This window comes from Rhineura floridana, chromosome 3 (genome assembly GCF_030035675.1).
Source record: "Rhineura floridana isolate rRhiFlo1 chromosome 3, rRhiFlo1.hap2, whole genome shotgun sequence".
NCBI lineage: Eukaryota > Metazoa > Chordata > Lepidosauria > Squamata > Rhineuridae > Rhineura > Rhineura floridana.
Genome location: NC_084482.1, coordinates 91,160,505 through 91,232,593, shown reverse-complemented (window position 1 = coordinate 91,232,593; position 72,089 = coordinate 91,160,505). Strand labels below are relative to the sequence as shown.

General features: G+C 42.8%; 1 protein-coding gene across 1 annotated transcript; it reads left to right on the top strand.

Annotated features, from left to right (window-relative positions):
• The first annotated feature begins 38,276 nt into the window (after positions 1-38,276).
• STC2 (stanniocalcin 2) lies at positions 38,277-66,111 on the top strand. The gene is made up of 4 exons (XM_061616917.1): positions 38,277-40,361; positions 42,809-42,951; positions 50,476-50,687; positions 63,409-66,111. The coding sequence occupies exons 1-4, from the start codon at positions 40,211-40,213 to the stop codon at positions 63,800-63,802; spliced, it is 900 nt and encodes a 299-aa protein (XP_061472901.1). The 5' UTR covers positions 38,277-40,210; the 3' UTR covers positions 63,803-66,111.
• Positions 66,112-72,089: the final 5,978 nt, after the last annotated feature.

Here is a 72,089-nt window from a genome sequence, read left to right as displayed (position 1 = left end):
AGGATTAAGTCCAGGGTTGTAAAGTGAACACAGCCTGGAGAAGAATCTGGCCCCATTAAAAAGGCAGTGAAAACAGGAATGAGAGAGAGAGAGAGAGAGAGAGAGTCTGTACAAATAGCAGACACCATGTATGTCCCTTTTACAAAAATGCAAATCAATTATAAGGATTGTCTACTTTGTCCTACAAAAAAGAACAGACTTTTGTTCCAAGGTTGCCAAATTCTGCAACAAAAAACACAGTCTCTCAGCCTGACCTATCTCACAAGGTTGGTGTAAGGATGAAATGGAAGTGGGGGAAACGGCACCACCTTGAGCAACTTGGAGGAAAGGTGGGATATAAAGGCAATAATAATTAAATAAATAAATACATTTCAGCTGCAGTATGTGAACCCCAGCCTTAGCCAACCTGCTGAGCTTTTCTTAAAATCATCATCATCAAGAAGCAGCAATATGGTAGTGGTGGGGATGCTAGATTGTGAAGACAAAAGGGTGGATAGGTTGAGGAGGAGCATTAGTATTTTTAGGCCTTGGGATGATCATCAGAACTGATAACTTGGTTAGCATGCACTTGGGGAATGAGAATGGAGCAGAAGACAAATCAGCTCACGCACACACAAACACACCTGCCTCTCCTGCAGGCGTGCATGCATTTGGGCATGTGGGAGGGAGGAAACCCTCAATTGCTACAGCATCTTGGAGAGGTTGTGTGGGGGTGGAATATAGATGGAAGCAAGGCAGGACACTGGTGCACACACTTAGCTTCAGAGTTGGGGGGCAACCAAGTCCTGAGCTTCCTCACCGCTCCTTGGTTTCGTCTGAGCCGAAGGCGAGATCTGGGCAGCCTCGCAAACAAGAATTTTAAAAGGAGATGGCAGCAAAGCAGGAATCAAGAAAGGCAGGCAGGCTGGCTGTCAGGAAGGAAGGGGGAAAGCAGCCTTTCCCTGCAGCCTTGCTTCTTTTTGCTTCACGAAAAGCCCTCTCCTCTCATTCTATGCAAGGGTATCAGCAGCGACGGCAGTGCAAGAAGATGGGAGTCGGAATAGTAATCCCCTCTTCTTCCTGGTAGCACCTCCCTCAGCCTCCTTTGGCATCTGCCATGTCTTTCATAGGCAGATGCCTACCCTCGATACGCTTGAAAGATGCTCTGGCACTTCAGCAAAGTCCTCCCCTCTCGTTTGGAGCAAGGGGGAGGTGTCATCTGCAGCGGCAGTGGGGAGCAGACAGGTAGTGAAGACTTTAAAAAATAATAATAAATAATTCATTTCTTTACTGTTCGCGGCCCCCTCTGTATTACTTCATGGGCCCCCTGGGGATCATGGCCCCCAGGTTGGGAACCACTGATCTTGAGGGTTAAAGGTTCCCCACACCTGATTTAAAGTCTAAAATGGTACTTGAAAAGGAAAAGGCAATCAGGGATTATGGAGGTGGTGAATATTGTGCCCAGTGCTAAGCTCTGTGCTTCCGCAGTACAACTGCAAAATAACTGAACAGACATACAAACTTTTATTAAGGGGATGGGGATGGGCTGAATGCCCACAAGGCACTGTCCCACACATATTCTGTACAGTGGAGGCTGGTCCATTAGGGCAAATGGGGCACTGCTCCACCAACCTCGAGTCTACCCTCAGTCAGCCTGCCCCCACTTGCCCTGCCTTCTTACTTAGAATCAGTCCAGGGGGCAAGACAACTGATCAGCTTCCTCCTCCTTTGTCTTTGTAGATCTCAGCAGGAAGGAATAAGGGGACAAACCTGGAATTTGTTGGCTCTGCCTGTCATTGGCTTTGGCTCCACGTAGTGTTTGGGCTCCCTGCCTTCCACCCTACCAGTCCCAATAGGCACCAGCCACCACTGCACAGATATTTGTGGTGCAGAAATCTGGCATGAAGAAATGCACTCCAGTTGTTTTCACCATACTTTGCCTCACTGGAACTAAACTACAAATGTCGCTTATGTGCAGATGGCACAGGGGAGTTCCGTGTCTCAAATCAGCACCTACACATGGTAAGGAAGTAGGGTAAACCAGACTGTTTTGCGCACAGTCTGGTTGCACAGCCAGACGTTTTCAGTTGTAGAAATCTAGATGGCGAAAGAGAAGAGGGAGAAAGAGCTGCCTTTTATGGGTCCACAACAAAGCACAAAAACCTTTGGCTCAGTTCCTCATCCTTCCTATGCCCCTTTGAGCCCTCTGCAGAAAGCAGAGTCTGTGTGCCCAGGAGGTGATGAAATCCTGAATGCCACATGGCACATGGAGAATTTGGAGGATTGCAAAACAGGATGTCTCCTGGAGGAAGCAGAGTCCCAACGAGGAAGAGGCTGAAGTACAGTTCATCTCACAGTGATGTAAGGGCTTGATTATGCATCTCATTGAAAGCCTGGCTTCGGGTGTTCAATGTGAGTAGAACTAATGGGCAACACCTGCTGCGACGAAAACAATTTCCGCCCCACAAGTCCAACAGAAGTGTTTATCTTTTGAATTAGAAAATGTTCCACTAAATGTCTGAACAAGACTCCAGGGACATGAACATATGCCCAGAACTGACGTTTCCACACATTAGATAGCTTATAAAAATGAGAACGGAGAAAGGGGGGTGGGATCTGGAATGGTCCAACAGATCCTCCAGTAAAAAGCCATTAAATACAGATTATAGAAATATCCCACTAAAGCACTCATTTCCCGTTCCTTATTGCCTGTGGCTCATCTTTCTGCTCCTCCGTGTTATTGTGAAGGAAGTTATTGCATGCCTTATTGGGCTGAGAGATTCCTGAAGACAAGAGAATATAAGCCTCTGGGTCCCTATGATTCCGCACTCAGGCACAAAAGGACTTATGATTCCAGTTGAAACTTCACCTGAGAATAAAGGAGAGCCTCAGAACAGTTGGAACTTTTGACTTTACTCACTAATAAGTTTTGTCAAAAGATAAAATTGAGCTGTTGAGTATGCAGGCTGTTTTTGTATGCAACCGGGAAAAGGGAGAGTGTTCAACACTAGTGAGGTGGCAAATTCAGAAGTGCAGGGTCCCTTCATAATAGTCACAGCGATGCCCCCTCACAGCCACACATCCCCTTACAACTTTCCCTCATCACCCTTGCTCTCCGTGTCATCTCAGAGTCTACACTCCACTATAACTAGCATCCCTAGGAGCCAATTTGCATAAAAGGGGAGGCTGTGTGTTAGCTACTGAGAAGAGTCTTCTAAGTGGCTGACTCACCTTTTTCACTCTGATTGGCTCCAGTCACCAGAAGAGGACAAGGACTATTCTTAGCAGCTAACAAGCTCCCCCTTCATATTGATTAGCTCATACATAGGGTCCGCTTTATGGCGATTTCCACTTTATGGCGGGGGTCCGGAACGGAACCTGCTGTATAAATGGGGCCCGCCTGTACAGAAACAGGAATGGGGAATCAAAGTCCCTCCAGGTCTTGTGGGCCTCCAAGTCCCATCAGCCCCAGTCAGCATGGACAACAGTTAGATATTATGAGAGTTATAGTCCAGCAACATCTGGAGCGCCACAGGTTCCCTACTTTGTCAGAGACAGAGTAATGTCTCTCAGAAACTACATCTCCCAGATTTCATGCTGACAATCCTTGTACATAGACAAGAGCTAACAAGGTGTGACAGCTATAGCCAATTCCTAGACTACCAAACACAGCTGGTTTCTGACTTCAACATACTGTTTTTAGTTTGCTTGTTTTTTCTTCTCCCCCAGGGCAGAAGTGAGTGCTGCCAATAGAAATCAATGGAGAAATCACTTCCATTCTTGGGGATGGTCAAAAATGGTTTCTTCTGTGTGAACCTGGCAATCTGGGTAAAGGCTCAGTGGTAGAGCATCTTTGCATCAGAAGATCCCACGTTCAGTCCCCCACATCTCCAGGTAAGGCTGGGAAAGAACCCAGTCTGGAAACCTGGAGAGCCACTGCCGGTCAGTGCAGACAGTACTGAGCTAGATGGACAATGGCCTGATATGGTATAAGGCAGCTTCCTATGTTCCTATCACCTATCCAAACAATGAGTTTTGTCAATGGTTTTTAACCAACTTTTTAATATATCAGTAATAGCAGTCAACTGGTATCAAAAGAGAGAGACATAGTAATCAAGACCCAAGACAGTAGGAACAAGTGCTGCTGATAGGATTTACAGGCCCCAGAACAAATGTGAGCAAATGAGTGAGGCTTCTGGGTTCCACAGTATATGGAAGAACTGACACTAGATCCCAAGGGGAGGCAGCAGTATCTAAAGGGCATTTGTCACTTGTGTATAATTAATATACATGCACGCTAGGGGGGGCAAATTACAAGGCTGCTTTCAGACATGCTATTTTGTGGGTCAGATGCAATTGCAAATTCAGATTGCACAGTGAAAGTGGATTGGCTGTTTTTGTGCAACAAACTTTGAAAACAACCCATCCCAGACTTTTTGTTTAAGGGAAAGAGATGGGAAAATGCACTGGAAAGTGTGGGATGACAGTTGCTTGACAGGACATCATATAATCTTCCCACAAACAAATCAGAATGAGTGCTCAATAAATAGCCAGTCTCATGTAACCTCCCCAAAAACTTTGTGCAAACAAATCAAGATGAATACTCAGAAGTGGCCCAAGGTTGTACCAGCCATGTAGGCACTGAAGAGAAATTTTCTCAGGACCTTAGCAGAGAGGTCTTCCCGCTATGCCTGCTGTGATCCCATTATCAGCAATTTGCATTTTTAGTTTTAATTTTGCCCCTTAGAATTTGGTTAGCCAGTCTTTTCACAGATTAGGTTTTTTGTTTGTTTTCTCCAACAGTTCTAGTGGTTAGAGCATTGGACTAGGGCCTAGGAGTTCAAATCCCCATTCAGCCATGAAGCTCACTGGATAACCTTACACTAGTCACTGTCTCAACCTAACCTACCACCACACAGGGCTGTTGTGAGGATAGAATGGGAAGGAGGAGAACCATTTATGTCACTCTAAGCTCCTTGGAGAAAAGGTGAGGTAGAAATTTCTTTACTGAATCCAATTTAAATTACTCCTTAAAACAATAATCTCTCCACTATTTGGTCTCCTCTTATCTACGTACTCTTCTTTTTATTTGTTTGTGCTCTTGTGCTCTTTACTCTGGAAGTGTTTTTGTCTCTGCTTAGCCTTGGATTACTTCTTCTGTTTCATGTCTTCATTCTCCTTTTTTGCATCTTTTTTCTGGCACTCACTGTCTCTGAAAACCCACACTTCTCCCTCCTTGCAGCTGTTAAAATGGTGTTTGAAAGCATATATCTTCTTTTGACCTCTCCATCTCCTTCCTTTCCTGAATGTCTTTTCTTTTTTTTTTTAGAATGCAAATTGGCTGGAGGAGTTTTGTCTTCCTAATGTAACTGTTGTACAGTGCCTGGCTTTTGAGGTACATTTGTCATTATGTTCATCATGATCACCATCACAGTAGCTGCAAATTCTTAAACCACATCTAAGCTGGAAACCCCATTGATGATCGTTCTCCACAGTCAATTCACATTATTTTTATTATTAATATTTATATTCCGCATTCACTTTAAGAACTCAAAGTGATGTACATGTTTCTCTGCCCCCACACACATTTTATTCTCACAGCAGCCCTGTGAGGTAGGTTAGGCAGAGAGACAGTGAGTGGCCTAAGGTCACCCAGTGAACTACTGGCTGGTAGAGATTTGAACTATGGTCTGCAGGTCCCAGTCTGATGCTTTAACCATTATGAATCACTAGCAGTAACATGATGAGTGTGTTAGTTTGGGTATCTGCTCAGAGCCACTGTGGCATAGCCGTTAAGAGTGCCAGACTAGGTCCTGGGAGAGCAGGCTTTCAAATCCCCACTTAGCCATGAAGCTCACTGGGTGACCTTGGGCCAGTCACCATTTCTCAGTCTAACCTACCTCACAGGGTGTTGTGAGGATAAAATGGTGAGGGGAAGAACTATGTCCACCACTTTGAGCTCTTTGGGGGAAAGATGGGATATGAATGTAATAAATAAATAAATAACATCTCTGCATGCAGTTAGGTTGCTTGCTAAGGAAACTCTTTTAGGTGATGTATTGTAACAATGGATTTCTTATTTTGGTCACATGGGGGAATTTCAGACAATTTCTTTTTAGGGCATTTCTTTCTCAGGGATATCACATTTCCTAGCACTCAAGCTGCCATCATGTGTACCTTGGGGAAATGTCATTGTTCCTCATTGCAATGGTCCCTCAAGAAAACCTGTTTATTGAGCATTCATCCTGATTTGCTTGCACAAAGCTTACCACAGAGGTTAGATTATAGCCAGTACATATTGATCATTCGTTCTGATTTGTTTCCAGGTTGGCTATAGACAATGAGCATTCTTCCTGCATTCATCTTAATTTGCTTACAGGGTGCTTACGTGTCATTTGTTCACTATACACTTTTCAGTCCATTTCTGTCACTTTCCAAACTGCAAAAAGTGCATTTGTTGCACTAGGGTGACAAAGCACTTTAATCCACTTTAAACATGGAAACCTGGAGCTCCGGGTATGTGCTTGAATCCCTCCCACGAAAGAGTGACAGCCTGGAGGTGCCCTTTTCAGCACATCTGTGACATGTGCAAAAGCTGTTACAGTGTGGTCGCATAACAGGCATCTATTGTGCTTGTGGACTCTTTATGCAACCTTTGCACAGCTGGTGTGCATCTTTGCCCTATAGTAAAGTCAATCCATAGTTCCCATTCCACTAAATATGAAGAAAGGCCATTACACTAGTAGTGCACTTTAGATGCACAGCAGAGTTTTAGTCCTAAAAGAAAAGTGCAAAGTTTTTTTACCTACTGAAAGGCTCCCACTGAGTTCTGGTCACCCTAATCCCATTGCATTTAATCTATGAGATTACACACAATTATTCCACTGATTTTTTTTCTTATTGCATTTTATTTTTCATTATAAAAGTGATCGCAGCTGAATTTGGTTAAATGCCAGGTATACCTACCCAACAAGAAGAGGGAATGACTCACCAGTAGTTACCATGGTCCTTCTTTTAATGTTTTTGATATGGGAGTAATTTATCTGGATTTGATTTTTGATAGAAACCCCATCCATTTCCTTTTCAAAACACATTTCACGTGTTCCAGAGACAAACCCTGTGGTACCATTTCCAAGTTTTGATTGGGAAGGCAGCGGGATGAGGGTGGCCCTCCAGATTCATTTTAAAGGTTAACTCATAGATATATTCGACATTTGAAATTGCAACAACAAAAAAGCAATGCGTTTTAAAAGCATTTCTTGTGGTTTCTTTTTCTAATCGATGGTCCCGAGGGATAGAATCACCTATCGTCCTAAATAAAATAGAAAGAGAGGCAAGAGCCCTCCCCACTCCCTGCACAACATCCTGGGCTTTGCAAACAGGTTAACTGTCCAGTTTATTTATGGGTGTCGGGGGGTGCTCCTTTGCTCGTCTGCTGAGCTATTGTCTGGCATTTGGCTAGGGCCACCTTTAACAGTCCCTGCCATCCTTGAGCGAACGATGCCTAAAGACATAGCGGTAGCTATCGCACGGTCTTTAAAAATGTGCTGGTTGGTTGCAAAATGGGTTTGGCTTTCCCAAGAATAGTCGCTCTCTTCGCCGCTCACAGAGAAGCGGGCCGGCAAGCAGTCTCCGATCGTCCCGCTCATCTGCGATGCACATGGTCGGCCGAGAAACCATCGCAACCCACTCTGTTCTAAAGCTCAGCCTCGACAGTTGGCCGGAGCAGCGCTGCGGCACGAAAGAAAAAAAGTGGCATTGTGCGGCCGGGCAGCGGCACGTCCTCGTGCCCCGATTGGTTGGAACCGAGGGGTGTGTCAACACAGGGGGCGGGGTCAGCATAGGGGCAAGGGGAAGAGCCGGGGAGGGGGGGAAGCCGCGTCGCAGGCGCACACGTGCTTGTGCCATTGTATGATGTGCCTTTGACAGAGAGACCCCGCCGGTTCCTGGCCTTCTTCCGCCTTGGCAGCCGCACGTGTGGTACGTGCTCTGCCAAACTGGTCGGCTTCTTTTTGCTTCAGATGGGGGCAGGGATGCCTGGGTTGCAGACAAGCTCCTTTTACAGGCGAGGAGCTACCCGCCCCCCGCCGCCGCTCTCTTGGGTAAATGAATAGCCTCCTTAAAAGAGGAGGCTGCAATGTGTGAGTGTGTTCATGTCGCCAGTGATGGATGAAGGGTCTTAGGATGAAAGGGGTAGGATGGGGGGTTGGGAGCACGAGACACCATTGGGCGTGCAATTGCTGAAGCCTTACCGGGGACCATCGACAAAGATTGCAAAGGGAAAATAGTTTGTCCCTTTTTTCTTCTGGCTTTCTGAAGCTTTTATCAATTCAACGTGCATTTAATATACCAGTTGAGGGGATGTCTGGAATTATGTAAAATATCATTATGGCACCACTCTGACTGGTGCTATTTATCCGGCAAACATCCATGCATTTAGGGGGCATTCTTCAGGAAGCACTATTTCTGCACCGTATTCAGACTACCAACCTCAGAAATCAGGATTAACACTGATTCACAGCCTATCAATAAGAATGCACTGAAAAGATGAAATACTTTAAAGAAATAGTAAAAGTGTTAAATCGATATTTCGTTAAGTGAGCATGAAATGCACAAAATGATTTCCTCCTATTGTATGTTATTCACATCCAGAGAGGGATTGTTATCCACTCTTCTGATGTAAGTACAAAAGTGAGGGGTGATTGTTAATAAGAATTAATTAATCCCAAATAAAAGTGAGCAAGTTATGTTTGTGCTATGTTTCTGTTAACAAGTTAACAGAAACAAGTTATATTTATGTTGAGATAATATGCTTCCCTTTCTCATCATCTATCAAAGGTATACAATTGTTCATTGTAAAGGAGGAAGTTTCCCTATTTGGGCATAGTTTGGATTTTATCTGCAAGATAAGAAAATTGGATGGCTAATCAAAAAGGAGGGATCTTATGTTCTCATATCTATATAAAATAAACTGTACCAAAACCTAGTTGGCAATATTTGAAAAGTACACTTATGCCAACATTTCATGCAAAAAAGCAGCAAATACAAAACCAGTAGCACTGCTAAACTTTATTGATTTCTATTCCAAGAACTTCCCATTCCTTAAAAACTACCCCAATAGAGGTGCTTTATACTGTCAATAACCTTTCAAGAACCTCCTCCCAAGAATAATATATTTACGAGATTGTTACTCTTTTTGAACATATTCACTGGAAAAGCCTCCAGTATTACTAACTCTGATGCATATGTCACATCAGTTTCAAAGTTGTTTTAACATTTAAATTGTACCCTGCTGCAACATCCTCAAAGTGGAAACTAGAGACAATAAGGGGATTTCTGCAGCCACACTTTGGAAGGCCATTAATTGAAGACTGTGAACCATGACATTGGCTTCACTGGTCAAAGTTGGCAGGGCCAGCCTTAGGGGTGGACAAGCTGGGTGGTTGCCTGTGGCACGGAGCTTAGGGGGGCACCAAGCTGAGCTGAGTGGCTGAATTCTTGGTATTTTGTTTTAAAGCTTTCATAAAAAGAGGAAATGGTGTATTAGAGTGTAAGATGACAATGAATCTCAACATGTAATTATGACATAATGAGACCTCTCCCCGGCCATGTTGAATATTTTACATAGTCATGTATGAAACAGAATAGATGATAATTTGAGGCTTAAACTGGCTGTCAAAGGTATCCTTGGGAGGCTGGAAGGCAGGGGCATGCTTATTAGCTGAGCCTGCAGCCCAACTATTAGGGAGTCTAAACCAATTGTGGTAAGGTAAAACTTTCTGTCTGGGCAGCAATAGAGATACGATTGGTCATACAGGCTTATCATTGGTCCAGACCAAGTAGCCCTATTGTAATGAGAGAAGGAACAGGGAAGATTTTAAGGAGTGATTCTGTGGCAGAGAAGGCAGCCTGTTCTTGTCACAGAAAGAATTCCAGGCCTGCCAGGGAAAGAGTTCAAGGAGTGAGTGAACACCACCTAAGATCTCCAGGTAAGGTGCCATTGGAGAGTAATTTTCTGTGGCAAGTACCACAGGGAAAGGCGTAGGAGTGGTGTGAGACCAAGCCGTAAGGGAGGAATCCTTCCTGAGTGAATGGTGGAGAAAGCCAGCAGCAGGTCACAGCTAGAAGACCTGTGAGATTGAGCCCTAGGAAACAGAAAACAGCTCTACCAGAAAGGGTTTGGAATTTGAAGAAGGTACTTGGGAGAAGAACAACTGAATCCCTGTTCTCTTATCCCCATGTAAGAAAATATGAAGCACGTAAGAAAATATGAAGCACATCTATCATTCTGCTTGATCCCAGGACAAGGAGGAGCTGTTCACATGTAGTCCATCCATGTAATAATTTTCCCATGTGGCCCCCAGCTTTGCACAAAAGTATTCATTTATTAATACATTAATATCCCACTTTTTCTCCAAGGAGCTCAAGATATCCTACATGGTTCTCCCTCTTTCCATTATATCCATACAACAACCCTGTGAGACAGTTATACTAACAGACAAGGTCACCCAGTGAGCTCCATGACTGAGTGAAGATTAGAGGCCTGATCTCCCAGGTCCTAGTCCAACACTCTAACCACTATATCACACTGGCTCTCTATAAGTAGTCGTAGTCACTAACATACATAATGAACATGAAATATTAAAGGCACAAATCAAGACAAGATATTTGCATTCTAGGAATAAGGGAAGGTACCATTGTTAAATATTTTAATTGTCTGAGCCTTTTGACACAATTGGACCAACTTTATTTTACACAATAATCCTGTGGATCTCATGCCAGTGACAGATGCTCAATATTAATTTTTTTATTTATTTAATATACAGTGCCTTGCAAAAGTAATCAAATCCCTGACCAATGCTCTCATATTACTGAATTACAAATGGTATGTTGTAATTTTGTTCTGTATGATATTTTGAAACACTGAATTAAAACAAAATCAATTATTGTAAGGTGACATTGGTTTTATGTTGGGAAATGTTTGTAAGAAACATAAAAAACTAAAACATGTTGCTTGCATAAGTATTGAACACCCATACATTAATATTTGGTAGAGCCACCTTTCACTGCAATAACAGCTTTAAGTCTTTGGGGGAAGGTATGTATCAGCTTTCCACACAGTGTCAAGAGATTTTGGCCCATTCTTCATGGCAGATTCACTCCAGGTTGTTCAGGTTGGTTGGATGTTGCTTGCGGACAGCAATTTTCAAAGAGCGCCACAGATTCTCAATAGGATTGAGATCAAGACTTTGACTGGGCCACTATAGGGCATTCACCTTTCCATTTCTGAGCCACTCCAGTGTTGCTTTGGCCTTGTGCTCAGGATCATTGTCCTGCTGAAAAGTGAATTTCCTTCCTTTTTTAGTGGACTGAAGCAGGTTCTCTTGCAGTATTTTCCTGTATTTTGCTCCATCCATTCTTCAATTTTAACAAGATGCCCAGTCCCTGCTGATAAGAAGCATCCCTACAGTATGATGCTGCCACCACCATACTTCACTGTCGGATGGTGTGTCTTGAGGCATGAGCAGTATTAGGTTTGCACCACACATAGCACTTTGACTTTGCACCAAAAAGCTCTATCTTGGTCTCATCTGACCACAAAACCTTTTCCCACATCGCAGCTGGGGCACTCTCATGCTTTCTGGCGAACTCCAGACGTGCTTTCAGATGGTGCTTTTTGAGTAACAGCTTCTTGCCACCCTCCCATACAGACCAGTGTTATGCAGAGCTGACTGGTGCACCATTACTCCATTCCCAGCCATTGAATTCTGTAGCTCCTTCAAAGTGATTGTTGGCCTCTCTGTGGCTTCTCTCACAAGTCTCCTTGTTCGAGCTCGTGAGTTTGGGGGGACGGCCTTTTCTTGGCAGTGCCTGGGTGGTGTGATGCAGCTTTCACTTCCTGATTATTGATCCAGCTGTGCTCACTAGGATATCCAAACACTTGGATATTATTTTGTACCCTTTTCATTTGTATTATATTATCTCTTACTTCTGTAGAATGCTCTTTGGTCTTCATTTTCCTTCAGATCCACAGTCTGATCGATGATCCTTCAACAGTGGGAGGTTTATCCTGACAATGTGACAGCAACTTTAATGGTTCACAGGTGGAGGCCAATGGTAAGGTAACTGTGTCCTCGATAGGGGAATTTCTTTCATCTGTGTAACCTGGGAGCTTCCACAGCACAGGGGTTGCTTATGCAAGCAACATATTTCAGTGTTTTTTTCTTACAAACATTTCCCAACATAAAACTAATGTCACCTTACAATAATTGATTTTGTTTCAATTCAGTGTTTCAAAATAAAATATCATACAGAAAGAAATTACAATGTACGTAGGCCGCCTTTTGGCCAAAAAGGTCCCCAAGGTGGTTTACACACAAATAGAAAAACGCAAATACAAAATACAAATAAAAACAATACAATTTACAAAAAATCAAACTAACAAATTCCTAGCATTTTAAAAAGCAACAACAGCTAACCAAAAGCATTCATCTTCCTGGTAAAGGTAATATGAGAGAACTGGTCAGGGGTCTGGTTACTTTTGCAAGGCACTGTATTTATACCCTGCTTGTCCTCAACGATTATATGCATCTGCAAGGTGACTCTTACTAATGTGTCCCTTTAGAACATGGCTGGATGTACACTCTAGTAGAAGAGCAGAGCATGGACCCTAAATCTGAAAAGTGGGAGGGGGAAAGCAAGTTTAGAAAATGGTCCTGTCATGGGAGAGTTGTGTTGTTCATCAGTGCATCACAAAAAAATATCCAGCAGCTGCCACCATGACACATAACCACATTTCCCAGAAAGCATTCACTATAAGACTATTGTGCACATGTCTTGCATGCAGAAGTTCCCAGGTTCAATTGTGGTGTCTTCAGGTAGGGCTTGGAAAGATGACTGCCCTGAAAAGATGCTGCTGGTCATTGTAGGTAGTGTTGAGCTGGATGGAGCAAATAGTCTGACTCAGTATATGGCAGCTTTCTTTGTTTTTATCTGAACAGGAGCTTCATGTTTTCCCAGTGACAAAATGCTGAGAAATTATGATGTTCCTACAACAGAGGCACTACCTTCAGGAAAGACATCTGGATGCCCTTCAATAAATAAGTAATCCATTGTGCTATAGTTTATCTGGAGAAGCATAGATGCCACAAACCAAATATTTTGAAGCTATTGCTCTGTCTTGCTCTTCCAGTAATAAACTATTAGCAACTTGTCTGCAATTGATAAATTCATCACTATTGGGTCACTTGCTATTTTAATCTTTAACTAACCAAAGTTAGTTAATCTTTAACTAACTAATGAGGGGCCCTATATGTCCTGTGGAAAAAGTCAACAGTTCTGAGCCCAATCCAGCCAATGTTAAGCACTTTTAAGCCCTATTTATTTCACTGGAAGAAATTACACATGTGCATATGTTTAATGCTCCCACTAACATTAATTACATTTAAAAGACTTTAGTCTTAGCTGGATTGTGTTTATTATTTTCTATACAGAAATAAACTATAAATGGACAGTACCACTAAATATATCTGATATAACCCTTTAGACCGCTGTCTCTCCTGCAATTACTGTTAGAGCTTCCTGACAGTTTTGCTGATTTGACTGGTATTCTGACATTTAATCTCTCACCTAGTGACCTAGTATTTTCTTCCAGAAGAACCAAAATATGCTTTTTCAGCTAATATTGGATCAGATAATGTTTCTGTAGCCCAGTCCAGGAATCCATGACAGCTGCAGCACTCACAAACATTTTCTTCCTTCCTCGCAAGAAGTGGCCCAAGTGAAGGGACTGAGAGTTCCATCCACTGAGCTGCCCCCTTCCACTCCCTCCCAACAGAGTCAAATGTTCGCCTCTGCAGAGCTGGTGCAGCCGTGGAAACACTATTGAGCTCCACTGATCTGCAAACCAGGCTGTTTGGGAGTTTTCCCCTTTGCAGCAGTTCCTCGTTTATATGGTAGAAGTGATCCAAGTAAGGAAAGACACTTCTGCATGGAGACCATGCTTTCTGGATCAGGGCCTGTATGTTTTAGATCAGGGAAACTATTTTCTCTTGGGCTGTATTTCCTTGCGGATAATGTACCGGGGGCTGGATAACAGTGGTCAAAAACAGTTGGGGCAGAGTCAAAAGTGGGCAAGCTGGAAAAACCAAAAGTGAGTGGGGCCATGTTCTTTGCTCTGCCTCTCTCTTTTTTGCCCACCCCTTTTTCTATATCTCTTTCATTCTTTTCTCCCCCCACCCTTTATGTTACCCCTTTTTTCTTTGTGTGCTATAAAAAGTCTAAAAAGTATAAAAGTCTGTGGCCCTATTTCAAATGCATAAAAAAATTAAAGTTATTTTCTCATTTACAGCATGGACATAAAACATGTTTTTGCTAGAAAAGAAAGAATGCTGTAGATGTTCTTAGTTGTTGTCTAGGCCCAGTGTAACTCAAGACTTTGGTTTCAGCTGTCACAGACCAAACTGAACTCTTGGGGTTTATTGTGTCAGTCAGTGGTACCCCTCAACAGAATTATAGCTTATTGGTCAATCCTGAAGCATGTACGATTTTGAATGCCAAACCAGTTCAAATGGTCCACATGAAAATAAGCCAAGGGCCACACCAGATTAGGTCAAGGGTTGCACATAGGCCTAGGGCCACAGGGTGCCCACCCATGTTTTAAATTCCCTTGTTCATATTCAGAGGTATACCCTCCTTGTTTCTTGATCTATGGGCATCAGCATAATGAAAAACTTCAAGCAAAGTATGCCTTATCTGCAAATGTTCAGAGGTTGATCCCGCCCCTTTCTATCCTATTGCAAATGTCATCATATGACAGCATCCCAGATGATTCTGTCGACATCTCTATATATTACAAACCCCCTTTCCCCCCTGTAAACTTCACAAGGCTGACTTTCTGGATATTCCCAAGATTTTAAAAAGCCAGGGTTATAAAATGTGGCTGAGCTGAGCCTGCTTACAAACAATAACCCACCTTCCTTGGTTTTCTATTTCTCTTTCTTTTCTCCCTGCATTATAGGTCACTGTCTTTAAACACACACACATGGATATAGTTTGCATTTTATATGCATATATAGTTTATTGAACATTATTATAAAAGTCTGTGGCCCTATTTCAAATGCATAAAAAAATTAAAGTTATTTTCTCATTTACAGCATGGACATAAAACGTTTTTGCTAGAAAAGAAAGAATGCTGTAGATGTTCTTAGTTGTTGTCTAGGCCCAGTGTAACTCAAGACTTTGGTTTCAGCTGTCACAGACCAAACTGAACTCTTGGGGTTTATTGTTTCAGTCAGTGGTACCCCTCAACAGAATTATAGCTTATTGGTCAATCCTGAAGCATGTACGATTTTGAATGCCAAACCAGTTCAAATGGTCCTTCAGTTCTGCCACAACGTTCCACAAACCGTCCAAGGATTACCTATCTCTTCAAAGAATGTGTTTTCATTTACATTCAGTCCTCTTTTCTCCCCTCAGAGTGCTCCTGCCATACCAGGATATTCACTATCACCCAACAGACCTTTTCAGGAACACTGAACAAGAACCAACTGCAGTAAATAAATAAATAGCCCTGTGCAGCAAGGGAGATATGAAATTTTATGTACATCTTATTCCCACACATGATGAGGGAATGTGAGGATGAGACAGGACTTAAGTAGAGCCCCGCTGGATCAGGCCCAAGACCTATCAAGTCTTCCCAGCATTCTGTTCTCACAGTGGGCAACCAGATCCAAATGGGAAGTCAGCAGGCTAGGAGCACCTTACACACTTGTGAAAGATGATAAGAAATGGCTATTCAGAGGCATACAATACTGTAGGGGAGGCAGAACTTAGCCATTGTGGCTAGTAATCATGAACAACCATTTGTGCCGGAGGATTGGAGACGGGCAAACGTCGTCCCGCTCTTTAAAAAGGGTAAAAAAGAAGATCCGGGGAATTACAGGCCAGTCAGTCTGACTTCAATACCGGGAAAGGTATTAGAACAGATAATAAAAGAGTCCATTGGCAACTATCTAGATGACAATGCTGTGATTAGTAGGAGCCAGCATGGGTTTGTCAGGAAAAAATCCTGTCAAACTAATCTCATCTCTGTTTTTGATCGGGTCACTAGCTTAGTAGATGGTGGAAATGCTGTAGATGTCATCTATCTAGATTTCAGCAAAGCGTTTCACAAAGTCCCCCACGACCTTTTGATTAGCAAACTGGTCAAATGCGGACTACATGGAAATACTGTCAGGTGGATTCACAACTGGTTGGAAAACTGTACTCAAAGAGTGGTCGTCGGTGGCTCTGCTTCGGACTGGAAGGAGGTTTTGAGTGGAGTGCCACAGGGTTCTGTCCTGGGGCCGATACTCTTCAACATTTTTATCAATGACTTAGATGATGGGGTGGAGGGAAGCCTTATGAAGTTTGCGGATGATACGAAACTGGGAGGGATAGCTAACACAATGGAAGACAGGAATAAAATCCAAAGGGACCTGGATAGACTAGAAAATTGGGCTGAAATTAATAAAATGAAATTCAATAAAGACAAATGCAAGATTCTGCATTTAGGCCACAAAAACAAAATGCACGGGTACAGGATGGGAAATACCTGGCTTAGCAGTAGTGCGTGTGAGAAGGACCTTGGAATTGTAGTGGATCGCAAGTTGAACATGACCCATTAGTGTGATGCTGGGGCAAAAAAGGCAAACGCGGTTTTAGGCTGCATAAATAGAGCTATAGTTTCCAGGTCGAGGGAAGTAATAGTCCCACTATATTCTGCATTAGTCAGGCCTCATCTGGAATACTGCGTTCAGTTCTGGGTGCCTCATTTTAAGAAAGATATAGACAAGTTGGAGCGGGTTCAGAAGAGGGCAACGAGGATGATAGCCGGTATGGAGAACAAGTCTTATGAGGAAAGGTTGAAGGAACTTGGCATGTTTAGTCTCGTGAAGAGAAGGCTGAGGGGTGACATGATTTCACTCTTTAAGTACCTGAAGGGCTGTCACATAGAGGAGGGTACAGATTTGTTCTCTGCTGCCCCAGACAGTAGGACTAGGTCTAATGGTTTTAAGTTGCAGGAGCGTAGATTCAGATTGGACATTAGAAGGAACTTCTTGACAGTAAGGGCAGTTCGGCAATGGAACCGACTGCCTAGGGAGGTGGTGGGATCCCCTTCGCTGGATGTCTTCAAGCAGAGGCTGGACAGCTATCTGCGGGAGATGCTCTAGCTGTGGATTTCCTGCTGTGAGCAGGGGGTTGGACTCGATGGCCTACAATGCCCCTTCCAACTCTATGATTCTATGATTTCCTCCATGAATTTGACTGATCTTTTAACGCCTTAACATTTGTGGCCATCACTACATCTTGTGAATTCCATAGTTTAACTATGTACTGTACGAAGAAGTACTTCCTTTTGTCTGTCATGAATCTTCTAACATCCAGCTTCAGTGGATGGCCCCATATTCTAGTATTGTGAGAGAAGGAGAAAAACATCCCCCTATCCACATTCTCCGTTTATATATGTGCTAGCTCCACCTGTACCCTACCTATTTTGGTCACCTACCATGAGTTGCAGGGAAGTGGGAAGCCTGTTCCACTCCTTTGGGCTCCCCATGCAATTTAGAACCCTGGGAGATCAGTATTCTAAAATGCACAGACAGCCTACACCAGTAGAAAAGGCTCCCCACTGCAGAATTTCTTTCTCCAAGTTGTGGAGGGCAATGGGGAGGAGGTGACAGAGGTAGCATGTCCGTCCTCACTCTCCCTCGTCCCATGAAGGATTTAGAACACTAGAATAGGGCTCCAGATGCAGAGCATCCAGTCCAGTCCCCAAGTGCCCTGCATTGCCGAAGGTGGCGGTGGCGGTGGCTGCACATTCCCAGCAGTCTTGCAACAGGGGTGTGAATATGAATCCCTGCTTGCTTTCTAGGGTTTCTGATGAAATGGGTTGTGTAGCAAAGCCTGTCTGAAAAACACAGAAAAGGCAAAAGAGAATCAGTGCAGTGGGTAAGGACTAGGAGAACTAGGAAATACTTGGACCAATGGAGAATAATGCTCAGCTTTTCAATAATGAATTCCACTGTATGGCTGTTGTCTTATCAGAGAAAAGAACAGGCCATGCAAGTTAAACCTTTGTATGATGTTTACATGCTATGGTGTTATTTTGATTCACATGGATAAGGATTTTTTCCATGATAATAATTAATGACTAACTTACTTGATTTAGGCTTGAAAGAAAATATCTCTGGCCTGGCCGTCAGTTCATAGTAAGAAAATCTGGTAGAATTATTGGGGAATGAGCCCAGTAGCAGCAGGCTGCAATTAGGTATCAAAGGAAAGTTTTGACGAAGCAACATAATTTGGCAGGATCCCTTTTTCGAATATATATATATATCTTTTTCCTGATGCCTCAGGCTCACTTAGGTCTTAGGGTCTACAGAACAATAGTAGAACAAACCAACAGCAAAAAAGTTTCAATTAAAACAAGCCAACTATTAAAATGTTGCAGTGTAGAGTGCTCCTGTTCACTGTGCCAGCCAACCAGCCATGCCCTCTTCAAGGATATTCCATTCTCTCCACAAGTTTTCCATTCCATTCCCTGCCCTCTGCACAAAAGTCAGTCAACATATTGTGGCTACTAAACATGCTGAACTAGGTTTTTCTTGCAGGGGGGTATTGGAAAAAAATTTCTAAAGATTTTTTTGTATTTCTGCAAACCTTTGGGTGCCCCCAAGCCTGCTGATACCTTCCTCTTTTGTGTGGATAGTACCATTTTGGCTACACAAATAAGCAACAGCACTCAGAGCCTGAATGGAGATCAGAAATAGAATTATGACCATAAAGCAGTCTAACAAAGGGAATGAAGTGATTTCTGGCTAGACTGGGAAAATCCCATGGGAATGTTGTACAGGGAGCATTATGCAACCGGTAAAGAGAAGGACCAGATGGGGCTTAGGAGTTATTTACCATCCATGACCTCAATAATATTTTAACTGGCTTGTTTGCTGAGGATTGGTTCCAGAAACCAGCATGGCTCTTGTCTCTCACCAAAATAAAGAGGGCTGCATAAGAACATCATATGCCTAATGTCCGCAATATAATGGTTTACATTGTTAGCACTGAACTGCACTGAGCAATTCGCATATCTTACAGGCTGATCCTATGAGCCACTGACACATAGTATGAGGCATTCACATCATAGTACTGGAACAAGGTTTTGAACAGAGCAAAAATCGCTACATGCCTTGTTTGAGGACTACTAATTTTCAGCAGTGTAGGCTTTCTCATGGAAACTTATGTTTTAATCTCTATGGCACACACACAACAAAGGAGATTACAGAATTTATAAAAATTGTATCCACAAATATATTGAGGCAGTGGCATATGCCATTTGCTAAATTGGTTCCCATTTCAGCAAGCAAAATTACATTTTGTGGGAGACTTTGAACTGAAGGTAAGGAATATAAATAGTCAGAATATCAGCCAGAGCTACAGTAACTTAGATGAATGGCCTGAGATGAGGTGTCATTCAGGTTCAAATGATCTCAAAAATACCTTAATAATCATACATTTGAGTAAGCAGTGATGCTATTTGCATGCAAATAACTGGGCAAAAATCAGTGCATATGGTACCTAGATTCTTTTATTTTTAAAAGGTGAGGATAGATTATATTAGTCAGTTCTGACATTTTACCATTAGATGTAATAATTACACCCTGGGTGGAAAAAGACTACCACTAACCAAATGGCATCTGTTTAAATACCTACTGCAGAGTAGATGTAACTGTAAGGAAAGGAAATTGCTGTATCTTCCTGCTATACAAAAAAATAAGCATTGTCACACCCCTGCAACTACTTGGAAACCCAGGAACTGTGGAAATTAGTGGAGATATTGATGTAGTATCAAAACAGTACTTACCATGAATTGTTCAACAGCAGTACAAACTCATCTTCCTCCCAGCTTCCTCTGTGCTTTGCAACTGAAATGGCAAACATATGTATCAGCAGTTCAAACCCGACATTGAGCCATGAGTCTTGCCCTCCCCACATGCTTCAGGCATTGTATCCACCTTTTTATTTTTAAAAACATTACACTAACATTTATGCTTTTATCCATTCATTCTTCATTTTAATAATTGACTGCATTGTCATAATTTTAAAATCTCTATCTATTAAAATTAATAATTATTTTTATTAAAATACAAAACCTCTGGGTATCAGGTGTCATGTTAGAAAAAGCAGCCCTCCTCTCTCATCTCAGAGGAAATGTCTCCTCTGCGACAGTGCCTGTTGTGACACATGTGGTTACCATTCCAAATAAAAGGAAATTTTGTTTATTGTTTTAATATGCAAATTATGCACAGTTAATCAAACAATTATTATGTTAATTATTTACCTCTCATGTGACTAATAACCAATATTTATCTTATTGGGCAATTGCCGTATTTGTTTGTCTTTTAAACTGAAACTTGTTTTAAAAGTGCAAAACTGCTCCAGGGACTGGGAAGGGGAGATCTCTTGGTGACATTGCAAGAGGGGCAACCAGTCAGCCTCTTGCACAGCTGGCTTCTGCTTCAGAGCTTGTCCTGGTCTGGAGAGAAAAGGTTATTATTATTACTGTTGTTCTTGCCACTGCTGCTGATGATTATAATTCATTAGTTGCCTTGTTTTCAAAAATTAACTCATTAACAGAGTTAACATTAACAGAAATAAAACTAGAATAAAAACAACTTGAAAGACTCACAAAACTATGCATGAAAAAGCAAAATCCAACTCATCCCCACCCCATCAAAATAAGCAGAGAATTAAACTTCAAATGCCTAGGCAAATAAAAATGTTATTACCTGGTGCCTAAAAACAGATAGTGATGGTGCCAGACATGCCTCTCTGAAGAGAGCATTCCACAGTGATATGCTCTTGGACTGAACAGAGCTAAGATCCTTACCACTCTAAAATGTTGCATTTGTCTTCATCCTTGATTTCTCATGTGACAGAATCTATAGGTTCTCCAGATGGGTACACCTGCTGGGCAACAGATATTTCCATGACTACCATATCATATGGTTAGCAGTCATCTCTTTAAATACTATGTTGTTCCAAGGTGAATTTTTGTTTCTCAGCATATGCTAGACCCAATAGCTCATAATTTACTAAAACTGTACCTTATATAATAGGATTTCCACAAGCAGGTTCTTTATTGGTTATATAAGGATCTAAACAAGGGGTGTGATCCTCCAGATATTGTTGGACTCTAACGCCCATTAGTCCCAGACAGTATAGTCAATGGTCAGGGATGATTGGGGGTTCTTATGGATCTATTACTGTCACTTGTGGCTCAAGTGGCCTCGGTAGCATGGAGCGTCTTCCATAATCTTCAACTGGTGGCGCAGCTACACTCTTATCTGAACAGGGATAGCCTAACTTTTGTTGTCTATGCAATGGTAACCTCCAGGGTAGATTACTGCAATGTGTTATACATGGGGCTGCCTTTAAAGGTAGTTCAGAAACTGCAGCTGTGCAGAATTCAGTGACTAGATTGCTGACCAGAACAAGATGGTCCGAGCATATAAAACCAATTCTGGCATGACTGCACTGGCTACTAATCTGTTTCCTGGCTCAATACAAAGTGCTGGTTTTGATCTATAAAACCTTATGTGGCTCAGGAACCCTGTGCCTCAAGGACTGCCTCTTGCCACATTAACCAACCTGGACCCTGTGTTTGTAATCTGAGGCCCTTCTGTGTGAGCCCCCTCCAAAGGAAGTGTGGAGGGTGGTGATGTGAGAACAGGCCTTCTCAGTGGTGGCTCTAATATGTTAGTGAGAAGGGTAAGTCCTGGCTCACTAGCCTATTAGAGTTTTGAGAGTGTCATATAGAGCTGATCCAGTTGATATAGTGTACTTGGACTTTTAAAAAGCTTTCAACAAGGTATCTTGCCAAAGACTCCTGAGTAGGCTTAGCAGTCATGAATTAAGAGAAGTCATCTTGTAGATAGGGAACTGATTAAAAAACAGGAAGCAGAGAGCAGTAATAAATGGACAGCTATCCCAATGGAGGGATGTAGAAAGTGCAGTCCCCCAAGGATCAGTATTCAGGATATGTGCTTTTTAACTTGGGGCTCATCTACATGGTGATTTACTGTGTGTTTGGTGCTACTCACATCTCCTTTTCCTTCGCATGGTTCACATGACGTTACTGGCAAACAGAAGCTATCACATAGTTTCCCCTGTAAATCCATACTAACCCAATCCTCTGATAATACAAAAAGGAAAGAAAAAAAGTCTTCACTCCCTTTCTCTAGTGCTTACAGATGCTTTGCTCCGATGCTTTTAGGTGGGTGCATCAATTCTTCTCTCCACACCCACTCCATCCTCCTCCCTTCTTTCATTTCATTTCCTGTAGGCTGACAAGCAACTTTTGGCTGCTCTCCATTCTGCTGGCCTTTTTTATGTTGCTGCAAACAGTGCCTTATTTTTCTTTTCCCCTATCTTGTGCACAAAAGCATAACACTGCTCAAAGAAAGATTTATATTTCGGCTGTATTGTACCAGTGAAAATGCAAATAATTGCACTTCCAGGTGTGTTTTTTAAATGGAACCTACTGCAGCTGGTAGAACAAACTGAGCATGCTCAGTTGCTAAATAACCAGAGGAAGTGGAAATGCTAAATTAGAGGGTGTGGTCATTAGGAAACTGTGTGCTTGATCCTTCCCCTCAGTGTGAATAGAAGATAGTGCTTTCAGCTGGCATTGAGCCCTTACTGTGGATGGTGCAAATAGAAAATGGAGGTAAAAACAGCATCTTTAGTATGAAGTATGCTCCCATGTGGAAGAGCCCTTGATCATAAATGATCTAGAGTTAGGGATAAGCAGTGAGGTGGCCAAGTTTGCTGATGATACTAAATTGTTCAGGGTTGAAAAACAAAAAGGGATTGCAATGAGCTCCTAAAGGATCTCTCCAAACAGAGTGAATGGGCATTAAAATGGTAAATGCAGTTAAATATAAAAGAGTATAAAGTAATGCAGACTGAAGCAAAAAATCTTAATTTCACATATACACTCACAGGGTCTGAACTGGCGGTGACTGATCAGAAATGAGACCTTGGGGTTTTAGTGGATAGCTTGATGAAGATATTGATCCAGTGTGTGGCATCTGTGAAAAAGGCAAAATCTATGCTAGGGATCATTAGGAAAGATATTGAAAATAAAACTGTTGATATCATAATGCTGTTATACAAATCTATGGTGCAACCCACATTAGGAATATTGTGTACAGTTGGTTGCCTCACCTCAAAAAAGATATTATAAAGCTGGAAAAGGTTCTGAAACGGGCAATCAAAATGATCAAGGAGATGGAGCAATCCCCTATTAAGAAAGGTTACAATATTTGGGGCTTTTTAGTTTAGAGGAAAGGTAAGAGATGACATGACTGGAGTATAAAAAATGATGCATGGCATGGAGAAAGTGGATAAACATTTTTTTTCTCCCTCTCATAATGCTAGAACTCGAGGACATCCAATGAAGCTAAATGTTGGAAGAGTCAGGATAGACAAAAGAAAATACTTCTTTGTAGAGCATATAATTAGAGTAGAGACACACACACTGTTGTGCTGGTTCCAGAGTATCTCCACCTCTGTTTTCTGAAAACGGGGGCACACAACACTAGTCAAAATCTGCCCCTTTTTACTCTAAAACCTGGTTGGGTCAGCTTGAGTGCAGGATTTTTTAAATTCAGCTTCAGATTTTGCAACTGATTGATAGATCAACCCATTGCTCCTTCAGTTGTGTCCAGTGGAAACACTTTGCTGTAGACTCAGGCAGAGACAGTTATTGGCCCAATACTTTGCTATTGGTGGTCCTGAAAGATCTGAAGTCAGCAGTGAGGAAGGGAGATGTGTCCAGCCAAGGACAGAGTCGCTTCAAAACACAGCCAGAAAAACTATTCTCACTGCTTTTGAGGCGACTAGCGTGCCCACAGCCTTCAATTATGGAATTCACTCCCACAGTAGGCAGTGATGGCCACCAACTTTGATGATTTTCAAAGAGGATTAGACAAATTCATGGAGAAGGCTATCAATTGCTACTAGACATGATGGCTATGTGCTGCCTCCATAGTCAGAGGCAGGATGCTTCTGAATACCAGTTACTGGAGACCACAGGAGGAGAGAGTACTCTTTTGCGCAGGTCCTGCTTGTGTGCTTCCCACAGGCATCTGGTTGGCCACAGGGAGAACAGGATGCTGGACTAGATGGGCCATTGACCCAATCCAGCAGGCTCTTCTTATGTTCTTATGGCTGCTCTGCCAGTGCCATCACTATCTACTTTTAGGCGCCAGGCAAAAATGTTCCTTTTTACCCAGGCTTTTGGCCCTTAATTTGGAGGACTTTACATATTTGTGGCCTCTTTTAGTTGGTGGGTTGTATTAGATCTACTTTTTGTATACCTATAGATGTGTTTTCCAGGTTTGGTTTTCGTTTGGTTTTATACTGGTTTTAATCTTTATACTATTTTTCAGTCGCTTTGGGTCACTTTTTGTGAAAAAAGCAACTAAGCAACCCCTAAACAAGTCTTACAAATATATTTTCCCAGGTCTCTTTAGATCCAAGTCAGCCTTCCCCAACCTGGTGTCCTTCACATATTCTTAGATCACAACTCCCAGCATCCCTGACCATTGGCCATACTGGTTGGGGCTGATAGGGGTTGGAGTCCAACAACATCTGGAGGGCATCAGGTTGGGGAGGGGCGATCTAAGGGCTATAGCCCAAACTATACAGGGCCAACCTTTGTTGTCCTTGAAGGCAGGGAAACAATGGGCTGAATCTCCACACTGCTTTTATATAGCAATGAATAATGAGATTGTTGGAAATGTCATCTGGGCAGCCACATTCTGAAGACTCTTGTATGACAGACTCTCCTTAGTTAGCAAAGAGAGCTGCAATTTTCCTCCAGCTAGGACAGCAGTGAGTGAAATCATGCCTGTTTGTCATTATCTGTCTCATATTAGCTGTAATCGCATCACATTTTTGTTTATATCTACAAGTAATGCAAACCATGCATAGCCTAACTTTGACTCAAAAGATTAAAGTAGATACATAATTCTGGCAAATTGCTTGGAATTATGGTTTAACAGCATCTGGTTCAGATATTCTGTAGTAAATTGCTGGAACCAATGCTGCCTGTGTCTGTACTTTTCTCTCTCTCTCTCTCCTTCTACTTGAACCAAAAAATACAGTTAGAAACACGTGTCTTCCATCCAGTTTCCATGTAATCAGTTGTATGAAACCCACAAGCTTTTGAGAAAAGTTCGCTGAACAAAGATGTTCTCCTGGACCAACTTCATGCATCCAAGGCCTTCACAAAACTAAGGCATTCACAGATAAGAACAAACAAACAAACAAACAAACAAACAAACAAACGATCATCAAGAGATGGCTAATGATGCAGCAAGCGGCATCATTTATGACTCCAAAATGCCATCTGCCTACCAGTTCTGCCTCATCTCCATCATTCTATATAACCTTGGAAGCTGTTGTCTACCAAGCTGGATCATTGGAACATCTAGGTGTAGTCTTACACTGATGGGAGATGTATCTCTGGGGTTTCAGAAAGGGACATTTCCAGCCCTATGTGAAGGTGGCAGTGATTGAACCTGGTACCTTCTGCATGCAAAGCAAAAGCCTCTTCCCTGTAGTGAGGCAATAGCAGAGAGCACATACACCAAAGGGGTCTAAATAACTGCAGAAGTTTCAAGCTGGTGAACAGACTAAGGCAAGGTACATGCTATGGACGGTGACAAAAAAATCCCTGCATCTGGGTAAACATTCCTTTGCTCCATGTCCGGGATTAAGGTTCCCTAACCAGTACTCCACTTCCTGTTTTTTTCACATAAATGTTTTAGACTGAATATGAGAGAAAGCCATCCACTACGTCTTCCACAAGATATTTGGTTGGAAGAGGGGGAAAGGGCACATGTTCATATTGTCCAGTCTCTTATGACAGCCCCTCACATCCCACAGGAATGGAAGCAGCTTCCTAACATCTTAACTCCAATCGGCCACAACCAAGGTACCGGAACAGAACAGTCAACACTTACAAATAGCCACAAATCTGGCATCCTGTGGTGGTATACAACTAAGACTCATCCTTGAGCAGCAGGAAGGAAGGGGACTTTTTGTAAACCAGAAGACAGATGACTATTGTTTTGTTGCAAACTGTCAGTGTTCCACAAATTACTGGCAGTAAGTATCTTTGGTAACAAAAAATAGGTGCTGGTATTCATATCTTGATAAAAGTGCTGTGGGTGCCAGCACAAAATGGCTGTCATGGGGAGCAAAAACAAGAGGTGCTGGTACTCCATTCTGGTGAGTAAGGTCATTTAAAAAGCCCAGGTATGTGAATATGGGGGTTAGTTAAAAAAATGTGTTGGCTAGAACATGGAGTCCAAATATGGTATTATCAGAACTGGGGCAAGGTGCTTGGCAGGATTAGCTCCAAGTAGTTGGCTAAGGAAGATCAAGAAGAGGGGGAAATGAAATAAGGCAGGTCTGAGGAAAGAGCAGAGGAAGGCAGGACAAGTAGGACCGAAAGAGAGAGGCCAGTTCTTACCAAAGGAGAAAGCTTTTGCACAGCCAGAAGGCTTCAAAATATGACAGAGATGCCCGAGGGTGGGGGTGGGGGCAGATGTATCTTCTTTTGTTCTTTCTAGGCAAAGCCAAAACTCTCATATCACCACCAAAAAACCCCACTTCAATATGCAGGAGCTATATCTGCATCCAATAATCACGCATCCTCCTCACAGGGGGGATGCGCAAGTTCCCACTGTACACAATGCACAGGAAGCGCAAGGAGAGGAAGTGCTTCCTTCCATCTGCTTTTTGGGTAATGTCCAAATCTTCCCTCAGAAGTTCCCAGTTGATCAGCCTGGCAATCATCTTCTTTTCCTTCCTTTTCCAAGAGCAGCTGAGCGGTTGGCACAAGTCACAGCAGGAAACAGCTGGGGAAGATTTTTTTTAAAAAACCAATTCAGTTGTAGTAGGGAAGGCAAAGCTGGGGGGAAATATATTTAAATTATATATAGATATGTGCAATCACAGTGTGATGGTGCCTGTGCCCTGTGTAGAAATGATGGACAGGAGATAAGCTCCACTGCTAGATGCAGAACTCATCATTGAGCTGATGAATCATCGTGGTGGAGCCATAGGATGAGAAAATTAGCCATCTGCCACAGAATCACTACTTCTACACAGTAGTATAGTGGCAAATTCAGAAGTGCAGGGTCCCTTCATGTTAGTCATAGCCACCACCCCTCCCCATTTTGTGCTGCGGGGTTGAGAATGAGATCTTTGTTAATGCTTCTCCCACAATAGACAACCATAGGAGCCAATAAGAATGAAAAGAGAGAGTGTTGGCTACTGAGAAGACTCTTCTCAGTGGCTGACTCACCTCCTTTCACTCTTACTAGCTCCAATCAGAAGGAAAGGTCAAGGAAGGAGTGGCTAAGACACTCCCCTTTCATGCTGATTGCCTCACAGGATGGGACCATGCTCCCCAAAATACTTTAAGACACCCCCCAAGACCCTGGACAACTACACACCTGCTTTTACAAGGTGAAACCATAGTAAGTTCTCATTCTGTCAAACTGACTCAATAAGGAAAAGGCCCAGGATTTAGGAACAATACTCTGCATTGCTTAGATCCAGGGGCGTCGCTACCGGGGTGTGGAGGGTGCAGCCCGCACCTGGGTGTCACCATGAGGGGGGTGACACCCAGAGCTGCCCCGCCCCACGCTGTTGCCCGGCAAGGCTGCTCCAACTCCTCGGAGGCGGGCTGGCGGGCTGGTGGGCGAGCGCGGGAGCAGCATCGGCGGGGCGAGGGAGGCACGCCAGCGTTCCCAGGCCTTTTCTGGCTGGGTGCCCCTCCAGCGCGCGCCCTCCCAGAGGCATGGACAGGGTGGCTGGCCCTGAGTGTGCACGCATGCGCGTGCGCGCACAAACCCAGCCACCTCGTCCATGCCCATGGGAGGGCGCACACCGGAGGTCTGCACACACCCCCGCACTCCCGCTAGTGACGCCGCTGCTTAGATCAGCAGTCTTCAGCATCTACAAATCCAGGATATGATTCATTTGTAATATACCCTAAGGGCTTCTCCAGAGACCTATTTATTGAGCATCCCTCCTGATTTGTTTGCACAAAGCTTCTGCAATGGTTAGACTATGGGCTTATCCAAATGGAGCAGGATAATCCACGGTTTCCATATTCGGTTTGTCATCTGATAGTCCTCACTTTGCCTTTTAGTTCGCGCTTTCCCAATTAAAAAAAATGCTTTTTTGCACCCGCACATGCAGCGGTAAGACCCCTACATTCTTTTTGCTTTTTCCAAGCTCCGCCTCTAAAACCTCCCCCTATCAACCAATTGGTCAGCAAAAAAATTAGGTATGCTCCTCTCCCCCTTTGCAAGGAAGCACAATATGGCTGTAAAGGAGTTATCGCCTCAGAAGGAAAGGCTGCTGGTCGGTTTCACGCCTGCCTTCCCACCGAGAATGAAATTGACACCCTTTTCCTGTTTGCATTTGCGATATTACACTTAAACAAATGTATGCTTTTCTGCCTTTATTGATATTTAAGGAGATACACACGCTGGCAATGCACGTATTTCTCCAAAAAAGCAAGAAACTGTCCCCCCCTCCTCCCTTTCCTTCCCATGGAGAATGAAATTGACAAAGTTTTCTGGAGCAGGCTTGAAACCGACCAGAAGCTCTTTTCTTGTTTGCATTTGCGATATTACACTTAAATGAATGTATGCTTTTCTGATTTGAAGCAAAAACCCCAGCAGGTAGAATGAAATTGACAAGGCTTTCGGAGGCAGGCTGAAACCGACCATCCCCCCTTTCTTGCTTGCTGTGCATTGCAGATCTCACCCAGAGCAGCCGCCCAGTTTGCAGGCTGGCAAAAAATAAAATGCATCTACGCAGTAGTTGCAGACCCCCCCCAACACCCCACCATTGCGATGATTGGTTCATTTTTCCCAGGCTTATTCTTGCACATGTGCAAAAGTGCAGATACGTGATTGGCTGGAATGAGGAGAAGGGGCAAGGGGAAACACCCAAGAACCGCCCATCAGCTGTAAAGTCCATGGTATCGCATCCTAACTCCTGAAGGCGCTGATTTAACCCGCGAAAATGCGTAACAGCGCAAGACGTCATTTGGACGACCAAAAAATAATGAACGCACATAGCGGGCGTGTCACACATTTTGCAGTCGTCTGGATGAGCCCTATGTCTGGTCTTTATTGTGCATTCATTCTGATTTGTTTGTGGGGCACTTATATGACAAGGAGATCCATCCTGATTTGCTTGCAGGGTGTTAACACTTCTTCCTGTTAATCATTTATTCATCCCACACTTTTCGATGCATTTCCCTGTCACTTTCCAAACCACAAAAAGAAGATTTCTTGCACTAGGGCGCTTTAATCCACTTTAACTGAGCAAACCTAAAGTTCTGATTTATTTATTATTGATTTGCACTTGAATGCCTTCTGCAAAATAGAAACAATCTGCAGATACCCCAAAACAATGTGCAAAACACCAATTTCAAGCCCTGAAACCATTTAGCAATACTAACAAATTAAAACAGAGTTGAGTTAGGACACTCTTTCTGCAGACCAATCATAGGCATATCAGGTTATCCAAGCTGCACAAACAAATCTAATGCTCACTTAATTTTCTTCCTCCATGGTACATCCATTCAAGTGTACCCACTATCTTCTCTATACACAGTCCATCTGAAGTGGGAACTTTCCAATCCCAAAGCTCATGTCACAATCAAGTAGTTGGTCCTTATCATCCAAACCAACTTCCCAATCCTATAACAGTACTTTATTTTCTGGAAGCACATTAACAGCTATGTTCTTCCTCCACAGTCGGAAGTCAGGATGCCTCTGAATGCCAGTTGCTGGAAATCACAAGTGGAGAGAGTGCTATTGCACTCAGGTCCTGCTTTTAGTCTTTCCATAGGCATCTAGTTAACTACTGTGAGAACAGCATGCTGGACCAGGTGGGCCACTGGCCTGATCCAGAAGGTTCTTCTTATGTTCTTAATGTAACTAGCAAAAGTTTTGAACCTTTATCTGTTTTCTATCTAATGGCAAAGAGTTTGCAAGTTCAATGACCTCAACAAATAAGGGCTAACCCCAAAGTATTACACTGGTTATTGTCTAAGGCAGGTGTGGGGAACCTTTGGCCCTTCAGATGTTGCTGCACTACAGTTGCCATCAGTACCAGCAAGCATGGTCAATGGCCAGGGATGATAATTGCTGTTCAGCAACATCTGGAAGGCCAACGGTTCTCCACACCTGGTCTAAGGTATAAAGGGAGTGGCATGTAAAGACAAGTGATAGTTACTTTGTTGCTGATCTCTAGGACTGCCTTTTTCAAAATACCTCTGGTACGATCTGTACATTTTATTCTGCCAATATCTCTCTCTTTTGGTATATGGTGTATGGTAGTTACACCGGGCGTTCACATCCCACATAAAAAGCAATTAAATACGTGAGTAAATACCATTTTTAAAAAAATACCATCGTGCAGCTTCCTGCTGTTCTAAATATAAAAAATGTTAGGCAAGATTTCTGACACCAACAAATATTTCAAACAGTTCATATCTTATCAACCAAATAGGCCTTTCTTATACACCCAGAAAATAACTCCTCACCGAGACAATTTTTCAAATACTTGACCTTTACATAAAAAAACCAGAGGGGAAAAAAGGTGTTTGAGTCACTTAAAATATCATCCCTATTGCTTTTTCTTCCATACAATTAGTTTTATTTTCTTAATTTTATAGTCACCTAAAAATAGTTTTCCTCCCATTTATTGTAACCAATAGTTTTGAATTTCAAAGAACTAAAAAAAAGGTCAAAGAGGGTTGCTGATTCAGTGTGTTGTCCATCTGATTCTGTTTGTTTGAAGTAATACATATTGTCATCTAAAGAGCACCCTCCTCCCATATAATAGTCTGAAATTAACCGGCTGTGCCACCACTTGCATCATCCCCAGGGAGCCATTTATTCTAGCAAGCTTCAAAGTGGAATTTTGGACTCTGCTGGACCTCACAGGTACTTACTGACTTGACTTTCTTTTCCAAGTAGGGTCAAAATCCTCACAATTTTATATGAATATTCCAGACAATTTGCCATAAGTAGTCAATATAACCTCAATTTAAACTATAGGAAGCTGAAATCCTGTAGAAGGGATAGATTTAACATAAGCAGAGCCCTGCTGGATCAGATCAAAGGCCTATATATAGTCTAGCATCCTTTTTCCCACAGTGGCCCATCAGATGCCTCTTATGTAAAGCTCCTCTGCTGAACATGAGGGCAACAGCCGTCTCCTGCTATTGTTCTCCAGAGAATGGTATTCTGAGGCATAGTGCTACTGATCCTAGAGGTAGTAAACAGCCATGATACTAGCCATTTTGATAGCCTTATTCTCCAGAATTTGTCTAAGCTCCTTTAAAGCCCCACTTGAACTGACCCAGATCCTGTGATCACCATCTGAGGCTCTTCTCTGTGTGCCCCCTCCGTGGGATATCTGGAAGGTGGCAACACAAGAACAAACCTTTTCAGTGGTAGCTGCCAATTTGTGGAATGCTCTCCCCAGGGAGGTGTGCCTGGCACCATTGTTACCTATTTTTAGGCATCAGGCAAAAACCTTCCTTTTCACCTGGGCTTTTGGCCCTTAATTTGAAGGGTTTCAGGTATTGCTGGCCTCTTTTAGTTCAGGAGGTTCTGATCTGTCTTTTTTCTATACAGGTGTGTTTTTAAGGGTTTTTATTAGTTTGTTCTATCGTCCTATCATTGTTGTAAGTTGCTTTGGGTCACTTTTGTGAGGAAAGCGACTAATAATAATAATGTGATCCAAATTGGTGGCTGTCATCATATCTTGGAGTGGTGAATTCCATAAATTAACAATGCACTATGTGAAATAATAAAAGATTTGACAGTGCCATTTTGGATTTTTCATGTGTACAGCTATTGTCATGCAGTTAATCACAGATTACCTGAAATTATTTTAGGACCAAGGTTTATTAAGGAACTCTCTGCATCTATAGCTGGGTTACCATTCAGAAGAAGTACTTGGGGCCTGTCACAAAAGATGGAAGTTAATGGTTGAATAGAATTCTGTGAGGAATCAGAGCACGTCATGTGCTAAATTCACCACAGAAAGGCCCTAAGAATGTAAAAAGAGCCTTGCTGGATCAGGCCAGAGACCCATCTAGTCCAGCATCCTGTTCTCTCAAGGCCAACGAGAAACTCATGGGAAGCCCACAAGCAACAGCACTCTCCTCACTTGTGATTCCCAGCACTGGTATTCAGAGGCATACTGCCTCCAATACTAGAGGTAGTAAACATTGAAAGCCTTATCCTCTATGAACTTGTCTGATCCTCTTTTACAAAGCCATCCAAGTTGGTGTCTAAAACTACATTCATGCTTCCCTTTTAAAACAGGACTTGCTAATGTTAAATTCATTTTTGTAACTGAGACTGCTTCGGTTGCCATGGTGAATAACTGATGCAGGGAGATGGACAGAGGAGAGTATGGCCCTGCTGATTCTCCTGGACCTCTTAGTATTGTGTTTTCTGGTGCTTTTAGGCCTTCCTGGAAAGTATGTCCCAGAAGGTGGTGCTCTCCTCAGTGGCCCTTGACTTACAGGATCCTACAAGAATCCATCTCCACCTTGTCTCCCACACTGTTTAACACCATCTTCATGAATCTGGTGGGGAAAGGTGTCTGGGGTTTTGAAATGCAGTGTCAAACCAATATGTAGATGACACCCAGTTCTCTTTTTCATTTCCATCTTTCAAATTTTTCACAAAGAGGTAAAGGCTCACTCTTGTGTACACCCAGGATAAAATCATAATAATGTGGTTTTTAAAATCCAGCAATAGCAATGTTATCAACAGGTCAGACAATTGCTGTTTTTTATTTTTGTTTTAGCACAGGGTTGTGTGCCTTTAGGATGTATACCTAGTACATGGTTCCTTTAAGTATTAATAACAATTGTGTTTGTGTGTCAAAACAATTACCTGGCCAGAGATATGCTCCTGACAATAATCACATGTTTGAAGCAAGGAGAGGGAAGAGGCATCAGATGCACACCCCTCTAAATCAGCCTTCACCAACCTGGTGCCCGCCGAATGTTTTGGAACACAACTCCTATCGGCCCCAGCCAGCACAACAATGATGGGAGTTGTAGTCCACAACAATCTGGAGGGCACCAGGTTGGCAAAGGCTGTTCTAAATGGTATCCCTCGCTAACCTCTGGACTTGTCCATTTATGCATTTTATGCATTATTTTCATACAATAATTCCTTAGGAAGCAATTAGACCTGGTTCCCCACCCCCCATTTCTTTTTCCAACAACTGGGAAACTGCTCGATATCCCCTAAAAGGCAAAGGACAGTCCAGGCAAAGGGAGAGGACATAAAGAATGCTTTGGCTTTGATATCTGAACTATCTGGTCCCTATGGCTGGAACATCTACACTAGTGCCCAAGCACAAAAGCACCCTGGGGAACCCTAACTAGCTAGAACATCATGCTCTACTGTAGAATATTTTCAGCACTCATTTAGGAGTAGACACATAAAGTCTCCAAGACTAAAGGAATTTTTAGGTCTAAATATGTCACTAAAAGCAGATCAGAATTGCCATGTGAATTTTAAGAGCAACGTATCCTGCTTCAGTCTGGAGTTCTCTGATGGGTGCAAAGCATGCCTCCACTGGAGATTTTCATGTTTCCCTTCTACCTCAGGCTGTATTCATTGGTTCATATACTGGTTCACTGCTGCTTCTAGTGCCTCCAGAATAAGCACATCATGGCCTGAGGGCCTCTGGAGCATTTTGTGAAAAGAGATTCTGAGGAGATTTGGGCTCTTTTGAGAGGTTCGATTCAAATGTGCAAAAATAGGATATGGAGTAAGCCATCACACCCAGGGGTGTAGACATCCAGGGTCTCAGGGACTCTTAGACCCTTCACATTTTTGGGAGCAGGGTCCCAGCAGGGTTCCTATGTCTTCAGCATCCTATGAGACAGCATGAAAGGGGAATGTGTTAGCCACTGAGAAGTCTTCTAACATGCTTCCTTGTCCTTTCCTGCTGAATGGAGCCAATCAAAGTGAAAGAAGGTGAATCAGCCATTGAGAATACTCTTCTCAGCAGCTTACACTCTTCCCTTTCATGCTCATTGGCTCCTAGGGATACCTGTTGTGGTGGAAGAAGGCATTAACAAGGATCTCATTCTCAACCCAGCAGCAAAAGGGGGGGCATGGCTGTGACTAACATGAAGGGCCCTACACTTCTAAATTTGCCACTATATTACTGATCATGCCTGAACCAACTACTTTAGAGTGCAAGTGGGATTACATGTTCGCATGATCCCTCAAGGAAAGAAAAACGCCCTGCATGTGGAAAGTTAGCATGTCAAGGAAAAGGCTAAATTTAAATCTTTCTCTTGGACGTCAGCTTTCCACATGTAGAGAGTTGGGGAGTGTTATATTGGGGAGCATTCATAGAGACATAGAAAGCTACCTTATATTGAATCAGACATGTGTCCATCTAGCTCAGTATTGTCTACGTTAATTGGCAGCCGCTCTCCAAAGTTTCAGGCAGGAGTGTCTTCTAGCCCTACCTAGAGATGCTGGGGATTGAACCTGGGACCTTCTGCATGCAAGGCAGATGCTCTACCACTGACCTACATCCCTTCAGCTTATGGTAGTACTGCCCTGGGGAAAAGCACAGGCTACTTCTGCACATTTAAATTAGCCCTGAATCATCCATAGCTTATTGACAGAAACTGTCAACCAAGATTTGTTTTCTTAGCAGAAAGAAAAGGGGGAGGGATCCACCATTCACAGCTCTGGACTAATAGTATTTTAGATACATTGAAAATCAAAAATTGAAATTGGATTCCACAGAGTTTCCTTGCTCTAATCAGGTCTGCTACAGATGGAGATTTTGATTTTGTATGTGTTACGTTAGCCTTTGGCATGCTTATATATTCCTAGACCAACGCCCAGTTTTCCTTTTCCCCTACAATAAAGCCACCTATTGTTTTCTGTAAGTTGCATCCTCAGCCCAGCACTGGTTCAAGATTCATTTTTCCCTCCCCACAAGCAGGATGCCATAGTATACCCACATGAAAGGTGTGTGCTCCAGAACCCACTGCAGTATTTTAGAGATGACGATAATGATGATGATTGATGATGATGATGCTTTATGATGATTTCCAGCCTGTTCCCCAAAACTGGGACTCACGGTGGCTTACAAAAATTAAAACAAATACAGATAAAAACACAGATGTTAGTTAATTAGCTATAGAATTAAAACCATTTAAAACATATTCATTAAAAAAGACAAAGATAAGTAGAACAGCACACTAGAAAAAGCCTTTGCAGTAAGTTCCTAAAAGCTTGTTGGAAAAGAAAAGTTTTCACCTGCCAACAGGATAGCAAGGAGAGAGCCAGTCTAACCTCCCTAACAAGGGAGTTCCAGAGCCTTGGGGCAGCCACCAAGAAGGTCCTCTCCCATGTTCCCACCAGAAGTACCTATGAAGGTGGCGGGACCAAGAGAAGGGTCTCCCCCCAAGATCTTAGACCTCAGACAGGCTGATATGGGAAGATATGGTCCTTCAGATAGCCTGGACCCAAGTTCTATGGGCTTTATAGATCATAACCAGTGCTTTGAATTGTGCTCGGAAACAAACCAACATCCAGTGGAGCTGTTGTAACAAGGGAGTCATATGCTCCCTGTAATCAGTCCCAGTTAACAATCTGGCCGCAGCTTTTGGGGCCTCCTGAAATTTCTGAACATTCTACTGTAACAAAGAGTGTGTTACAGTAACCAAACAGGATGTAACTAAAGCATGTCTCACTGTAGTTAGATCAAACATCCCCAGGGATGGGCACAGTTGGCACACTAGTTTCAACTATGCAAACGCACTCCTGACCACTGGTGAAACCTGAGCATCCAGGCTCAGGGCTGAGTCCAGTATACCCAAACTGCAAACCTGTGTCTTCAGGAGTGTAACCCCATCCAGCACAGGTTGAATCCCTGTTCCCCGATCTGCCTTTCAACTGACCAGGAGTGCCTCTGTCTATGAGGCACTCTCAGGTCAGAATGGAAGTTGGTCAGGCTCAGTGTTTTTGGGGGGAAATGAGGTGCTGGTACTCATATCTTGATAAAAGTGCCTTGAGTGTCAGGACAAAATGGCTACCAAGGGCAGCAAAACAAGAGGCGACAGTATGTACTGGTGAGTATCATTACATAAAAAGCACTGGCCATGTTTAAAAGTAACACAAGAAGCTGGACAAACACAGCTTCTAGAACAACAGCTGCTCCCATGTCTTATGCTGACCTAATATACCTGTATATTCAGGTGGTCCCTTTAGTCAGTTTACTTTTGAGGAATAAACTCAAAATAGAGGTACAGCTCCAATTACGAACACAGGGCTCTTGTTTAAGTCAGTGGAGGGATGACTTGAGACTCCGCAGGTGTGTATACCTTTAAATGTGTATCAAACATTTAAAGCACATTTCCCCACACACCAAACAGTCCTGAGAACTGTATTACCCCCGACAGACCTAGAATTCCCAGCCCCTTCGACAAACTATAGTTCCTAGGATTATTGGGTGAGAGGGAATGTGCTTTAAATGTATGGTGGGTACACAACCAAGAACCTCTCCATTACATATTGTAGAGGAGGGGTGGGAACTTTTTTCAGTGTGTTTAAAAATACATTGCAGCAGTTCTCAGCCATTTCTGAAGCTTTGCAACACTTCCAGGATCCTTGGGAGCACTCAAACTGCTCATGCAGTTGTAGAAGTGAATAGTACCCCTTGGCTGATCTGTCTCCCTTCCCTAAGCTTTTCTAATGAAGGGCAAGGGAAACTGCCTCCATTGGGTACCACCATCGCACAGCACCTGAAGTGCCTTGAGGAGGTGGTTTCTGAAGAAGCAGACCCCCACTTCATCACTGCTCAGCTGTTTTCAATCAATCATACAGATGAGACAGGCTCTCCTCCCCCCCTCTTCACCACCACCACCCCCACTGTGCCCAGCTGATCAGGAACCAGCTTGGCAGTCAGGAAAGTATATGTATGTGGTACTTGCATATGTGGGGAGGGGCTCAAAGTGAGAATGCAGTGTGTGAGAGAGCATAAATCAGGTGTTAATGTGGTGTGAGTACATTTTGGGCCCACCCACTACTTATGCATCCCCTGACCACGTTCCCCTAAGGGAATGAGGTCTAGTGGGGGGGGGGGTAGTAGGGCAATTAACTGCCAACGTTTGATCATATATAGTCTTCCAATCAGAATCCCTTTAAGAAGTATGTTTAAAAAAAAAAACTCAATTTCAACCAACTTTTGTGGCCAGAATTAAACCTTTAACGGTTAACCTTTGACTATTTGGAGGGCGGGCATGTTTTATTTATTATAATTTTGAACTACCATTTTAACTACCTCAACCTTTAGATATAGGGGTAGGCTTGTTTTCTTGGTATATAAACACCACTGTATACACTGGTTTCAGTAGGAAGGGAACACTCTGGAACCCCCACCCCCACAAAAATCGCATTTGGCTTCTAAATTATAAATGTACAAATGGGAGCTGCAAAAAAAATTGCTGTGTGGAGTGCTCCTGTGTGCCTGCCAGCCAGCCAGCCACTTCCTTCTCCATCATACTCCATTCCACCACCACCCCTGATTTTCCAGTCCCTGCCTTTGGACATTCTGTGCCCACTGACTAAGCTTAGTTCTCACTGGGCTATTTGGGTTTTGTTTCTTACCTCTTTTAGGGTGCCCCACAAAAAGTTTTTCTTCTGTACTTCTGCAAATATTGGGACTCCCCCAACCCCAAGCCTGCTTAAACCTCTGCGTTTGCTCATGAGTAGTGCCATTTTGGCTGAATAACGACCCACACTCTGAAAATTAGTTCACTATAGGGTGCCTAATAAATACTGTACACCTCCGAAACAAATCTGCTGGTTTTTCTTGCCCTTATTATTCCTCCACAACAGTTTGGCCTCCAGAAACCTTGACAAAGACACTTTGTAGGCACAACCAAATGATTTGTACAGCAAGGCAGAGAGATTTCTATAAGCGAAGCTAAGAGCGCAAAGCGGAAAGACGGGAGGGGGAAACAACGGGGCGGAGATGGGGGAAGGGTCCTCCATGGCTGTGCCGTGGAGTGTCACGTCTTCCTCCCAGGGGCACCCTTCACTTCAGGAGGTGAGAGTGGATTTTCTCAAGTGCATTTTGACAGCTGGGAGCAAGAGGATCGCGGCAGCAACAGCTGGAGACATTCCTCGCAGCGCCCCTCCTCCGAGAAGCCGGCTGTCCCCAACGAAGAACGTCTGGAGGACCCGCCCGCCGCCGCCTCGTCTTCGCCGTACTGCGTTACAACGGCCAGGCAGGATGGGGGCCTCCGCTTCGCTGATTGCACGCCGCTCTCCTCCACAGTAAGGCTGGAGGGGAGAAGTTGCATGAGGTTGAGGCGTGTGTGTGATGAAACATCTGAAGTCGATTGCTGCAGCGAGGGAGGGGGCAGGATGATCAACCCCCCACACACCCACACCCCATCACCTGCCGAAGGCTTCCATCGCCTTTCTCAAGCTAAAAGGGAGAGGAAGCTTGTGTGCAATTCTGCTGCCGGATTGCTCAACCGGAAGGGTTTAAGTGGGAATCCCGAACGCACCACTGTACTTGGGAAGGGAGGGTTTTCTTGGCCCAGAATCCGTGCCTCATTACGGATGGAAAGGAATGCAGGATCGGACTGTGTATGTGTGTGTGCGGGCGCGCGCGTTTCTAAAGGCACATAGACCTGAGATGATGCAACTACTGCGGTGGGGTTACACAAGAAAAGGCTATCCTTCTTTCCCCCACCAAAAAAAACCCGCAGGACTGCAAGGTGAAATGTTTGCAGAAGGGAGGGGGGCGGGGCGGTAGGACTGAGGATGGAGAAGGTTCAACAGAAAAAGAATAACATCAAGCTTTTAATCCCCCCCCAAAAAAAAATCCTTTTGGCAGGAGAATCCAAATCGTCGCCTCTGGCTTCTATTTATTTTTATTTTTTTTTACAAAAGAGCAGTGGAAGTTTGCCCCCCAATTATAAACTGCTTGCCTTCAGTGAGGGTGGTAAAGAAAACGAGCCAAGGTTAACAAAGTACTCGTCTGAAATGCAAATATCAACCGCGGCGTGTGAGGGTTCTTATTTTCGAAATGTTGAATTGTCCTTTTGTTCGGATTCAGGTACTTAGCCGGATATCAAATCAGATCCCTGCCCTTCCCGCTGGCCCCCCTCCCCTTTCAAAGTAACACGTGTAGGTTGCAAAAGCCTTGGGCTTCCCTAGTTGCACGCACATGGTTCCGTCTAGGTTTCATGTTCTTAATCCGATCTTCACCGTCCGACTCACTGGCTTCACTCGGGTCGTGTGTGCTATACATAATGTCGTGCTTACATGGTGTCTGACAGGGAAGAAGGAAATCTCTTTGGTACTTAACAAAAAGAATAGACGGTATCTAAACGATCATCACGGAAACGACCTAGCCAGCTTTCCAAAATACTCTTATCAACCACATTATATTAGTAGCGCGAGTCTTGCGAGCACTACCGTTCCCATCGCTTGCAAGAACTTGCCTTTTCCCGCCACTGCTGCTTGAAGCAACAGATCCTGTTTTTAATTTCGTATTTTTATTGATTTTCGAGCAGACAACCAAATAAGCATTCTCCATTTTGAATATCACAAAGTTCCCAAATAAAGGAAGGTGAGAGCGAGCTGCTCGTTGAACCAGGCTCGCCGGTGCATGCTTTTGCAACCTGCTGCACTTTGCAGCGACTTTTTCGTCCCGAGATATAATAGTTGCTCGCTGGAGTGTGTAGTAGTTTAAAGCAAGGCCACGCCCCCTGAGCGTGGTGTCAGAGTGAAATAGAGGCTCCGGTTGGTTGGGTTGGCGGACAACATCTGCTCGACTCCTTCATTCAAGTGACACCAGAGCTTTGAGGGATATTTGAGGCACCATCCGCTGCCTTTCCTGGCCACTTCTAGCACTTGTACCAGCGCTGATCGCATGCTCTGAGCAAGGGTGGAAAAGATCAGGGATCTCTCGTCTGATCACCCTACGCATCCTTTTTGCAAAGAAGCTAGAAGTGAGAGAGGGCGAGGCCTCCGGTCGGTGTTGTTGGGTAGACATCAGGACCATGAGCGCAGAGTGGTTAGGGAAATTAGTGATCCTGGCTGTGGTCTTTGCAAGCTTTGATCCCGCTGTGGGCACGGAAGCCACCTACCCTCCGGAAGGTGCCCAAGACAGAGCACCACAGCAAAAAGGGCGGCTCTCTTTGCAAAATACAGGTATGTGGTTCTCTTGAACATGATGAGATGTATTGGTATGTAATTCTAAATACAAGGGCAAGGAAACCGGCATTTTAAGTTCGGGAAGTAGCCGCATTGTGCTCTCTGGGTATTATATTTCTGTACAGTGTGGATGGGTAAGAAGTACGTCACTCAGTCATGAGCATCTTTAGTGGTACAAGCGGTGAGCAGAAATCATTTAAGGGAATAGAAATGCTTCTTGTACTTTGGAAGCGCTGGCTAGCCAAGCACGTGCTTGTTCCTCGATTTGAACTACAAACCGCCTAGCTGCGCTTCTTCCGAGTTAAGGTAAAAGAAGCTCACTGCAGACAGAAGAAATGTAGGACCACAGTGAAAGTTAGACCGGGTAATAATTATAATCCGAGAAGAATACTTTCGTTCTTTCTCTCGCTCACTCTTTCGTGCTACGAAAATATTTTAATCACTAGGAGCACTACAGTGCCTTGCGTGTTTTTGCACGTTCCAAACTGATCAGTTCCCTCCCATCCTTTAATTTTAAGCAAGATTCCAGAGACAAAAGTCTTAAATGGGAGGGGAAGGGAAACACCGAAGAAAAAGTGTGGCTGGTTCTGAGGATGCTTCTTGAGCTCAGGTTTACTAAACGACAGAGAAAGAAAAAGCACTTGGAACGTGCAGAGGTAACCGATCGGAACTGCTGTTTGTTAATCGCTTTTTTTTCTGCCAGGAAAGGCGTGCAGTGATGCAATTCACTACAGGGGTTTCCTCTTCTTTCTCGCCTTCCTTTTGGGGTGGGGGGAGGTGTGTAATCTTCTTAATGCATACTGTGTGCCTAAGACACAATGCAGTGCACCTTCCTTAGAGGAAAGGTCATTGAAACTTGCACTTTAGTGGTTCTCATGCCAGGCGTAGATGGAAAGAAACAAGGAAGTAACCCCGCTGTCTCTGCCCCAGTCGTCCCCACATTTTTAATTGTAGTGGAACCGGCTGCTGCAAACCTTTGATTAAAACACATACAAGCAGGAATGCACAAATGCCCAGGTGCTACATGTGAATCACAGTTCTTCTGGTCTCTGCAGTGGGACCAGGGCATGTGATCGGAACCGTTTGCTTCCCACCCAATGCCAACACAAGCACTTCAGCTGCTGGCCTCCTGGAATACCTACTCACACACACACACTTCCAAGTTGCACACTTATACAATGTTGAACAAAGAGCCCCTTTCCCCCATCTGCTATGTGCAGCTTCCCCTGTGTGTGTATAAAATACAATGAGCTTTCCTTGAGAAGGAAATATAGCTGAAAAATCCTACTCTGGCTTTTCTAGACCCTCAGCCAATGAGGATTTTAAAAAGGGGAAATCCCTTCCTATCTGTTACTTATTTTGCATAACGACGATCTCTCTTTCTCCTAGCTTGGCTTGTGCTTGTCCTTTTTAAGAACTCCCATTTTCTTTCAGGAATGTATTTTATTTAAAGTGTTTATAAACTGCCTCCTTCATTTTTGGAAAAATCTCAAAGTGGTGTACATAAAATAAAAGGAAAACCAAAGGATCTGTAGTTTGAGCCACCAGGCCGAAGGAGAATGGCTGGAAATACCTTGTGAGAAAATGATACATAAATGCATACCAGGACAGTGACTATATTGGCACTCAGAATTTCCAGTTTACTTACGTCACAGTGGTATTTGACTTGAATTTTAGGCTTCTCAGCAGCTTTGAATCAGAAAATGGTTTATCAAGCTTGAATTTGTTTTGGGTTTTTTTTAATACTCTTCCAGAATTTGAAATTAACATTTAGCAATCCTACACAGACCCTGAAAGGAAAAGCTGGCTGGTTTTACTGTCATCCCATGCACGAGTGTGAACATGGTCTGTTTTATTGTAGCTGAATTGGGTTTCGAATGGATGCCCCATTTAACACAGTGGTACTTACTTCCAAGTAAACAGGCACACAACTGAATATTGGGGGATGGTAAATAGCAGTGCATCATAAGACTGTAGCAAAAAGGCCCTGACTTTCTGTAGATTTATTAGGAGTTTTGTAATCGGCTTCAGTAATCTGGAGGAGATGTGCTTAATATTGCGCATGCAACCAACTGTAAACCAATCATCAAGCCACTTGTTCAAATTAGAAGACCCATCTATTCAGTACCTAAATTTCCTCAGGTGCAATTTTCTTGGAGACTTATTGTGAGTTTTGCCTTAAGAAGAACTATACGGATCACATTTTCCATACTAGACATTTAAGTGACAATGGCTGTGATGTAAGTGGAGTGGTAACACTCACTCTGTGTTTCTGTAATGAAATGCTTTATATCTCTATGCAAAGCAAGAACAGTAAAATTATATATATATAATAAACAATTTTAAATTTCTTTAAACAATGATGCTGTTAGCAAAATAAAACTTCCACCTTCCACTGTATGTTCCAGTTTTAGAAATTTATTGTGACGGATATTCATTTTCAGCTGAAATCCAGCACTGTTTGGTCAATGCAGGCGATGTGGGATGCAGTGTATTTGAGTGCTTTGAAAACAACTCCTGTGAGATCCGAGGCTTACATGAGATCTGCATGACATTCCTCCACAATGCTGGAAAATTTGATGCACAGGTAAGCATAACCAAACCTAAATGTACAGACAAATCAGCTTAGAAGCTGCTGATGCTGCAGAATTAATGTGGAGTTTTGTTAGATTTTGTTTTTATCTGTTTTTCTCATCAAAATTTCTATTTTCAGTGCAAGAGAGTAAATTCTGAACACTTTCAGAATGGAGGATGTTCATAATACAAAAATGTTAATACATACATTCTCGTGTTAACCTTCCATCTCACCTTCTTCACCCATCTATCTCTCCTTTTTAGTACCCTAATATATGTGCCGCAGGTCCCCTCCAAGTTCCACCAGTTAAAAAAAATACCATATTGAGATCTTGCAGCTCCCTGGATGAAACAATAAGGGGCTGCTTGTATGAAAGAGCAACTTATATCACAGACAGGGCAGTCACTCCGAAGCTCCCTCCACTGAGACTTACTCCCAGGTATATATGTATAGGATTTCAGACTAAGGCTGCAATCCAACGCATGTCTACTCAGAAGCAAGATCTATTGGGTTCAGTGGGACGTACTCCCAGGTAAGTGTGTATTGGATTGCAGCCTAAGCCTGCAGTCGCATGCCCACTTGCCTGGGAGTAAGCCCCATTGAACTCAGTGGAACTTAATTTCTGAGTAGACATGATATAGGGTTGTGCTGTGTAAGGTTTGGGACGCTGAGGTTCTAAAATGTATCATACTTCAACATACCCTCCATAACCAATTGCTAGTTGAGTCCAGGGATCAGAGAAACCATTGTTCAGCTTTAAAATAATCTGTTGAATAGTGCGGACTGCTATGACACAACATCCAGATATCCCTCTGGCTTCATGTATGGTTCTTCCCTATACATATTATTTATTTTGATCACAGCCTGGATCCACACACCTCACAATTCTAAGTAAAGCTAGAGATCAGGCCCAGTCCAAAACAGTTTGGCACTTGAGGCAAGCAAAACCTCCTGCAAGGTAAATAATTTAATACTAAATTAAATAACCCAATTTGTCATTCTTTATCGCTGGGGTGGCCAACATGGTACCCATGAGCACTACAGTACCTGCAGACATCCACCTCGGCATCCTCCCCCTCCATTTTTAATTTTTTAAATAGAGAGGATTGGCCTGTTTTGGGGTTGCCTGTTTTTTAAGGGTATCTGCTTTTTGTCTATTTGTTGGTGTATGGGTGCTTTGCCTGCTTTTTTGGGGTGTGTGTGTCTGTTCTGACCGTCACCAGCTTTTCTTCTATCAAATGGATATTTTGTGGTGTCCACAACAGTTTCTTAGATTTCCAAATATGCCTTCAGACCCAAAAAGGTTGGGTGCCCCACCCAAAATTTGCTGCTTCAGACTGGAACCATGCAATGCAATCTTATACCTGTCTACTCAGTAGTAAGTTCCATTAATTTCAGTGGGACTTAGCTCCAGGTAAGTGGGCACAGGACTGCAGCCATAGGGAGCAAAGCTAAGTCCCTTTCCCAGCCTGGTGAAGCTTTATAGAGCAGCAGGTCCACCTCTGCAGCCCTGCTGCATATGGCCACTGGGGTGAAAAGTGGGAGGGCAAGCAGATCGCTGCATCAGCTTGATGTTATTTATTTATTTATTACATTTATATACCGCCCCATAGCCGAAGCTCTCTGGGCGGTTTACAACATGATCTCATGGGTACAAGGCCAGTTTAGCCTGATGCTTTCATGCAGTCCCAATGAATCTCTGGCTGGCTCAGCCCCATCCCCAGAAAGCCCTGTTTTGTGGTTTTCTACTGTCTGCCATTGCTGGGGATCCTGCAAGCAGCCCTTCCACCTGCATGTGCAGTCTGACTCCGGGAAGTGCCACCATGATGATTTGTCTTAGTCCTTTTTTTTTTTTTTTACAATAATTTTTATTCAAATTTTCATAAAACATAGAAAACAAAATCATAAAACATTCAAAGACAAAAAACAAAACAAAACAAAAATGATTAAACAAAAAAAATAAAATGTTGACTTCCCATTTGTCACATATCAAATCAGTTATAGGTCTACAATATATAACAATCCTGTCTCTTAAATCATATTATAAAATCACTTTCCTCCAGTAGTTATCTTAATTAATCATCAAATCTCATAAACATTACTTTATCTTTCCACAAAAAGTCAAAGAGAGGTTTCAATTCTTTAAGAAATATATCTATCAATTTTTCTCCAAATAAACATGTCAATTAATCCATCTCGTTAATAATTATAATAATCTTATTGTCATAACCATAGTCCAAATAAACATTTCGATTAATCCATCTCATCAGAATCTGTTAGGTCCAATAATTTCAATAGCCATTATTCCATTATCCCTATTAGTTCCATCTTCCATCTTCAATAGTCCTGTTAAGTCCAGTAATTTCAGTGTCCAATCTTCCATTATCAGTATTCCATAATAATCTTGCTGTTGTAGCCATAGTCATATAATAAGAGTCTGATGGGAATTTCCTCTATCCCAAATATTTTCTTGCCATCCAATCTGAATAAGTTGCTGAAATACTGTTGTAAAGTCATATCTGTGTTCTTCTTTTTTACAAAATGCACTGGCTCATCTCTTAAGAGTTTTTCCATTGTCACATGGCTGCAGTTAATTCCATAGATTTTCTCTATATCAAGCTCCATCACATCATTCCAGTCCAGAAGATTATCCAAGCCATTGATAACTTTATCTCTAATATCTTCATTAATTTCTTCAGAGATAACGTTAAATTCCAAACAGTAGATTTTATTTCTAAAATCCATAAACTCCAGATCTTTTTCCAATTCCACATTTGTTCCAATCTCCAGGGCTTGTATCTTCCCTTTATTTTTTCTTTTCTCATCTCTGATCTCATTCTCCTCTCTCACAGGATCCCCTATTTCTTTAAACTCCTGCGTCATTTTGCTCAGTTCAATTTTCAGCTCCTTACTACCCTGTCGCAGGGTTTGTTTCGTTATCTCAATCTCATCCATTATTTTCTGAAACATAGTTACTTCCAGATTCTCAGCCACTTTCTTGATTGCCATTTTTAAAACCACGAAAACAAAGCAAAACAAAAATAAAGAAAAACCACTTCTTATTTCAGCAACAATTGGGTTAATATTCCAGGCTTGATGACATCACAGTATAAACAGAGCAACCTGCCTTATCTCTCTATGTTCAAGAATGCAAAACAAATTTAGTTCCCAGCATCAAAACAGTTAGTGGCGTCGTGAAGAAGCAGATTCGTCAAAATAAAATAGACCAAAAAGAGAATAGTCCCAGACAATATAATATTCCTTGGAATAGAAATCAGGAATAGAAATCCCTCTTCTGTGTATATCTTTAGAATGCACTTCCAGGACAGCTTTTTGCGACAGAAACAGAGATAAGCTGTTAATTTCGTGGATAACAGAGAAGAGTTATAGCTCACCCAGAAGCTGTCCAAAGCCGATCAATCTGACAAATCTCCTTTTGCTGCAACAATTTAAACCAAGTAAAAAAAGTAATAGAAAGAAGGGTGCTTGCCTGTTAGTCCGTTCTCTCTTTAAAGAAAAGATAAATGTATCGCTTAAGCAGATAGAGCTTGTTCGGAAGTCCGTCCGGCATTGTTGGCTGGACCTTATCTCACAAATTAATGAAATCCAGTCCTCCCAACAAAAACAGGCTTTTGAGGTTGATCTCTACGTTTCTCCCTGCCCGGGAGAAATTTCATCAGTCAAAAAAAAAATGTTCTGACTGATTTATATCTGAATAAGCTTCTTTTGAGGCGGGAGCCCGTCCCAAAAGCAGGCACAAGCGAAGTCACCCTTCCCGGAAGTCCTTGATTTGTCTTAGTCCTGAAGGCACAGCTGATATCTTAAGGATCACTTGAGCCCTCTCACTAGAATGGGTATTATTCTAGACTGGAATGGAGTTTATTGTGAATGTTGTAATCCAGGGATATCATGCTAGGGATATATTCCTTAATCACTTATGTTTCACTCAAGCATACTTCGTATAACCAGGGAAATGAATTTCAGCAGATAAATACTGGGCCGCAGTGTCATGATGGGAACTAATCTCTGCTGCTGTCTACTGCTTTCCTGAAACCATTCCTTGGCAACCCACCAATGTCAAAGTACATTCCTTAGCCAGTGCTTGGTATTAAGTTTGCCTCTTTCATTTTCTCTCCAACCATTTGTACATTGTTGAAGCATCCTGTTATTATGTCTTGTACAGCTACTATCCCATTTCAGTGAAGAGGGAAGGAACACATTAAGATGGGTGGTTTTGATTTAACTAGGCAGTTTACAGAATGTGTGTGTACAGTAGGTGTGTTCACTAAAGATTTCAGCCTAGCTAATGGCTCTTAGTATGGCAGGAAGGACAGCTGTCTTGCAGGTAAAGGTGTTCTGTTCAGCTGGGCCATAAGGCTATCCCTCACTTTGGATCTGAAAACAAATCTTTCTAGCAATGTTTAAGCTGCATCTTCAGACATAAGGATGTCTGTTTCCTTTGAAATGAACAGGAATTTGTTACATGTTCCTTAACCATTGAGACGTCTTTGAAAAATCTCTCCCTTGTTCTTTTTTTTAAAGAAAACTGGAAATGCTAATTTTATATTAAGGCACTTGACACATTTTGTGCAATTGGAGTCCCATTCTGGTCCACAGGATATTCTCCCAGGCAGCTCTCTTGATGTCCACCCAAGCTGAATTAGACTGCACTGCATTACTCCCAGTATTGCTGAAGCTTCTTTTAAGGTATAACTTTAGCAATTACAAAAGAAAAATAATTTATGGAATATTGGTGCACTTAACAAAGAGCATCCATACCTCTGCCTTCAGGTGCACTATTGTCTCTTAAGGCAAAAAAAAATTCAGTTGCAAAGAAAAGTCCAAACAAAATAAACCTGCATTCTCACACAACTGCTATGATAACGTTTCTGTAAAATTTGAGTAGAAATAAGAAAGAGCATTTGCTTTGCACGGTGTACTGATCATTAAATGCTCATCAGCTAGGATGACCTGAAACTTTAAGGAATGGGAGGAATGTAGGATTGCCAGCTGCCTGTCATTCACCAAGAAGAAGAATTGCTGACCAATTATCCAGAGAATTGTAACACACCATTGAAGCATGACTGGCTTTCAAACCTAATGGGAGAAAGAAGGCAGAATAGGGATAAGAGGTCGCTTAGTTCTTCCTTGCACATATAGTGTGCAATATATGAACACAGGCATAGCTAGGGGCACATCTATCAGGCGTGTTTGTGTCTTCAAAATCTTACCCTTTTACCTTTTTCAAGATAGATATTTCAAGGAAGATGATCCCTCCAATTTACACCAATATCAGAATGCTATTCTGACAGTATGCTGAGGGTTGCATTTTTTCCCAAACGGACAGAAGGTCCCTTTTGATTCATGTGGGTGGGCGAGCAGAAGGAGAAAGAGAGAAAGAACCTTTTGTAAAGCATGTAATGGATAAATACAGGTTAAGGCTGTAATCCTTTACATACTTAACTGTGAATAAATCCCATTTGTTTCAGAGGAACTTTGTTCTGAGAAGGCATACATAGATGGCACTGTAGGCCTGTGTTTCTTTTGCCTACTTGGGAGTAAGCACTTGGGAGAGAACTCAGGTGGACTTCCTTTCAAGTAAGCACACACAGGATTGTGCTAAAGAAGCTGTGACTCTAAAGACTAAAGCTACACATTGCAGTTTGCTGTGGAGAGAAGCAAAGAGTGATGTAAGATGCTGCATCTCCATGCCCTGGCAATTAGGAAACCTGCTTAACTCCACTTTAACGACTGTCACCTACATTTAGCCCCATCTCACAGCCTTAAGGGCTAGAAGCTGGCTTTTAAAAAAATTAAGATTAGGTTCTCAGTTTATGGAATTCTGTACCCATAACCACTTGCTTTTGCACAGTGTGATCTCAGAATGTGCATAGCCCTGTTTATACAAATATAACACAACTTTTTAGAGCAAAGGTTTTACATCAGTTGCTTTTGGTGTTTGATTAATAAACCTTGCCAAAAGGGCTTTTCTTTGAACATCACATTTATCTCCTCATGTGTTACTTCCAGATTGATTTGCATACTTTCCCTGATAGTATCCCAGAATGTACTTACCAACATTTTGGAAGCCAGTGAATTGTAGGGTTGGATGTCTGCAATCAAAGAATGCATGAGGGAACTGCAATTCAGCTCTTCTCTGCATAGCTCACTGTTGCCCTACCTCTGTTGCCCTTTTACACTGTGCTGGCTACTCTTCAAGGACTTATGTGGGGACATAGCTCCATTTTTCTATACCGTCATCAGCATGTGCACCCCGTGATACAGCAGTGTTCCTGTAATACTGTCAACAGAACACCGCAGGCTTGAACCCAGAGTCATCAGATTTTGGCTGGCCTTACTCTTGTTAAAAAAAGAAAACTGGTTCTTGCCAGAACTGAGGGACAGAATCTTGTCTCTGATCATATCCTGTGCCTCTAAAACTCAGTGTGAGGTCAAGGGGAAAACTTGTTCTCTCTAGTTTTAAGATGAAGATGGGAAGGAGGACAGAAAACAGGTGTCCACCTACCCAAGCCTAGCTGTTCAAGGCTGGAGGAGGGAGAGAGTTGTCTACCCCTGCTCTACCCCTGTATTTGACAGGTACTTGGAGCTTGAAGCACTGGCCAGGTGCACAGGCAAGCCATGTCTCTGTCTCCCACTTCTAGTTCCAAGCAAGCCCTGGGCTTCAGCCAAAATTTCAGGCTGGGGAGGTGATGGGTTCTCTCCTCTTCAGATCCAGGTTTGGAGGAAGGCTTAGGCTCGCCTAACTCACCGTAGTAGCAGGGAGTAAGTGAGATGATTGAAAACACATACATGTAGCCACTGTGAGCAAGGAGAGTGCATGTCCAACAGAAAGGGACTGTTTAGGGCTGGCCAGGGGTTTGAGTAGGGGAGATTTAGCAGAGTGGGTGCAGGGGCTTACTTGGCAGTGGCAGGCAACAATACACTGGTGGGGAGCTTCGGATGCCCTTTTAATTTCCCAGCGGCACCCCAGCATAGCATCACTTTGTGATGTTGTGGGGGATTTAAATGATGGTTCCAGTGATTGGGGCGGGGGGAGGACAGACATCAGCACAGCAAAAGGCCCCAGTAACTGCCCAAGGATCTCAGAGGTTGATGGCTGGCTTCAACCTTATTCAAACATTGCAAGACACAGCAGAAGGCTTCTGAAAATACTTCCACATGACATGTCACTGTCTCCATACAGGAAAACCATTAGGCTACACAGTTCCTCCAACCTTGTAGAGTCTCTAGAGTGGCATCATACATTTATAGGGTCCACTGGCATTAGCATCAAGTCCTTATGCTGCCATGAAATCATTCTACGTGATGGATGCTTTTAAAACATTAGTAATATCCAGCAAGCCACCACTGGTGCTCTTGTCACAACACAAGCATTTCCAGCAACTCACATGAATCTCTCTCTCTCTCTCTCTCTCTCTCTCTCTCCCCCCCCCTTCCTTGAGAAGAGGTGGCAACTCAATTGTAAGTTATGCTTTGTGGAAATGAAGACTGGTGTGCTTTTTTGTCTTTCTTCAGGGAAAATCTTTCATTAAAGATGCTCTGAGATGCAAGGCTCATGCCTTACGGCACAAATTCAGTTGCATCAGCCGCAAATGCCCTGCCATCAAAGAGATGGTGTTCCAGCTACAGCGAGAATGCTACCAGAAGCACGACCTCTGCTCTGCAGCTAAGGAAAATGTCCAGGTCATTGTGGAGATGATTCACTTCAAAGATCTGCTGCAGCACGAGTAAGTAAACACTCTGCAGAGCCTGAATGCTACAGTGGGAAGTGGGTGGGGAACTCAGATGGGGAACCTGCCCTGCCTACTACCAGTTGCTCCAGTAGCGTTCCAGTGGTGATAATCCTGCTGCTGTGTGTCTGCACGTGCAGTTGCAGATCCCCTAATTTTACTGATGGGCAACCAGTGGACAAACCACCGATAGCTTCTGATGATGCAAATGAGCCATAGAGAGTGGTCTGTGTACAGGTAGGATAGTACAGCCATTTTGGACTTTTAGCTGCCAGAGTTAAGAGCCAAAGGACTGTCATTCCCAACTTCTTACAAGAACCCTTTCATGTAAGGCATAAATGGCAGAGCAGATAGGTTGCCAGCCGTCTTTCTCTCCCCTTTGAACTCTGCTGGGCTGCCATTCCCAGATTTACCCCTTGTAACTCCTTTGGATGTACTTGTGGAACCTGAGGGCCCTCTTATACATTGCAGTAGATCTAACTACATTGAACTTAGAATGCTACTCCGCATGTGAAATGGCCACACATTTTTTTCTCACTGTGCATTCACCACAAAAAAGCAGAAGAGGAGACTGTTGTGGAGAGCAACAACAAAGTGGAGGAAATTCCATGGAAAAGGGTGACAGGAGCAGAAGAGTGAGAAGACACCCTTCACCAGTGGAACTACAGAACCTCTTCCAGGCACTTCAGGATGAGACTAGAGGTTGGTCTGCAGGGGAAGAATTACAAGATACCCCACACAACAGCAAGAGAGAGGCTGAAGCTCAGTCAAGCAGAGGCAAAGAAACCACACACCACAACAAGAAGAGAAGAGTAGTAGTAGTAGTGGGATACTCCCTACTGGATAGGATTGAAACCCAAGTATGCCGAGAAGATCCATAGACTCTCCATGTATGCTGCCTCCCTGGAGGACAGATTATAGATGTGACAGAAGGGTTGCCATCACTCATCAAGCCCACCGACAGGCATCCTTTTCTCCTCATCCATGTGGGAACAAATGATACTGCCAAACGGAGCTATAAAGAAATCACATCAGACTTTGAAGCTCTGGGAAGGAAACTCAAGGACTTTGGGGCCCAGATAGTTTTTTCATCCATCCTTCCAGTACTTAGAAGAGGAGTAGAAAGAGAAAGAAAAATACTCTGTGTGAATGAATGGCTATGACGGTGGTGCCCACGTGAGAGATTTGGATTCTGGGACCACGGGCTATGCTTCCTGGAAGATGGACTGCTTGCAAGTGATGGGTTGCATCTCACAAGGACTGGAAAGAATGTTTGACCACAGCATGGAAAAGTTCATCAGGTGAGCTTTAAACTGAATCCTAAGGGGGAGGGAGACATAAACTTGGTGGTAACGACTGATGAAGGCTTGCGCACAGTAACGGGACCAGAGAGATTGGCTCCAATAGGGCCCAGTAACAGTCCTCAGAAAGATGTTGTAAAGGAAGCCAAGCCATAAATCACATGGTCTTTGATGTCTGCATACTAATGCGCAGAATATGGGAAACAAGCAGGACGAACTTGAACTCTTAATACAGGAGGGTAATTACGACTTGATAGGTATAATTGAAACTTGGTAGGATGACTCCCATGAATGGAATACAGCAACTGAAGGATATAACTTGTTCAAAAAGAACAGAAGACCCTATCTTCAAAAGGCAAAAAGCAGGAACCGGGGAACTACAGACCAGTCAGCCTAACATCAATCCCTGGAAAAACTCTGGAGCAGATTATAAAGCAGTCAATCTGTAAGCACCTTGAAAACAATGCTGTGATTACTAGGAGGCAACATGGATTTATGAAGAACAAATCCTGCCAAACTAATCTTATCTCATTTTTTCATTGGGTAACCTCCCTTGTAGACTGTGGGAATGCTGTGGTCATAATATACCTTGACTACAACAAAGCTTTTGACGAAGTGCCCCATGATATTCTGATTAGCAAGCTAGCTAAATGTGGGCTTGATGGAACAACTATCAGGTGGATCCACAGTTGACTCCAGAATCGTACTCAAAGAGTGCATATCAATGGTTCCTTCTCAAACTGGGCAGAAGTAACAAGTGGGATACCACAGGGCTCAGTCTTGGGCCCAGTGCTCTTCAACATTTTTATTATCGACTTGGATGAGGAGGTACAGAGCATGCTTATCAAATTTGCAGATGATACAAATTGGGAGGCATAGCTAATACCATGGAAGACAGAAACAAAAGAAACCTTGATAGGCTGGAGCATTGGGCTGAAAACAACAGAATGCAATTCAACAGGGATAAATGCAATTTTCTACACTTAGGAAAAAGAACCAAATGCACAGTTATAACATGGGGGATACTTCGCTCAGCAATACGACATGCGAGAAGGATCTTGGAATTGTCGTTGATCACAAGCTGAATATGAGCCAACAGTGTGATGTGGCTGCAAAAAAGGCAAAAGGCAAATGCTATTTTAGGCTGCATTAACAGAAGTATAGTTTCCAAATCACGTGAAGTATTAGTTCCCCTCTATTCAGCACTGGTTAGGCCTCATCTTGAATACTGCATCCAGTTCTGGTCTCCGCAGACAAGGATGCAGACAAACTGGTTCAGAGGAGGGCAACAAGGATGATCAGGGGACTGGAAACAAAGCCCTATGAGTAGAGACTGAAAGAACTGGGCATGTTTAGTTTGGAGAAGAGAAGACTGATATATGATAGCACTCTTCAAGTACATGAAAGGTTGTCACAAAGAGGAAGGCCGGGATCTCTTCTCAATCATCCCAGAGTGCAGGACACGGAATAATGGGCTCAAGTTGCAGGAAGCCAGATTTCGACTGGACATCAGGAAAAATTTCCTAACCGTTAGAGCCATACGACAATGGAATCAATTACCTAGAGAGGGACTGGGCTCTCCAACACCGGAGGCATTCAAGAGGCAGCTGGACAGCCATCTGTCGGGAATGCTTTGATTTGGATTCCTGCATTGAGCAGAGGGTTGGATTGATGGCCTTATAGGCCCCTTCCAACTCTACTATTCTATGATTCTATGAAAAGGGAGGTGGAGTTGCGCTATATGTTAAAAATATATATCCCTGCACAGAAATACAGGAAGATGAGCTTGGTAGCTCCACCGAGAGTGTCTGGATTAAAATTAATGGGGCAAGGAATAAAAGGAACATAGTGGCTGCAGTCTACTACCAATCACCCAATCAAGGAGTAGACAAGGACAAAACCTTTGCAAAGCAAATTGCCAATGTTTCGAGGAGGCATGATGTAGTAATGGGGAACTTCAATTACCCTGATATCTGTTGGGAAACAAATTCTGCCAAACACTACTCCTCCAAAAAAATTCCCAACCTGTGTTGGAAATAACTTTCTCCTACTGAAAATGGTGGAAGAAACTAGAGGATCAGCTGTCCTTGACTTGATTCTAACCAATAGAAATGACTTAGTGGATGAGGTGGCCATTAAGGGAACTCTAGCGGAAAGTGACCGTGTTATACTTTATTTTAAATTTTCTTTAAAATAAAGAAGCAAAAACTGAATATAGCCATACATGTACCCTGGACTTCAGGAAAGCTGATTTTAATAAGCTCAGAACAATGATAAGTAAGGCCCCATGGCAAGAAACCCTAATGAGAAAAAGAGTCCAAGATGGATGGGAGTTTCTAAAAAATGGGAATTCTAAAGGCACAATTGCAAACAATTCCAACAAGGAATAAAGTGGGAAGACAACAGAACAAGCCATTGTGGCTCCACAAACAGCTTAGAGATGACCTGAAAACAAAAAAGGACACATATAGGAAGTGGAAGGAAGGCCAGGCCACAAAGGAAGAGTACAGACAGGTAGCACGGAATTGCAGGGATGGCATCAGGAAGGCTAAAGCTGAGAATGAAGCGAGCTGAGGTTAGTGAGGGATGCTAAAAGCAATAAAAACAACTTTCTTCAGATATATACAAAAGTAAAAGACGGAGAAAATAAATGGTGGTTCAGCTACTCGATGAGAATGGCAAAATGATAACAGATGACAAAGAAAAGGCAGAAATGCTCAATTCCTACTTAGTCTTCTCCCAAAAGAGGGTCTATGACCATCCTGAGAAATGTGAATTTGAAGGGGCAGGATTGCAGCTTGAGACTGACAGACAGATCAGATAGACAGGTCAAGGAATACCTAATCACTTTGAACGAGTTCAAATCTCCAGGGCCTGATGAACTGCATCCTAGAGTATTAAAGGAACTGGCTGAAGAATTCTCTGAACCAATGTCTATTATCTGTGCAAAATCGTGGAGGATGGGTGAAGTGCCGGATGACTGGAAGAGGGCTAATGTTGTCCCTATCTTCAAAAAGGAGGAACCTGGGAACTACAGACCAGTCAGCCTGACACTGATCCCTGGAAAAATTCTGGAGCAGATTACAAAGCAATCAATCTCTAAGCACCTTGAAAACACTGCAGTGATTACTAGAAGCCAACATGGATTTGTCAAGAACAAATCCTGCCAGACTAATCTTACCTCATTTTTTCATTGGGTAACCTCCCTGGTAGACAGTGGGAATGCAGTGGGCATAATATATCTGGACTTCAGCAAAGCTTTTGACAAAGTGCCCCATGATATTTTGATTAGCAAGTTAATTAACATGTGAGAAGGATTTTGGGATTGTTATTTATCACAAGCTGAATATGAGCCAACAGTGTGATGTGGCTGCAAAAAAAGGCAAATGCTATTTTTGGCTGCATTAACAGAAGTATAGTTTACAAATCACATGAAGTATTGTTTCCTCTATTTGGCACTGGTTAGGGCTCATCTTGAGTACTGCGTCCTGGACACCACACCTTATGAAGTATGCAGACTAACTGGAATGGGTTCAGAGGAGGGCAATGAGGATGATCAGGGGACTGGAAACAAAGCTCTATGAGGAGAGACTGAAAGAACTGGGCATGTTTAGCCTTGAGAGGAGAAGAATGAGGGGAGATACAATAGCAAGTTCAAGAACTTGAAAGGTTGTCTCACAGAGGAGGGCCAGGATCTCTTCTTGATCATCCCAGAGTGCAGGACACAGAATAATGGGCTCAAGTTACAGGAAGGCAGATTTCAACTGAATATCAGGAAAAACTTCCTGTTAGAGCAGTACGACCATGGAACCAATTACCTAGGGAAGTGGTGGGCTCTCCAACACTGGAGGCCTTGAAGAGGCAGCTGGACAGTCCCCTGTCGGGTATGCTTCAATTTGGATTCCTGCACTGAGCAGGGGTTGGACTCAATGGCCTTATAGGCCCCTTCTAACTCTTTTCAGAGTTTGGGAAGAGGCTTCAGTAAGCACATGGGGCCTTTGAAGACCCCACAAGAAGGTAGCCTGAAGTGCCCAGATAAGGGTACCCTTATCTGTCTTGTAAAAACAGATAGCATAATCTGATGTTAACCTCTTCCCTGCAGCGCTGAAACTTAGCCCCTTGTTTTAAAGAACAAAGAAAGCCAGGATCTTCTGCATTCTAGCAACATTGTTCTAGACAGGAGAAGGAGCACACCTTCCTCTTTCTTTTTTGTTTGGACTTCTGGATAAAGCCACAGCACATGCAGGCAGTTGTGCAATGTGGTGCATGTACGTGTGGGATTTCTGGCTGACCCAAGCCACTGATGAGTTTATTGCCTGACAAATGAAATCACATCACTGCCAGATCATGCGCTAACCATAAGCATGTATTATATCCACAAGAATCCATATGTGGTAATGCTCTCCTCAATGCTGTAGGAAGCTGGCATTCTTCATGTGAGAAAAGAAAGGGGCTAGAGAGGAGAGAAGGAGACTTTGAGACTGGCGTTACAAAACATCCACAGCAAATGCCTGTAGGATGGCAAGATACAAAAGAAGGACAGGGCTCCTGCATCTTGCATAGTTGTGTAGAAGACAAAATTTCAGCAAGGTGGCTTGCATGACACCACTATTAAATATGCAGGAGCCTGACCTCTAGCTACCCTAAGGACCAGTGGCCAGTGACACTGCATTGGTAATGACAGTGCTATCCAAATCTTTCAGCAGTCATTTTCTCAAGCCTCAACTGTGTGTTCAAAATGGGCCAAATTAAATAAGGGTTCTATACTTTTCTTTTACATTGCCCTCCCCAACACCATTACCTATAATACTGCCCAAGATACTTCAAGACACTAAGCCATGGCCCATAAAGCATAATGTATACAGATTTAGAACTGATGTTTTTCAAGTGCCAACAATTTTACAATAATTACTAAAAGAAATTGGTTGGCTGATAACTGACCACTGATCTTAATGTCTTGGATAACCAAATAATGTATTCCTACATTAAATACTTACCCAGTTACATAGTCACATGCTGCTGTACTGTATTATTTGGGGTGGGAAAGAGGGAAGAAATGCATGCATAATTGGCAAGACATGTGAGCATAGATTCCAACATCCACTATAACTGTATAAATCGGCCTAAAGTCAGAAGGAAGTCATTTTCTGACATTTCAGTGGAAAGCTCAAGATATGCTGGCAAAAAATCTTTTTAATGATTCTTGTATTCTCCCTGATATAAAATCTAAGGACAAGTATCTCCAGTATGTATGCTATCCACAGGCCATGCAGTTACAGTCTATAGTTTAATTTTGAATGTGCAATCTGTAAGAAATTCAAGGTATATGTAGTAATTTTTGCAGATATCAGAAATGGATTGATTAAAAGGTCTTATGTGTGATAAAGTTCTATCAACACACTTTCAAGAAACTATAACAATTCTTAAAATGTTCATGGCTCAAATATGATATCAGATTCTGTGCTAGCACAAATTGACAGTATGCAGCTAAGTTATTTTAAAGCAAAACGTAATCAGCAAGAAGCCATGTTGAAGAAAGTTGGATTGACTTCTGAATAAACATGCATAGGATCAGGCACATTTACTTAAAAGGGAAAAACAGATTTAAGGTTAAACTCTTGTAACTCTGCTCTGTGTTTCAGTTGTGGAGTGCAAATTTATTATACAGCGACAAGAGTGGCTGTATATTATAGTCAGCATGGATTTTTCACATTCTGCAGTGTTAAATTGAAAATACCCCCCCATGCCATTCTGATGCTTCCCATAAGCTCTTTTCAAAACAAAACCTTACAAAACTTATAGTCCTGAACTCAGAAATGCTTGCTTAACAACCCTGTCAATTTTCACGGTTATACACAAAACAGAGAGAATCAAGAGTTCAAAGTGTAAAAAGAGAGAGAGAAAAGACCCCTTTTGGACTTTTTTCTGTCAGTTCTCATAATCTGTTGAAATTCATTAAAAATCAGTCATGTTCACAGAGTACCTGTAATCCTATTACTGATCTTGCCACATACTCTGACCTTCATCTTCTGTAGTTTAAAAGTTAAAAAAATGCCTAGCTGATTTTTAATTAATTTAAGAAATTTTGCATTGAACTCAGTGATAATGTCAGGCATGCTCAGTAAGAACCAATTGACAGTGTTCTAAAAGCCAGAACTCAGCTGCTCAGCTTGGCTAATCAGAGGGCCACACCCACACCAGACCTTTATTTCACTTGAGACAGTCATGGCTTCCCCCAAAGAATCCTGGGCAGGGTAGTTTGTGAAGGGTGCTGACAGGAGACTCCTATTCCCAACAGAGTTCCAGCGGCCAGAGTGGTTTAACAGTCAGCTACTCTTATTGAAGCTCTATAAGGGGAACAGGGTGTCTCCTAGCAACTCCCAGCACCCTTCACTAACTACACACCCCAGGATTCTTTGGGAGAAGCCATGACTGTCTAAAGTAGAATAAAGGTCTGGTGTGGGTATGGCCAGTGACAGCTTTGGTTTAAATTTGGGTGGGAGATCACAAGTGCCTGCTGTAGAATAAACAGATGGGAGAAACCCTGAAAAAGAATGATACTGTTCACAATGTTTTTCTTTTGGAAAGGAAAGGGGCTTCCTCTTGGCCCAGTGCCTACCCACCCAATTTCCTCCCCTCCCTCCCTCCCCCTCCCCTCCCTCCCCTCATCCTACCCCCTACCCACCCCAAGTTAATTTCACTTATCCTAAGCATGATTGCACAGGAGTAAATCCCACTGTAGTCAAAAAGCATGCAAATGATCAAACCTGCCCTCCCCTCCTCCTATCCCCTTCACATCCCCTTCCAACCCTTTCCTTGCCCCTCCTCCCCTCCTCCTCCCCCATGGTCAGTTTTACCTATCCTAGGACTATGACCTGGGAGACCACGGTTCAAATCTCCACACAGCCATGAAGCTCACTAGGTGACCTTGGGCCAGTCACTGCCTCTCAGCCTCAGAGGAAGGGAATGGTAAACCACCTCTGCATACCGCTTACCATAAAAATGCTATTCATAGGGTTGCCATAAGTCGGAATCCACTTGAAGGCAGTCCAATTCATTTTCAAGCATGATTGCATGGGAGTAAATCCCATTGAACTCAATAAGCATGCAAATGATCAAACCTGCCCTCTCCTCCTTCTCCCTCCCCTCACCTCCCTTTTGCCTATCCCACTTTCTTCACCCCTCCCCTTCCAATCCCCTCCTTCTCCTTCTTCCCCCTTCCTTTCTAATCCGCTCCTTCCCCCTCCCACTCCTTCTGCTCCCCTCTCCCCCCTTCTTCCTTCCTTCTACTCTCCCCTCCTCCTCCCCAATGGTAAGTTTTACCTATCCTAGCCATGATTGCACAAGAGTAAACCCTATTGAACTCAATAAGCATGCAAATGATCACACCTGCCTTTCGCCTCTCCCTTCTTCCTCTCCTCCCCTCTTCCTCCTCCCCTGCCCACTCCCGGCATCCTTCCCCATGGTCAGGAGTAAATCCCGCTGAACTCAATAAACGTGTAAATGATCAAACCTGCACTCCCCCTCCTGCCTGCTCCCCTCCTCCCCTCCCCATCCCCTGTGGTCAGTTTCACCTATCCTAAGCATGATTGCAGGGGACTAAATCCCACTGAACTCAATAAGCATGCAAATGATCAAACTTGCACAGGATCCCATTTCATCTCAGCAAACTTGCACAGGATCCCATTTCTTATCTCCTGGATTAAAAAGCAGAGAAATTAACTAATAAGCAAAACCCTTGCGGTTTAAGAACGTACCTATAGCCAACCGATATTTCTATCAAACTTTAAAAAGCAGCGAAATTGGGCAGCTATAGTGAATGCACCAGGGGAACAGGAGACCTGACCTCCTCTCTGAGATATTGTACTGCCCTACAAATTTGTCAAAATGCAAACACCATTTGGGTTGGTCTTTCATAGTCCAATCCACTTCCTGTGTGACTTGGAAGAATTTTATGGTGAGTGGTGGCAATACCTGCAATCAGCCCAAATAATAGAAAGAAGATATGTGCTGTGCTGATGTTGTTTTAGCAGGGAGGAAGCAACAATACTGATATAGTTCAGATAGTCACTTTAAATATGTTTGATTTACTTTGCAATTTTAGTGAAGTTTCCTATAGTAAATCATTTTCTTTTCCTTCTGTTTCTGTGAACATGTGAACTACAGCAACACTAAAAAAAAGCTCCACAACCAATTGTGGAATAATGGCAGTGACTGTTCTGCAGACTAGTTTCCAATGGACTTGAGGAGTGTCTCCGTTTGCACAAGAGAAAACAGTTGGAGGTGGAATATATTCTAGCAAAATTCTAGGTGTGCTCTATGTTTTTAATTGACCATGCCCACCTTTCCTTAAGTGGAGTGGTTTAAGCATAGCAGGCTGAAAACATGCATCTTGGGCAGGCCAAGTTTCTTTTTTCCAACAGCTAGAGTCATTGCTTAAGTAGCAACATATTGTAATCAGTTTGATTTTACATCAAACTGCAGTTTCAGATTCAACTGTTAATGCACCCAGAATAGAAATAAGGCATAAATTCCAGTCTGAAACACAAAAGGCTGTCTTCACCATCATATGACATTGACCAATAAAAAGGCTTTGAAATTAATAAAAATAAATTTGACACGGATTTCTAGGATGAATAATGAGAAATATGTAATTATTTAGGTTAGATTCTCTGTAGAAACAGTAGTAACACAGAAAAGATGACAGTAGTAACACAGAAACGATGCAAAGTAAGAAGAACACCAACAAACGTACAAAAATGTAATTCTCCATCTTTGGAGATGGCAGCTGTTGCCACCACTCCCAATATGCTCAGAGGCATGGTACCAAATTCTTCCAAGTCACACAGCAAGTGGATTGGACTGTGAAAGACCAACCCAAATTGTGTTTGCATTTTTACAAATTTGTAGGGCAGTATAATATCTCAGAGAGGAGGTCAGGCATCCTGCTCCCCTGGTGCATTCACTATAGCTGCCCAATTTCCCTGCTTTTTTAAGTTTGATAGAAATATCTATGGGCTATCGGTACGTTCTTAAACTGCAAGGTTTTTTGCCTATTAGTGAATATATACCTACTTGGAAGTAAGCTCTATTGGGTTCAGTGTTCATTCATTCAATTTCTACCCAACTCTTCATCCCATATAAGTGAGTATAGGATTACAGCCTAAGTCATTGTTAATGATGACTGGAAGCTTTTTTCATGACAGAATTCTCAGAGATAGCTGAGACTCTGACTCTGAATTTTAGAGTCTAAAACAATGATATAGCAGTCTGAGTAGAAAGAACTGAAAAGTAAAAAACAGAACAAAACAAAACATGAATGGTCTCTGCAACTTAAAACATGAGTTAAAAAAGATCAAATTCGATGCGATCCTCAGTTGAACGTAGCAGCTTGTCCACATAATACGTGAATAGCAGCTCAGCACAATAATCAGTATGCTTTTTCAAATAGCAGTTAAAAATTATTGTAGCCAAAAATGCCAGCAATATTTAGATGATCAAGTAATATATTATTTTTTGGTGGTGGTTATAATACTATTGGAAACAGGAAAGAGTCTCTGTAAACACAAGCCTATACAGTAATACCTCGCATTAATGTACTCAATGGGACCAGAGCGAGTACCTAAACCGAAAATGTCCTTAAAGTGAAGCACTACCTTTTACAGTAAAAAATTTTTACCTCTCCTTCATGCGGAGCCTCAAAGCCCCGTACTAAAGCCTCTGCTGCTGCGCTGCTGCCTCTCAGCTGATCGCGATTGTGCCTCCCAGCTGATTTGCAGTGGCACGATCGCGTCTATTTCCACCCCCACGAGCTAAAGCCTCTGCTACTACGCTGCATTTCTGGAGAAATACAGGCATATGGAGCATGTACGTTATAGTGAGGTGATGTTAAGCGGGGTATGCCTGTATACACATTCTCATAATACAGATGGTAAAGGAATAGCACTGTTTACCAACAAACTGGGCTTAATACCAGCAGGCGTACTTGAAAATAACTGCCATCAGGCAACCAGCATGAAAAACAGCACTCATCGTATTTCCTTGCCACCTATGGTATTTTGCTTTTCCGATCTGATCTAATATCCATAGAAAATCCATGTTGTGGTTTCTAACAGCTCTGCAATTTAATGTGGCAGTTAGCTTTAATCATCAAATTACTATGTTCCATATAAGGGTGGAACTATACACTGAATCCTTCAACTCCATAAAGTGTAGTACAAATTATCCCAGTCTTAACCACTCCCAATTGTCACAGGCAACTAGGAATTTTTTCAAGGCAAGTGAGCAGGCTGGCAAAGGAGGGATTAACTATTCTGCCCATCCTCCACTTGCCTCTCTTAATGAATAAAAAGTAGGCATATTTTTAAAAATCCATCTTCTTAGAGGTGAAATCATGCGTTAACAGACACTGCAATTGTCTGGCAACAATAAGGTGTATGTAGTTCTCATAACACAGGAGCCCTTTCCACATGATCTCAAGCCACGTGGTCTTGCCCCACCATTACACTGACTAGACAAAGCCTGCCAATTCATGTAAGTTATCTCCATGAACTGGAAACCTGTGAACTCAGGGATCCACTTCATAGAGACAGCCTAGGTATATTAGGCAGGCTTCCCACTACCACCACCACACACACTTCAGACCTTCCCCCAACACATCTGTGGTATTGAGGAGCGGCTGGCGCAGTGTGAGCATGTGGGGGGGCCTCTCTCCATCTGAAGGTGGTTAATATGTCTCCAATCACTGATAAGAGCCCATAGTTCTCATAACACTGGGAGAACTGGTTCTCATAACATCTCTACCCCTTTGCCATAATGCAAGAGCCCACCCAAATTAAGAAACAGGTTATGAACCTTCATTTTGAATGTAATAGGTGACTTGCTAGTGCTGGGCCAAGAGAAATAACTCAGTGACCCCTCTTCTCCTGGGGAAGGCATTAGATGTTAGACTAATGTCAGAAGCAATGTGGGGGTGGTGACGGGATAGGACTTTTCAGCTGTCTGTTGTACTCTGGTAGTAGAAGGATCGCACTAAGGAGACTTGCCTGACATCCTCTCCCTCTTTTCCCACACATGCCCCAACCTGTGCTAATGAACACCTTTTGATCTACCCAGTCTTTTTGGGTGGGGGGGTGTCTTTTATGCCAAGTTTTGTTGTTGTTCTGTTGGTTTCATTTAAAAAAAAATTAATCAAACCTCTATTGTTAGTGTTCTTTTTATAAACTATTCATAAGGTCTTGGGAATGAAGAGCGGGGTATAAGAAACTGCAATTAAAAAAGCAAATGCATGGCTGCGGAGCTGCATTTCTTGTGTTGGGTCACCAGCTATGCAGGCCTGAAGTATACTCAGTTATTTGTAGTTTAAGAACCTACCATAACCTTCCACTCTTTGATATATATATATTTTTTCCCTTTAGACCGTATGTCGATTTAGTGAACATCCTGCTCACTTGTGGAGAGGATGTCAGAGATGCCATCACGCAGAGTGTCCAAGCGCAGTGTGAACAGAACTGGGGGAGTCTGTGTTCCATTTTGAGTTTCTGCACCTCAGTCGCACATGGAGATTTCACCCTTGAACCAGAAAAGAAGCCAAATGAAGAGCCCAGATCCTCTATTAGTAAAGGGGACATTATAGTCCACTCTGAATCTGACACCAGAGAGAGCTCCCGAAGCACCAGAGGGGAAAGAGGTAGTAGGCTTCCTGTGAATGCCCACGTTCGCACTAAAGCTGGTGGCCACAATCCCAAAGCAGCTCACGGGATTGTTGAACAAGCAGATGAACTGTCTGACTTCTCCGACATTCGGAGGTGAAAGGAGGATGCAGCCCTTCCTTCCCCCTTCACCGGAACCTTCCTCCATTGAGTTCATCTTATCTAGGGGCATTCCAAAATATTTACAATATAGAGGGGTGTTGTCAGGCATAGGGCATTGTGGGATATGAAGCAGTGACAGTGGATGTATTATAAGTAACAGAGGAAAAGCAGCAACTATTGATTATTGATTATATCCAGCAAATACAATGTGTGGGTGCAACAAAATGTATTCATTTTAACCCTTTTATCTCTTAAAAAGAGAAGTTGGATATTAGATGCAGGTTTGGGGTGGTGGCCAGGGATAGACTTGTCCATATTTTAATTAGTCAGCTTATGACTCAACATGTAGACTAGGTTCAGCATTCAGTCACTAGGCAGAAAGTAATCTGGTCTCCACTCTAGTAGAGGTCTCCACTCTAACAGAGGCAATAAGGACTCCAAATCAGCTGCAGAGAAACGAAGATATAGAGAACTGCATAGGGGACCTTGCAATTACAAACTAAATAGTTTCTCTGAGCCATTGTTCATTTTCTAAGTGATACCACCTATCTTATGTGTCCCTTGTATTGATTTGGGTGACTTACTGCTGACCTCTTCTGCCTGTTGTTCCAGTTTCCTTAGGATATTGGTTGATTAGGGGAGCAGTTTCTGGACATGGTGATGGGACATTTTCAACCAACCCAGCATCATAGCAATTTTTTTTTCAAAACACCATCAAAAATCTACCTGGCTTTTGACTGAAGTGAGTTTCCTAAATATAGGTTATAGGCTGTGCACTACAACTTGCTTTGACATGAAGTTATTTTTTGGAGGCTTAATGAAAAATCTCTACCTGAAAGTAGGACCACAATGTTTGCAGGATTGCAGAAATCCTGTGCTCTAAGGGTGTGTGTGTGTGTGTGTGTGTGTGTGAAGTGCCAAAGAAATGGTGATGAAGAATAAGGGTAACCCAAGCACTGTGCACTGATTTAATTGTCCACTTAATTAATGATCTGAAACAAGCCTAATTCTTCTCAACACTTTAACCCTAACCACATTTTCTTGGAAATAAGGTCCCATTTATTTCAATGGAACTTGCTTCTTCTAAGTGCGTTTTGGGCTGCTGTTTATGTGGTTCAGAGTTAATATGCTATATTCCATATTTACTTTTAAATATATGTTCATCATTAAGATCACTCAGGATGCTACATTGGAAGGAAGGGATTGCAACAGTTCTTAAATCCTATGAAGCAGATATTGGGCAGAGAAGGTAAATGCCTTTTTTTGGAAGGTAATAATATGACATCAGCAACGTTTGTGGCTTCAGAAGACTTTGACCACTCTCTCTCAGTGGGAAGTCAGTGTCAGAACAAAATCCCAGTCCAGATGCTTCTTCTACATATAGATCTATTGGCTGGAAGCGTTTCCCCAGTCAGTGCAACAGCAAAACAGCTCTATGCCCATTGTATATATACAACCAGCCATGACTAGGAAACCCAGCCTAACTAGGACCTGGATCAACAAAATATAAGCCCCCCTTCCCTCCTTGAAGAACAACAGAATTGTTCATGTAGCCAGGAAATTTTATTTACACCATTTCTAACAAGGGCAACTTTTGCAATTGTGTTGAATGGTGAATACAGTCACAGTCCTACAGGTCCCACTGAAGCAACAACATGGATGAGGAAGAATGTATGGTCCCCTTGTTAATATAAAATAGCTTAAAATGATCACCACACCATCGATATAACCAAAAAAGATCTACCACCAGACCCCTATATTTTCATGTCACTCTAATTGGAACTTCTTTTAGAAGTCTGATGTACCTATGGGAACCAAAACACATAGACACCATTGAATGTCTGTCAACCGATCACCTCAGAATGCATGTATGTATCTTCATTCATTCTACAGAACTAAATATATGTTCCCCTTACAGCTTACACAAAGGAAATTCAGGGTTTTGGGAGGTGGGGTATAAGGCCTATTTTTTTCCTCTATGTGTGAAAATTGGATGTATGTGTTCACCTACTGATTCCACATATTCTTTTACTGTAAATATTTAACATTTCTATTTATTATAGTTTCTCCATTTTAAAAAATAATAAATCTGAGCACTGCTGGCTAAGGTAATTTAAATATATGTCAGGGCCTGTGTTGTATATATTCATGCCACTAGTACATTTTGTTATTGTTTAAAGCAAGGGAAATATAATTTTATACACTCCATAATGTTATTGACAGCATAAATCACTTATTTATTGTTAAAATTCATTTCTAACAGATAAGAAGTGCATTTAACCTGATAGTTTTGTCAAGACATCTGTATAGCCTTACTTCTTTGAAAATAAAAAAAATCAGTTGTCCATTCAACGAGCCAATATTTTAATCTGCATAATTTGTGACAACAAAAAGATTCTCATTTTACAATAACAGACACAATCCAACCAAAGTTAAGTACTCCTATGGTGCAGTTCTGTCCCTGTTTACTCAGACTCATATCCAGAAAAGTGCCTTGGATGGCAGCCTTTAATCACATTGGGTTGTGCACAGAGTAGGCCTGTTGAAATTAAGAGACATGGCTCACTTGGGTCCATTAATTTCAGTAGGTTTACTCTCAGTAAAACTTAGTTGGATATAACCCAATGATCTCCATAATTAACCCTTTGAAAGAGCTGAAAAATGCTTAACGTCAGCTAAATCGTTTCAAATAGATGGGATACCTCAATTATTGCTGCTTAGCAGTTTCCATTCATTTCAGTAGAGAACAACACCTTTACCACAGACAGGTTTCACAAATCCACTTGGCAGGGACAAGTGCCTCTGGCTCATCACAACTTGAGACGGGGGAATCCCTCCCCTAACTCTGGAGAGCAGACAAAGATCAATAAGAACAAGACATTGCCTCTTCCCTCCATTAATTCTAGAGTACAAGAGGGTTTCATATGCTGGGTTTTGGAACAGACCAGAGTCATTTATATTATTGCTGGCTGTCTAAAGCTCAGTACAATGGGAAACTACCTTCCCCCAGTTCTAGAAGAGAAGTCTGATAGGCTGTGGGCATGCAGAAAGTTTAACGCAGGGGAGAAGTCAACTCCAAACTATGGTTGACCAAGCCAAAAATTGTGGACCCACTCCAATAAAATTAATAGAAGCACGGAAGTTGCAAAGCTTGGTGAATGTAATACAAGGGCATATCTACACCTCAGACATAAAAAGGTTTAATGATAATTCCCTCCCCTCTGAGAACCCCAGTAGTTAGGAAGCTCATGAAAGAGAAAGGCGTGTTCAGCAAATTACAATAGCCAGGATTTCTTGAGTGCGACGCCCTGGCAGACTGACATAGGTTTGGTATACATACACCAGAGTGAGGAAACCTTTTCTGCCCAAGGGCCACATACCCTTCTGGCCAACCTTTCAAAGGCCACATGCCAATGACTGCCTGGGCCAGAGTCAAAAGTGGACACAGCAATGACTACAAAGTTTACCTTTGTACTGTAGGTGAGCTTCTACACACGCACACCCCTCTCTATCCTCCATCCAGGAAAGCATGAGAATCAGAAGTCAAGGACACTTTCCAGTCAGGAAAAAGCATTCAAGGAGGTTGCAAAGGTCAGGCCAGTAGGGGGTGTGGTTCGGGAGACAGGTTGGCCTGAGAAAAGTCCACTCCCAAGAGCCAGATAGAGAGGCTTGGAGGGCCACATTCAACCCCCAGGCTGAAGTTCCTCACCCCGACATAATACCCTTATGTATAAATACTGGCATTTAAGAAAATACATTTTAAACATAATTTCTTACCCTATTGGTCAGGAATGAGAGAAACTCGTAAAAGTACTAAATATAAAAACAAGCAGCTCATCACCAGATTAAAAATTCACTAATGTACCTATAGCCAACAGATATTTCTATCCAACTTTAAGAAGCAGCGAAATTAGGCAGCTATAGTGAATGCACCAGGGGAGCAGGAGACCTGACCTCTTCTCTGAGATATTGTACTACCCTACAAATCTGTAAAACTGCAACATCATTTGGGTTGGTCTTTCACAGTCCAATCCACTTCCTGTGTAGCTTGGAAGAATTTGGTAACATGTGCCTCTGAGCATATTGGGAGTGGTGGCAACACCTGCCATCTTCAAAGATGGAGAATTACATTTTTGTACGTTTGTTGGTGTTCTTCTTACTTTGCTTCTTTTCTGTGTTACTACTGTTTCTACAGAGAATCTGACCAGAAAATTATACTTCTCTCATTATTTATCCTAGAAATCCGTGTCAAATTTATTTTTATTAATTTCAAAGCCTTTTTATTGGTCAATGTCATATGATGGTGAAGACAGCCTTTTGTGTTTCAAACTGGAGATATTGTTCTGTTTGTATTTTGGATGTATTGACAGTTGAATCTGAAACTGCAGTTTGATGTAAAATCAAACTGATTTCAATATGTTGCTACTTAAGCAATGTCTCTAGCTGTTGGAAAAAAGAAACTTGGCCTGCCCAAGATGCATGTTTTCAGCCTGCTATGCTTAAACCACTCCACTTAAGGAAAGGTGGGCATGGTCAATAAAAAACATAGAGCACACCTAGAATTTTGCTAGAATATATTTCACCTCCAACTGTTTTCTCTTGTGCAAACGGAGACACTCCTCATGTCCGTCGGAAACTATTCTGCAGAACAATCACTGCCATTATTCCACAATTGGTTTTGGAGCTTTTTTTTAGTGTTGCAAAGTGTTGTTGTAGTTCACATATTCACAGAAACAGAAGCAAAAGAAAATGATTTCCTATAGGAAACTTCACTAAAATTGCAAAGTAAATCAAACATATTTAAAGTGACTATCTGAACTCTTACAAACTATTTTAATATTGTTGCTTCCTCCCTGCTAAAACAAGATCAGCACAGAACATGTCTTTTTTCTATTATTTGGGCTGATTGCAGGTATTGCCGCAACTCACCATATGCTCAGGGCACATGTTACCAAATTCTTCCAAGCTACACAGGAAGTGGATTGGACTGTTAAAGACCAACCCAAATTGTGTTTGCATTTTGACAAATTCGTAGGGCAGTCCAATATCTCAGACAGGAGGGCAGGTCTCCTGTTCCCCTGGTGCATTCACTATAGCTGTCCAATTTCCCTGCTTTTGATAAAAATATCTGTTGGCTACAGGTATGTTCTTAAACCACAAGTTATTTTGCCTATTAGTGATTTTTTCTGCTTTTTAATCCGGGAGGTAAAAAATGAGATCCTGTGCGAGTTTGCTGAGAATGGATTGATCATTTGCATGCTTATTGAGTTCAGTGGGATTTAGTTCCCTGCAATCATGCTTAGGGTAGGTGTAACTGACCACAGGGTATGAGGAGGGGGAGGGGAGCAGGCAGGAGAGGGAGGGGGAGTGCAGGTTTGATCATTTGCATGTTTATTGAGTTCAGTGGGATTTACTCCCATGCAATCATGTTTAGGATAGGCAAAACTGACCTTGGGGAGGGAGGCCTAGAGTGGGCAGGGGAGGAAGAAGAAGGGAGAGAAAGGAGGGGAAAGACAGGTCTGATCACTTGCATGCTTATTGAGTTCAGTGAGATTTACTCCCATGCAATCAGGGCTAGGATAGGTAAAACTGACCATGGAGTAGGGGGAGGGGAGAGTAGAGGGAAGAAGGAAGAGGGGAGAAGGGAGCAGAAGGAGTGGGAGGGGTAAGCAGGGGATTTGAAGGGGGAGGGAAGGGGCAAAAGGGTGGTGATGGGAGGGAGGAGGAGGGGAGGGCAGGTTTGATCATTTGCATGTTTATTGAGTTCAATTGGATTTACTCCCATGCAATCATGCTTAGGATAGGTGAAACTGACCTGGGGGAGGAGCAAGGAGGGCAGGAGGAGGACGGCAGGAAGGAGAGGGGGGAGGGGAGGAGATTGGACGTGTGGGCACTGGGCAGAGAGGAAGCCCCTTTCCAGAAGGAAAATATTGTGAACAGTATCATTCTTTTTCAGGGTTTCCCCCACCTTTTTATTCTACAGCAGGCGCATGTGGCCACCCAAATTTAAACCAAAACTGTCACTGACCATATCCACACCAGACCTTTATCCCACTTTAGACAGTCATGGCTTCTCCCAAAGAATCCTGGGACATGTAGTTAGTGAAGGGTGCTGAAAGTTGGTAGGAGATGCCCTCTTCCCGTCACAGAGCTTCAGTCAGAAATTCCGAACAAGGGGCTTGAACTTACCCCACCAAAAAAAACCCTTTATATTCCTGAAGGTGTCTGGTGTACTTTCTGTTCTTCCTCTTGGAACTCTTTTTATGAACTGCACCTGAGTCTGCGCCTTAGAAGAAAAAGTTCCCAAGGAACTACAGAAACCCCAAACAATAGCTTAGCCTTATACATTTCTCTTGCCCAGTTCAAAAATGGGTGCATTGGACTGGTGTTCAAATGTGAACACAGTATTTTGTCATCAATATGCATACCAAGGCTCAAGGCTCTTATCGTAATTTACAAGGAAGATATTGTATGATAAACCCAAGTTGCCAAACATTAAAAACTGGAGCCCTCACTTAACTTGGCCAGAAATCTGTTCCTGAATAGCAGCATGTATTGCCAGTGAGCAGGGCTTGCAGTGTGTCTCACAGCTAGCAGCAGCAGCACCGATTTCTAGCTCAGATTGTTCCAAACACTAAATTAACAAAATACCTTAAAGAATTTTAAAAAAGGATCTGGGTGGTTTTACATCCCAGTGATTCTTGGGTGGCTGAGTTGCATGCTACCTTGAACTTCTTAGATTATTCATTCCAGCAATGATCTCTTTAAGGAGTGATGTGGGGGAGGGGGTTGGGGGGGAGGTTTTGTTTTTTTTAAAATCCTGGTGAATTCAGGTAGAACAGCAAATCCTCGGACTGTGTAACAAAACAACCTTCCCCCAAGCAAAATCTGAATTCACTCTAAATCCAATAATCAGCAAAGAAGTTGAGTGCCTTGCTGCGTCTGGCATATTATCTCATCACTTGGGGTTATTTAAAGGGATAGGGAGAGGAATTATGAGCAGAGCAGCCTGTGCCCTACAGCATGAATTGCTCATGACTGCTTGAAAGCACATTTTAATGCCCCTTCTGTGAGGTTTAAAAATAACTAATCCAATTTAAACCCTCAAATGAGATGGGACTTTGCAACCTTAAGTTTGATTTGAAGGAATCTATGACCTGCCATATTCTTGCTTAAGGTGTATTGCCATCCATAGCTTATATGCATAATCCTCCATGGATTAGTTTTAGCCATTGGATAAAGAGAAAAGAGAATGTTTCCTGCCAGATATGTGGTGACAGAACTTAGTAGGAAATGGTCCCTAGCCAAGCTACAACATTTTTGAAACAAGATGCAAACCTGACCTACTCGTCTTGTGTACTTAGCTCTCTGAGCGCTTTTTGCAAGCACCGGTTTGGTGTTCCAAGGGCTGGCACCAGACTGCAATCAGCCCTTGGACACCAAACTTCAGGAAGCCCTCAGCACCCCACCCCAAGCAGCCAGTATTGACTTAAATGGGTGGAGCTTCCATGCTACAATCCAGGCCAGTGCTGGGTTGCGGGCCATGATTTGCAATTATGCCTCACAACCCAATGCTGGCGATCACAGTGTGGGAGCTCCATCCTCCCAGACCCAGCTGCAGTGACCCCTCTCAGCCACAGGGGCCCTTGGCCAATGCCTGATCTGGCTGCCCACTGGCACCAGGCCTGGGTGTTCTGGACATAAGAGCCCTGTTAGGTCAGGACAAACTCCCATCTAGTTCAGCATCCTGTTCTCACAGTGGCTAAGCAGATGTAGCCCCACAAGTAGAACATGAGCTCTACAGCTTTCTCCCAGCTCATATTCACCAGCATTCTTCCTCTGATACTGGAGGCAGTACATGGTCATCATAGTTAGTAGCCACTGATGGCCTTATCAGCCATGAATTTGTTTAACCCCCTTTTAAAGCCATCCAGGTTGGTGGCCATCACAACATCTTGTGTAGCAAATTCCATAGTTTATCTCTGTGTTGGATGAAGAAATACTTCCTTCTCCTGAGACCACACTGTATGTTGTAAGAGACGGAGCAGCACACCATTCTTGTGTGTCTCTTTTCCTTGGAAAGAATAACACAGTGGTTCCCAGCCTGTATGAGTATGGGATCCCCTTTATAAGCTCAAAAAAATTCATTACCCCCTCCCCCCAGGGAGGCAGGCTTGCTGCCAGGGAAGAAGGAGGGAAAGCAGCCTTTTCTTGCAGCCTTGCTTCTTTTTGCTCCACAAAAAGCCCTCTCCTCTTGTGCTGAACAAGGGTGGCGGCAGCAGCGG

Excerpts from the sequence above, each read along its gene's own strand:
- STC2 (XM_061616917.1), top strand. The coding sequence starts at position 40,211 with ATGAGCGCAGAGTGGTTAGGGAAATTAGTGATCCTGGCTGTGGTCTTT. Across the intron at positions 42,952-50,475 it reads CTGGAAAATTTGATGCACAG|GGAAAATCTTTCATTAAAGA; the intron begins GTAAGCATAACC and ends GTCTTTCTTCAG. Across the intron at positions 50,688-63,408 it reads AAAGATCTGCTGCAGCACGA|ACCGTATGTCGATTTAGTGA; the intron begins GTAAGTAAACAC and ends TTTTCCCTTTAG.